The sequence below is a fragment of the Branchiostoma belcheri genome, unplaced genomic scaffold, assembly GCF_001625305.1.
Source record: "Branchiostoma belcheri isolate BF01 breed outbred unplaced genomic scaffold, Haploidv18h27 scaffold247, whole genome shotgun sequence".
In the NCBI taxonomy this organism is placed as follows: Eukaryota; Metazoa; Chordata; class Leptocardii; order Amphioxiformes; family Branchiostomatidae; genus Branchiostoma; species Branchiostoma belcheri.
This window is the reverse complement of record NW_017803851.1, coordinates 5,300-76,645: the sequence shown is the minus strand read 5'-3', so window position 1 is coordinate 76,645 and position 71,346 is coordinate 5,300. Positions and strand designations below refer to the sequence as shown.

Sequence of the window (71,346 nt, the reverse complement as noted above, 5' to 3'; positions counted from 1 at the left end):
GCTGGCGGGGCGAGAATGTCGCTGTGAAGATTTTCTCGTCCCGGGAGAAAGGTTGTGGTTCCGCGAGGCGGAGATCTACCAGACGGTCATGCTGAGACACGAGAACATCCTGGGTTTCATCGCCGCCGACAACAAAGGTTAGGGTTAGGGCATTTGTGTTCTGGAATGTGTGTAAATTTTGGGAGGCTATTAAAGGGGGAACCCAGTAAGCTTAAGGTTACGTGTGTGTGTGACTATGTGTTTGTGTGTGTCTGTGTGTGTGTATGTGTCTATGTGGGTTTGGGTTACCATTAGTAAGTAAGTTAGTTAGTTTCGAAAAGTTCTGATGTGGGTTATTTTCAAAAGGTGTGGGGGGGCAGACTCTTTTATCGTGTTGACCTTGTAGCGCAGGGCCCGGCGCAATTTTGGGAGCAATCCTTCCCATTTTCTTTCAAGTGATTGAAGGATTTGTGTTCTGGAATGTGTGTAAATTTTGGGAGGCTATTAAAGGGGGAACCCAGTAAGCTTAAGGTTACGTGTGTGTGTGACTATGTGTTTGTGTGTGTCTGTAGGAGCTGTTCCTGGAGCTGGGATGGAGAAACATCCAGACGGACGGACGGACAGACAACAGGACCAGCCTGGTGGGAGAACTGAGGGCTGTGATTATGAGGGAATACCAGGGGGCTGTCGTCAAGGCTACGATAGAAACACAGAGACCTTCTCAAAACATGTCTGTCACCAAGGAAAATGGGGGTCAAAGCTACACTCAGAAAAGAGTCATCAGTGGGGTGGTAGAATCAGAAACACAACAGCAGACCGAGCCACAATCTGTTGAAAGGTTTGCAGGAGAGTGTGAAAGTGACAATGAGTACGATCCGTTCACTTAAGAAGACTACACCACGTATCAAAGTATCGAAAGTGCTGTGGTCTCTACTGACAAACATGACACGTCAAAAAGTTCAGATGATGGGCTGGATTTTGACAGAACGCAGTCATCTGTCAGTGCAAGTGGCAGTTTGGTAGAAGATATGGACATGGTCCTCACAGAGGTGCAACATACCGATGTACAACTACAAGCAAAACATACAGAATGTGAGGAGAAAATGGACCCCATAACAGTAGACACTACCCATACAGAAACTTTGGACAGCACAGATGCTACAGAGCAGCTGGAGATGCCAAAAAACTTTGAAACACAAAAGGAGACAACTTCTACTGGCGACAAATCAGAACATTCGGAAAAGGCGGCATCCATTAGGGTAACCTTTCAGATGAAAACTCTTGGTGAAGAGGAACTCAGGCTGTATTGTGTCCACATTGTAGATACGTCACACCTCAAAAAGTAAACCTTGAAAATCATATGTCTGAAAAGCACAAAGGAAACACAACATCTAGCTGTGAGAAGAGAGAACAGGTACAAGAAGAAAGACAGGTAGTTACAAGAAGGCAGAAACAGTTTGAGTGTGAAGCATGTGACTATGTTACATCATCAAAGAAATGCCTTGTTGTACACGTCAGAAAACACACCGGCGAGAAGCCTTACAAATGTTCGGAATGTTCGTATGCGGGAACAAGCAGTAGTGCATTGATAAATCATCGGTCTCGTCACAAGGAAGAGAAACCGCACAAGTGCACACAGTGCGATTACGCAGCTGCTGCCAAGATCAGCTTACAGTGCCACATGGGATCAAAACATGGTGTCTTCAGCTTCGTGTGTGAAGTTTGTGGCTTCAGAGCAGCTACACTGAGTAACCTGAACAGGCACGTGCTAAAACACTCCGGTGTGAGACCCCACAAATGTCCCCACTGTGATTATGCTGCGACTGAGAAGAAGACCCTCACAAGGCACATCTCGTCCAAACATACCAAGAAGAGAAGTAAACCTTTTGCGTGCCATCATTGTCCCTTAAGGACATATGTAAAGAGCGATCTAACACGCCACATAAAAAGGCATGAGAAGAAGAAAACTCACATGTGTACGCTCTGTGATTTCTCTTCTCACACCAAGTGTGGGTTGAGAACACATCAAGCTGAACACAAGGGGGGACCAGTATTTTCATGTGACCTTTGTTCATATAAAACATATCAACAGCATCTCTTGAATCGGCATAATTTGACAAAGCATACGGATGGTATGATTACAAATGTTGACTAAGTAATGCTTGTACTGTGAAGTCTTGTCTTTGTTAGTACGCATATAGCATTATTATTGTTATACTCTTCCATCCAGCATATGTTGAAATCAATTTTGTAAGAGTGCACATTTTGTTGCTTTTTATATATGTTTTGTGACCTACATTTTCATACACTCCTATGTTCACTTAATTTTTCTCGTTTTTTTTTTGTACGTGGTAACTTGAGTACATAAGTATATGTGACCTTCGACACGTTTCAAGGAAGGGCAGCAAGCTAGATGCTCCCACGTGGTCAACGCTCGAGGCGATCACGACATTTGGGGAGCCATGAAAAATATAGATAGCTGTTTAAGAGTGTGGACACTTTGTACCAAGTTGATGTGTCGGAGGCACAACGTCTAGCGCAACAGGCTCCGTCTGGTATTACAATTTCAGTCGGAAGAACCAAGCAAGTCAACGCAGTAAGTTTCTCTCTGTTACATGCTCATGTTGTGTATTGTACGACTAACAGTGAACAATTTGACGTGTTATACTTAAAACTATAATCTATTGAATACGATCAACATGTGTGACTCTGGGTGTCGCTTCATACCAATCATCTCATTTTCGGCAAGTACGAAACTGTGTAAGCTTTGGGTATGTTGTATAATGTACATGTGTTTTGCCGATTAGGAGTAGTTTGGCCTCATCGGTATAGGAATTAGCCATGATTTGGCATGTAGAAGACGGTGTCAGTAATTAGCTGTACGTATACGTACATTCATAACTTTTATTGGGATTAATGATATCCCAACGGGCTACGTACAGGTCAACGAAAATAAGTGACTCTTATGTGTACACAGAGAATATGAATAGGCTTGAAATATCAGTAATATGTTTAGCTTCCTTCTACGGAAGGTTTGCTAACGGACTGTAATAAGTGTATAGAGTAAGGGATCTGGAAGTTATGATTAGCCAAATGATTGTAGAAACTACCCTACCGATCTGATCTATTGGTGGATCTAACCAGGGCGTCGTCTCTCTTCTCTGTCGAGGTGTTTGGTGGCACATCGCCAAAATGGGAGACTTTTAAGTTAAAACTTTCAGTCACCCTCTGCTCTTTGCGCTTACGACAACTGTATAGACAAGTCGTTTTTCATCGTATGCGTATCGATAAGGAAACGTGTAACAAATCATACTCGTCATTGCGTGGAAAGACGCATGGACCAGACAGAAATACCTAGAATTACTCCCCCGTTTATCAAGAATTCTCGCTGACAGCTTAACGAGGCCGGAATACTGATTCGAGCTCCGATTGCCCAGAGTTCACAAACAGCTGTCATCAAGAATCCTATATCACAGTACAAGTACATCCATTGATAGTTACAAGTACATCAGACGATGCAGCAAGTGCAGCTAGGTAGTACCTAACTAGTACTCAGCATACATTCAAAGATATGACAGAACTTTGCACTATATAGCTTCAGTGCTGTGTACGTATGTGAGAATGATTTACTCATTAATGCTTCCCTACGCCTGGGCGCACCCCTGTTCTTGTGAATGGGATCTTCAAAGTGCTAGAGGCGCCCAAAGACCCGTTCTTTCCCTGAAATACGACGATGTACCCGAGATACATGTAAGTTACCCTCTCGGCACAATGATAAAATTAATGAATGGATTACTTCGTTTTCAATGTTATCTCGCCTTTTTAGTTGAAAAATAAGGGTCTGAATTCTTCCAGCAGTGAATCATTTTTGTCTTTGTGTTTTCGAGTGTTAATTTCGACCTCTAGAGTCATGTCAGGCGTACTAGTAGTTAAAAGTGTACCAGACAAAACCGGTTCTATTGTCTCCAGAGGTATGTAGGGTCTTCTTTTAGCCAGGCTGCCTTGTTTGTTCGTTCGTATCATTCATAGCTGCAGGTTTTGATCAATTAAGGCTCAATGACCTGCAGTGGTCTCTTGGAAGAGGAACGCCCGCCTTACCACCTTTACAAGTTAGTCCATAACTACATCAACATCAAATTGACGCATCACTTAAACAGGCCCAAGGGCGTTCCAGAATTCAGCGCTTCAAATATCAAACAATCAACGTTCGAACAGACTCATATGAATTTCTTATCTTTCCCGCGCACCGTCCCTCAATGGAAGTAATGACTCCCAGTGTTGAATCTTTTAGAGCCAGAGCAGAGGCTTGCCCCCCCCCCACGTTGCCAATCTGGAGCAGAAGTACGTGTATATCTTTGCGAATTTTAGAAGTGACAGACTCCCCATCCTCTGTCCTTTTCTTTATAGGTTTGAAAGATGTGGCAATGGGGAAATGAAAGAGTTTCAACTATGAGGCGATGGTGGACTCCCGAGAAAGCCAAGCCTCAGCTTCCCACAGCAAATGGACGTGACTACTCCAGCTACTCATTCGAGAATCTGGTACTGAAGGGAGGAGGGGCCAAAGGAATTGCCTACATTGGAGCAGCAAAGGTACATGTAGAGATAGCACCATGAACGAACTTATGTAAAAGGCCGAGGAGCTTGGAGTTCATTGGTCTAAACGATGTAGCCTAGCCTGATCAGGCATCAAACTCAAAAAGACCTACAACATGTCTACTACTTAAAAAGCTCCTTACTTAATTTTAGGACTTGCATCTAGTACCTTTTTTAAAGGAAAATGTAATGTGGAGGTACTCAAAGTTGCATACCTAGCGCTAATCTTTATGAGTTCAGTATCTATAGAGCTTCTAAGAAGAAGAAAAAAAAGTGTTACAAACATTTCCTTTTAAATTTATACCTAGCACTACCGGTAAACCGACTACTTAAGATGTTAAATCGATTTTTTTTACCAATCATGATCACATCTCTGTTCTCGTAACCACAGGTACTAGATGAGGCTGGAATTTTGCCCAACATCAAGCGGTTTGCTGGAACCAGCGCAGGCGCAATCACTGCCACCCTTCTGGCAATCAGGATTAAGCCAGAGGAGATGCTGGAGGAGCTCAGTCAGAAGAACCTGATGGACCTCTTAGGTTAGTAGTTACAACATGTAGATGTTATTGAACTGTAATTGCCAACACAAGAAACGGGGGCGCCACAGACTTTCTGCAACTTACGATCCACTGCTCCGAAGTCACGTGTGTCATCTGCATAACGTGACGTCACGGAAGCGGTGGATTGCTCATTCCTTGACAAAGACTGGATCCGGAGTTGTACAGTCGAAAATTTGGGTAAGTTCAATTTCTTGTGTTGGCAATTACGGTTCACTGAATTCGTACCATAATGGCTTCTACCAACACAGATGAACTTTCAAGATAACACGTAGATATCTTCTTTAAATACACCAGTCATTGTGGGGAGGCTAGAATATCTACTGCACAAAACAACGGCCTTGCAATTGCTGAATCTTGGACCATTGACCTATGCTTTCCCTCAGCATGGTGGAACCAATCGCTCTGGAAATGGATCTCGTGGGCAAAGGTTCAAAGGTCCTCTGAAGTCGCAGTCGTCTCCTGTCGTATATTTTCTCCCAACTACATTAACGGTGGCCCATTTTTACACTACGTCGTTTGCGCTGCGGAAGCGGTTACGTCGCATAAGGAAACCATTTCGTTGTCTTCGCAAACCATTTCGTTTGCGCATTAAAACGGCGTTGAAATGGGCCATCGTATAGTGTGTTTTTCCTCCACAGATCCACCAGTGACGAGAGGCTGGTTCAGATCCCTGAGCTGGTTCCCCCACATCCCCGGCCTGCCCAGCTGGCTGACGGTGGACAGCATCTCCATGGCCATGACAGCAATTACAGAAAGAGGCGCGTGCGAAGGGAAAGAGTTCATGGACTGGTTCGGAGACATCTTAGACCGGCACCTCGCACGACTTTACCCATTAAAGAAAGGGCTGGACAAGGACATCACGTTCGATAAAGTAAGAAATCATCAGAATTGAGTGATAGATGTATAGTCTGTAATAGCCTCAACCATCTATCTTGCAGCTATTACGAACTATACATTTGTCATTCAATTCTGACTACGACTTCTGAGTACGTAGCATGCATGACAAAAGACTTTTCTATATGTTCATTTCTTGCAAGGAGAAGCTGTATTGTAAGAAGATGTATCCATCGACATGTATGTGTTTTTCTTTGTGAGTAGCTCTACCACATATTGGGAGTGGAGCTGTGCATCGTGGCTTACAACATGGTCCTGGGCAATGAATCTTATTTTCATGTCAAAACCACGCCTTTGATGAAGATCAAGGATGCAGTAGGCATGTCCATGTCCATTCCAGGTTAGACCATGTCATCTAGTCATTTTAAAGTTTATCACAATCAGGAGCCTGAAACATTGCCTTGCCCATCTATCAAACGCTTAAATGGTCCCTTTACCTACTCTCCAAGCAGAGGTTTAGGGTTGGGTATTTTTAGCGTGTTTTTTGGCTTTTTTTATCGGAGTTTCTCTTTTGCACTGAATTTTTTTCCCACCAAACCCCCAAAAAAATTCAGTGCAAAAGAGAAACCCCGATAAAAAAGCAAAAAAAAAAAAAAACGCTAAAAATACCCCAAACCCAAAACCCTGCTTGAAGAGTACCGGTATTTGAGCATTTGTCCAATCGTTGATGGACAACAACCTGCCAATTTAATCCATTACATGGGTCGAGTCATATACACACGTACTAAGCTTGAGTGTTTTTTCCAACATCTGTTGCTTCAGTACATACATGTAGCTGTAGGTTTTGAACGGTAGAATCGGTGACAATAACGAATATCACTTTGCCTGGACACTTTTCAGTTGTCTTCCAGCCGTTTGAGATTTTGAGATCTCCATATACTTTCATCGACGGTGGGCTGGCCACCAACTATCCCCTCTGGGCATTTGACGGTACGTGCTGGTGATAAACCGTTAGAGTGATGTATAGTAATTAGAGACGGTCTTTGATTTAACTTGACACATGGAATTTCTGTCTGCATATATATATAATATACATAATATAAAACTAATGACGGTGGCCGAGATGGCTAATCACACACTTGTACTATAACGTAAGAAGAAATGTGGAGAAATTCTAGTCTACAGATCTATAATGATTGTACAAACATTATTAAGAGGGACTTCCTCTTTGGAGGATGTGGCTGATAAAAGCTTGGAGAGATCGTTGCAACTGTTCCAAAAAAAGCTTTTTTTTCTACGAAATTAACACTTTATATTCCTAAATCAATCGAAATACAATGCTTGTATTCCCTGTAGGCTGGTACCTGTCCATGAAAAAAGAAGACACCTTCCAAGAGAGGCTGACGGTGGAAGAAGGACAGATGGTTCGCCGGATGTTCCACCCGGAGAACAGGAAGGAGCGGTTCGACACCAGGAACGACAAGACTCTTGGCATTCTGTTGGTAGGATACATTTTTGGACTGTAGTACAAGTAAACCAGATTCATAGCGTGTGATTGCAACCGAAGGCTAATGGTCACTGCTTGGCCAATGAATATGAATGGTTACCGTAAGGATTGCTTGAAATGTTTTTGCAACATTTTCAACCTGTAGAAACATCCATCAGATTTTCATACAAGAGCAGTAAATTCAAAAGACTTGAAGTGATTTCACAATCACGACTTATAGATTTTCCTTAATATTCAGTTCTCTAGCAGTGACCGTGAAATGTACCAGGAACAGATTGAGGAGCGGCAGAAAAAGCTGATGGAGAGGGAACCGAAATTAAAAATGGAGAGAAAGGGCACGGAGCTATACACGTAAGCTGTGTACATTCCTTGCTAAAGGAACTAGAAATTTTCGGTTATCGATATACCTCTTGGCTGTTATTCGTTCACATTAGTAAGATTCTTCCACTACGGAATATCGCCTTTTTTCTATTCCTAAAGCCCCTGTCACACATTCAACAACTTTTGCTCCCAACCACTCCCAACTAATAATAAGGTTGTTGCTGTGTTGGGAGTAGCCTGGAATCCCTTCTAACGCAGCTCCAGTATGCAGTTCTAATAAGAACAAGACTTTCTCGAGTTTGTCAGAATGCATAGTCGGATGGCAGACGACTTTTTAGCGACATTGCTGGCCTACTCCCCACAAATGTCCTTGCTCACGCATCCTCCCATAGCAGGGTCAGCAGCTCCGAGTCCATCCTCCCATAGCAGGGTCAGCAGCTCCGAGTCCCTCCGCCACTAACCCTGCCGAATCAGCCCGGCTTTTCTACTCCGCGACCACAGGAGTAGAAAAAGCCGGGCTGATTCGGCAGGGTTAGTGGCGGAGGGACTCGGAGCTGCTGACCCTGCTATGGGAGGATGTGCTCACACTGAGTACTAGTAACTCCCAGCCGTAGACCATAGTATGTCGGGAGGCATGTATCGATCAGCTGTAGATGTGACAGGGGCTTGAATCACCAATTACTATGGACTACCTTTGTCAGCAGTTTTAGATACTTTTCATATGATGAAAATGTAACAGATCCTTGATTTGGTGAAAGATCTATGTTGTCGTGGTACCACACATGACAGGAATTACCGGGGAAAGACGGACGAGCGCAAAAAGGCACAAATCGCGAGCATTGACTCCTTAAGGAAACTAGTCGGCGAGGATGTGAGGGTAATGATTGAGACGATTGAAGAAACAATTCTTGCTCCCTTACCTGAAATGGCAGGAAAGGTGCGTACCTTGAATGCACATTCTTGTCTCTTTTTTTAGCTTTACATTTGATGCTATCTCGGTCGCTTCCCTGACAAAAAATGGACCTGCCTGTTTAACCTTGGAACAAAGATTCGATTCATTTGACATTGAATAATGTACCTAGTCTTATTAATGTTGCACACGTTTTTTGTGGCCTGTACTTGTAGCCCAGTATGGCACAAATTTGCAATAAAGGTCTTAACTCACACAGAAATTCCAATTTTAGGAGGTAGCAATTTCAACATCAGCCTTGCGACCGATTCCACGACCAGAACGACCGACTATGATACATACAGAGGAAGCAAAGAAACTCGTCTACAGGGTATAGTGATGACGCAAATTAAATGCATTTTTCTTTTGTGCAGTTGTTAATGTTAAAATAAAAGTGAATGTTTCGCTTCAGAAAATGATTCAAATGAAAGGACATGATTAAAATATTGTAATTGCTTGTCCTGTACCTTACCTTACCTGGGCCCTTGGCCCCGTGCGGAGCATAGGCCACCGACGATACATACATACGATTCTTGTAAATTGATCATAGAAACAATTTCATATGATGACAGGCACAACCTCTGGCGTAATATTTGTTACAAAATTCATGTGAATCGTTCCATCTACCTTAAATTTTAGACCTTCAGCGATGAGGACATCGCTATCCTGGACGCACCGTCAAAGGAGAAGGCGTTTGAAATGCTGATGATTGATGAGGCTGGAAAAGTAAGTCATCTGATTGCTTTGATTGACTTGTTGAAGATATCTACCGTATGATTAGATGAAGATTAGCTAAGTTAATTATCGTTTTGGGCGTATTTGTAGGTATTCTAATGCACAATGGTGTCAGGAAGGTGGAGGACGTTGTAACCGCAGATTGTAGTCAAGTTTGCAGTCTAAATGCCAATCCCCCCCCTGCAGGCGGGCGGGGGGTGAGCCCATCCACAGTTACTGATGATATACTCACCTAGGGCTTGTTACTGCGAAGTTTCTGTTTTAGGCCCATTTAAAGTATGTCAAATGATCTCTTTGGTTGCGCCGATAGCTATAGATTGACAGAAACTCTAAATACTCTCTAGGGGGTTGAAATATTAGCTTTCTTGTTAAGTGTTATTCAGTGGGATATTCTCTATTTCATGTATTTCAGCTGACGACAGACCGACTGAGGAAAATATACGACAACTTCGGTCCCTTGCAACCCTTGGACTCAGGCCTGTCTCAACCCCGCGCCAGTATTTCAGTACTATGCTGGAATTCGTGGGAAGCAATAGCGCTATCTCTGTGAGTTGTCTATACCTCATACATCTGTCCAATTACTGTTTTGTGTTAGCATACTGAAGGGTGATTGCTTACTAGAACTAGGACCGTCTATACATATAACTTCAAGTTGGCTAGTCTTCGAGGAATGGAAAATTCTTCTTCCACGACCATTATATCAGTCAGCCGTGACAAGTCATATCCTATGAATAACTTTGTTATAGCCTTCGATTATAAAACACATCTGTACTTATATCTACATCATTACTAAGAAGCGAGAAGAAGCCATATTATTGTAATTATTAGATTATATGTCCATAGAACATAGAATTAGCGCTAGCTTGTACATTGTATATATTCATTGCAAACTGTGAGTCTTTCCTGTGACCTGTACTGAACCCTTTGGGTATTTGTGTACAATAAAGGTCTTCATTCATTCATTCATTCATATAAACTGGGGAGGGTCAAGGTCATAGACTGAGAGGATAATAACCGCATTCACTGGATCAAGGTCAAATTCAGTAGTTGTGGAAGAAGAATTCTCCATTCTACCAAGCACACACACAACTGTTGCTGTTTCCTGCATTTTATTTAGCACGCATGCATGCGGCAAATATTTTCCATTGCATGTAACATGTTAACATCCTGTAGACCTTTGGAACGTCTAAAGCTGGAAAGCTTTCTATCTCCAGGAAGATGACGTTAACAGGTCCGTGGCCATAGATGTGGACTATGTGGGCACCATGGATTTTGACATGGCATCTGAGGACATGGAGTTTCTCATGAGGGTGAGCTGACATGTTGTAGTACTAAATATGGTTGCACAATGGTGTGTGTGTGTGTGTGTGTGTGTATGAGTGTGTAAAATGTGTGTGTGTTGCGTGTGTGTTCCTGTGTGTGTGTGGATGCATGTACATATCTGTGTGTTCCTGTGTGTGTGTGTGTGTGTGTGTGTGCGCGCGCGCATGCATGTGTATATGTGCGTGTGTGTGCATGTGTGCATGTAGGCATGTGTGTGCATGCATGGGTGTGTGCACTGTTTCTATATAATGAAGCTACTAAATGAATGTTAACAGTGTTTATTTTTGTAGCAGCCTTAAATATTCCTTATTGTGTTTTACAGCAAGGAGCAGCAGCAACTATTGCCTTTCTTGAGGAAAAGAAAGGCCGGGAATAAACTATAATTGCAGATTAACTTCATATATGTAGTTTTAAATACTCCATGTTACTTTGTTAACATCCTTTTCAACTAAAGAGACGTCTCAGATTTAAAACGTCTTGTAATCTGGAAACCTAGTAGAATTTGCTTCATATATACATGCACGTCAACATGAGCTATATTCTTTGCTTAACTGTAATGTAAATGAAAATGTAAGAATAAAAAAAGATACACAGTACCCTTTACTTATAAAAAATATGTGCTACGCTAGTACTGGTACCTTATATTGATTGGGCTTGGGATCCGGATGGCTAAACGCGTCTATTTTGGCCAGCCTTGAGAACATGACAAAGCGGTTGTATTACTGGTTTAACTTTTCATGGGTCTATTCAACACATACATTATACCAGCTATATACATGTATACTACTAACAGTAACTGTTAACCTGATACAGACTAGGGCACCTGTCTCACATAAGATTATACTGGCACCCTAGTCTGCAACTGGTTGACAGTAGTATATAACTGGTGTAATGTACATGTATGTGTGTTGAATAGATCCTTATGGCATTGCGTGAAATGTAATAAAAAATACACCTGTCGTATAATATTCACCAGGGTTGCAAAATTGGATACATTTTAGCCATCTGGATCCCAAGCCCCTTACTTTCTCCATAGTTAGCTAGGCGGGTCTCTTCTAAAAGCATTATATAACTCCTGTCTCTTTCGTGCAATCAGCTCTCCATACAGCTCACTGATGGGCCTATCTCCAGTTTTGCCTTCCTCGAATCTCTCTAACATCTTTCTAATGTCTCTATCGAGGTCCTGGGCTGCCTCGTTAATAATGTGATCTATTTCTGGCCCAGTGACCCCAGCTGCACGGGCCAGAGGTACCCAGTCCGGGCCTGGCCCCGCTGGGTTACTTAGGTGATGAGCAAGTCCTGTGAAAAGGCCTGGAAGAGAAAAGCAACTCTCAATATTTGACCAGTAACCTTTTTTTTTATTAGCATACTGTGCAATAATTGGTGAGGTAAAATCTGTTATTAACCTCAAAATCACAACTGCTGTTACAAAAAAACAGTATACTTTTTAATGTTCAATCAAGAAGGAAACAAAGAAAGAAAGTTTCTGATGGAGCCTATGACAAGATCAGTTGAGTTTCAAAAAAATTTTTCAACACAAAATAAAGGGACTTACTTTTTGCCACACTGTCCCTAATTGCAACTCGCACCTTCCTCTCATATGCTTCATCTCCGGACGAGCTTTCTGAGTCCGAATCTGTCTGAGCTGAAGGCAGCGGACTGAAGGACTCTGATCTCCCACCAACAGCACCTAAAGCTTCTAACCCGTCTGAGTCATGTGCACTTTCTTGGACCGGGAAACTCAGTTCATCACTAGGCACACGCACCATCGCTGTTCTTGCAATTTCTTCAATATCAGGAGGAATGCCCTCAGTGTCTTCCTGTGATCCCAATATTCCTTTAAGGGTAGTCTCTTCTTCATCCTCCTTTTCTGTTCTGAGTTCTTTAGGTTCAGACATTGGACCTGTATCACTTAGTCCATCTCTTTCATGTACAAAATCTTCTGTGGGCTGTTCTTCTGTATCTGGTAGGTCTTCAGGCTCCTCTGGTAAAGTTTGTTGGGCAACAGAAGGTTCTGTCGCATCTTCTGTCATGGAGGAATGGCTCTCCTCATCTTCCTTGAGGGGAGGGGTTGGATGGAGAGCTATTTCAACACCTTCAGCCTGTTGAGGAATAGTGTAAGGTTATTTGCTAACATGAATATTGGGCATAAAAATTCAGCAAGAAATGTCTGCATTTTCTGGAGTTCATAGCTGCTAACTTTTAAACTCCATGATGTATGTATTGATGCAAATGTATTAAAGGGTTATTGAAAGAGCATGCTTTGTTTGTATTCTTTAACTCCAAGACATCTAAATGATTGTTGTTTTTCATGGTTATGTACATTATCCGATACAAATAACCAGTACCTATACCTTGAATACTGGATCCATAGGTGAACTGATTTCTTGGCTATCTCTTGGAAGCAAAGGTCTTGTCTCATCATCATTAGACCCTGAAAAAATGCAGAAAAAAACAGAAGAGCTTATACAACATGTATTGGTTTTACTTTGGCAATTGATCACGACGTCAGACCTTGCAAGTTTAATGAAATTGACAATGACCATTCCTTTTTGTCTGTAGCACAAACCATAATTATACATGTGCAAGCCCATACATACATGTAATACATTGCATGATCCTCAATATACGCTGTACATACCAGTGTCTTGCAGTGAACCTTCTTCAGAATGAGGTGCATGTGGCTGACTGGCTAAGGACCATTGTTTAGGTCTTACAACTGCAGATGGAACTTTAGATGGTTGTATTTCTGCTTCCTTTTGGCTACTGATGCCCTCGGCCCCTAGTGGGGTCTCTTGTAGGTCTGCATGTGGAGATGCCATTTCAAGGCAAGGCTGCTCTTGGCTTAATGGACCCAAAAGTTCCTGTCCTTCTAAAATAAGAATAGATTTTGAATTTCATAGTTAGACATTGAAAAGCTAACCAGACAGATGATAGAAATAACAAAAAGAAAGGAAATGTATCCTGACAAAGGTTATCTGGACACTGGCATGGAAAAAGTTAGATACTGGAAAAATGTTGCTTTTGGAGATATGAAAAAGCTGTGCATGACTGCAGATTATTCAATGTTACATACAGTGTATATACTGAGGGGAAAGAAAGATCATTTGATATATGGCTTGCACAACAATCGAAGATATACATGTATGGAAAAATAATCATCCTTATAACAGGCGACGCCTCCAGCCACCAATTCATCCTCAAGGTATCCTCAAGGTATAACAAAGAGAAATTTTACAAGATTCCTCACCTTCAACACAGGCTGTATCCCTTCTAACGCCACTTCTCTGATGTGCTAGCATTTCCTCAGGTTTCCTTTTTATTATTATACAGAGACATCTTAAACTAATCACACCAATACTAATAGATACAAGGATTCCTATAAAGCAAATAATTGTTAAAGCCATCACGACTGTTATCTGTGTTGAATTGTCAGCTTGTAAACCTGAAAAGATATAACAGAAGACAACAGTTAGATTACTGTGCCACTTAGAAGGAAGCATGGGTGTGTACAATTATTACCTTCGCCAAGAAGGTTATGTTTTCAGAGGCGTTCGTGTGTGTGTGTGTGTGTGTCTGTAAACACGATAACTTGAGAAGGCTTAAATGGACTGACTTGATATTTGGTAGTTGGGTAGGTCTTGATGAGACCTCAAAATGATTAGATTTTGGGCCCCCTGGCGACTTGTCATGGTACTGCAGCAGAACTTCCGGTTTTGATATCTCATGATACAGACAAACTAGGGTAACCAAATTTGGATGGTAGATAGCTCTTGTGCTGGGGATAAAGTGACATGAGTTTGAGCCCCCTAGTTGCTTGCTCTAGAACTGCAGGGGGGTTTAAAGGACAAATGTTTAAAAGAGGATAACTCAAGAACCGATTGATGGATCATCGTGAATTTTGGTATGTAGGTAGCTTAAGTGATGCTTGACATAATGACATTACAATTATGCAAATATGAATGTAATTTGCATAATTAATGAGGAAATTCTCTAAATCAGCTGCATTCCATTATTGGAAGTCCAAGCTTGTAACATATGTTATTAAGAACGAGAGAAACACAGGCAGATATTGATTATGCAAATGAAGACTTAATTTGCATAATTAATGAGAAAATGTTATAATTGCATGGTGGTAACTGCCTGGAATTTCATACTTGGGGTGTTTGAAAGTTAAGTGAAGGTGAACATAATTAAACATAACTTACTCAAATATGGACCACATTTGCATAATTTATGAGGAAATGCTATGATGGCATTCTTTGTTAAGATAAGACTGTCTTTTGGTGTAGAATATGATCAACAGATATAATTCATGCAATTGAGGATCCTATTTGCATAATCAGGGGGATTAATATATAATTTCTTATTCATAAAGGCTAACTTCATTTGGCGAAGGTATGAGATCGTGGAACTCTAGTTACTTTTGAATCAAAGACAAAACATCAAACTAAAGGCATTATAAGGGCATTCTTGGGGTAGTCATGAATGTGTCAAATTCAGCTGTCTTGTTACAGAAAAGGGTAGTGTCTAAGATTCTTGTCATCATTTGGTTCTGTCAAGTCTGCTTCAAAATTTTTAGCATCAAAATTGCCAATGACCTATGACGATAACACAGATTTTATATTTGATACAGAATGCATGCAGTATTATTTTGACCAGTATGGTAGTGTGTATCCTTCTAACCCTCAACCCTGTAGAATGTGTACTCAGTGTTGTAAATAACTATAACAAAAGTATTTGATGAGCTCAGTAACTTATTCTGACAGTACCTATTCTACCTAGACTGGTGACTCGAGAAGAAGAAGAAAAAAGTACCTATTAAGAGTATGGGGTGTGCTGTTGGCTGTCAAAAGTCTGACTACTAGGAAAAGTATGTTTTTTGTAAGCAATGCAAGCCTTAAATTAAGTTCAGGTAAATCCCTGGTAACTTACCCGGTGAAACTGTTGCTTCTAGTTCTTGAACTTGTTGCAGAACTTCCTGGTTGATACCCCTGTCTCCAGCATGTGTCCAAGACTTGTAGTTTCTCCCAACAGGAACTGTCCTGTGGTCAGCTGTAGGAAACTTTGTAAACATACTATCATCATGCGCAGCCATATTTACTTCTGTGACTGTAGGTCTTGATAAATGTGTTGTCATCACTGAACTTTCTTCATTTACTATTGAAGCATCTGCATTGCCTAGTGCTGTTGCAATTTCACTCTCTGTCAGAAGTGCAGTCAGGATTTTTATAGTTTCTTCTTGTATGGTTTCTAATCGCTCTGCTTTTTCTCTTAACATATCAAATAAAGTGTTGATGTCCCTTCCTGGGGATTGTTGGGTCAGTCGATTGCCACAAATGACATCAGATGTCCGAGACCCAGGTTGAAGAGTTTCCCTGCCTTCACGGGCACAACTGCAAAAAAAAGTAATTAGTATATCATTATACCTGTAAAAGGAAAGAATGCAGTACAGACACTGATCAGAGAAAACGGCAATGCAAAATTCATACCACTTTTTTGTTGGGAGCAAACAAATAAATTTGCAATACAACATACATCAACATTACCTGACAATATTATGCTCAATGCTGTCAAATATCTTACCAAATCAGGTGTGCACCTATTAAACAAATTAGATGTTGGTTCATAATGTATGTTGTGCTGTGAAAGTCTGCCATATAACTGTCACAAACTGGAGATGCCATCAAGTCAAATAAAGTGAACTTACTTTCTAACTGGCAAACACTCCTGACTGTTTGATCTCTTGTCACTGAATGTGCCTTTCTTACACCTCTGACAATGTCCATCTGTAATGAGAAAAAATCCTCTTTGATGAATAGAACTAAAAATACATGTAGCATTTGCATACATGGATGTGGGTATCATCTGATGATAGTATAATTGGTACATGCCAAAAATTAAGAAATGTACAGCTTTTTCAACCTTTGGCCCTACTCACTTTCAAGAGAGAATTACACATGAAGAAAATATTATGTATTGCTAAGGACAATGTAATACTAAAAGATTTTCAAGAAATACATGGTATTAGCTGGTACAACATACATAGAGGCAACTCTTAGTCTTACCTTTGGTTACACCTTTGCCACGGGGACATGTCTTCACACATTTGTTGTTATTCATCCTGCAACAAAGAATTACAATATCATCTGGACCAGGTAATATTGAGTAACATTATCAAGACATACATACCTTCTTGTATCTTAAATGTAAGTACATGTAGCTGAAAAAATATGTATCTTCCTCCATTTCTATCCACATACTATTACGGTGCTAAGTAACTTAAAATCCACAACTCAAGACTTACTTTATAGTCCCATGCTTGCAGTCACACACTGCATCATGTGTCTGGTTGCCTGGCTGCACTGGTTTCTTCTTCTGATAGGGGGCATTACAAATTGTTTTGTGGGGACGACAAAAGTTGGCCTGGTTGTACTCCTGTCGGTAAGTTCCATTGGGACAGGGGATACAGGAAGGTGTATCAGGCTTGTCTGGCAGACAGCCTTCCTCCGTGTAGGTGCCTGAATGACAGAATAAATGTTAACATTACAGGATCAATTTTGTTATACTAGTAATACAAACTCTGTAAAAGTTGTCATAAGGGTGGTGAAAGCTTGGATTATGAGATAAAATTTGAAGTTGAAATCAGATCAGAGCAGATAGAGGCAAGACAGCAGGGCCCGAAGTATAAAAAGTACCGGGTATATATTTTTTGAAATATATGATTTTCAATAATACAGAGCCTCTATTCTTTTTGCAATTTTTTCTGTTGTGAACAGTGAATAAAGTTATGTAACAGAAAAATCTTTCTGTCAGTTGAATTTAGTGATAAAGAAGAGAGACGGATGCCACTCAAAACATCCGGAAGAATATAATCTATGTAATTGATCCAGTCACCGCAGTACAGTATGAATTACCTATGGCTTCAACTTATGAGTTACAATTATTTACCTAAATGTATAACCTTCATTAACATATTGTATATGTTTAAGTTTCTTCATTGTAGAGCTTACCTGGAGGGCAAAGTTTACATGGGTCACTTGTCAGCTGGTATGTAGCTGAGTTTTCATGGATAGGCATATCAGTCACCATCGGCAAGGAACAAACAATAATCTACAGAGAGACAAGTTTAAAAGAAAATGAAAAACATTTAATTCAAAGTAACTGGCTGCACAAAAATATTACAAGTAGTCAATTCTAGAATTTTTTTTTTCTGCATTAAAATTTGAAGTAAAGAAAGGTAGTGGCCCAATCTTTGGATAAACAGGAACAAATTGGTCACAGTGGTTACTATTTTTGCTTGGAGTAGCATGGCTACAAATACAATGTCAACAATGTCTTTTATACTTCAGAAGCATGAGAAGCATTGAGTTTCATGTCTGCATATCTGCTCCCCATTCACAGACTGAGTCAACACCTGGGGCAAGGGTATCATGTTGCCAACATAGAGACAAAGCAAATGGGATGGTCACGGAACTGCACGTGGCCTTCCCTACTTCTTAAGATTTTGCTGCAGAGGCCCCTTTTATCTCACGCTGTGATTAATGGTGTTACCAAATAGTGGATGTTTGCAGGACTAATTGCGAAGTATCTTGTTAACAGCTAGATCAGAGATGAGGGCCGCCGTTCTTCAGATTCTGATTGTGTAAGTATACACCTGACACATGCTTGCTCTAGTGTTATAGCCCCGCCATATGTAATATCTTACAGCCTTTGACTTGAATGCAAATTATTTGAGGAAGGGAAGTGAACAGGTAGTATCAGTTGATAAACTAAATTTTGATAGGTATATGAGGGTTTGCTTCTACTGTCATCATAACATGGGACATCGTTCTGTTCCATTCATTTGAAAAGGCAGGTTTTAGCGGAACATGCCAAAAACTTCCTGTTTCCTGTGTCTTTCTCCAAACCCTAACTTGTTGACGGCAAACCTGAAAGAAAACTCGAAGACTTCCTTCTGAATGGAAAATATCACACATATTGTTCATGCATATATGGAATTTGTCAAACATAACATTGGCATGTTATGCAACATTGGCATGTTACGCCCAAAAAAAGGGAGTGTTCTTAAAGAAGTCAACCCCATGTGACCTGAATATAGCATAATAATAATTAACCTTAAAAGTTATCACCGGTGATTGCTAGCTTGTATATGAGGAATATGTTGGGTAATCCGAGTACAGCAGTTATCTAGTTACCAAATTTCATGAGCAGTCATCCTGAAGTACAATGGTTTGATAGGTGTATGTTGCCCGATAACTAAAATGTGTGCAGTTTTCAACAGGTCCCCTTTACTTCCCCTGGAGGATTTCATTGATAGATGCTTTGACTGGTTCCTGTAAGATAATTTGTTAGGTACTACCACATTTTAAATGAACTTGTTGATGGAATTCAAAGTATTTCAAATGGTACCAATGTGTGTCAGTATGTAAGAACTAGGCAGACTTCTCTCTTCCACGTACAGCCACTCTGCATGAGTAAGGAGATTCCCCTAGCCCATGATCCCTGGTACATGCGTAGTAACATTTTGTTTTGTACCTGGCTTTCGCAGCCCTTTAAAGCTAGGAACGTAATCGCTTTGTTGGTCTAATATAAGTTATACACACTGGTGTCAAGAAGATATATTGATTTCAAAGATATACACTGTATTAAGGTGCTAGACTTTACATATTCGTCATTATTTACATAAGTATGGCTAAGTGCCAGTGTTAGTGTACAACTGTAATGGGGGAGGGCAGTCAGTTATGGTTAGCTGGCCATGGTATCCACCAGAACAGTTCAGAATTTAAAAAAGCAGTATACAAGTGAATAGACATATTTACTTTTATGATTATCATACAATTTTTGTAAGATATCGTTTCAATGTTAAAGTGTTAAAGTTTTTTTTACACATGTAATATTACACAGGTAAATTGAGTAGTGAAGTGTGCATTTAACTTTGTTCTTTGGACACACACCATGAGCACTATCACATGATATACTTTCCCTGCAAAATAAAGTTCAAATTTCCTGTTCTTAATTGTTTTATAATTAGATATTGTCTCTGATACATTGTGCAATGCCACTATTTTAATGTATCAGGTAGTGAGTCATGAACAGGTGAACCACTTGCAACTATGTCTCACCAAGGAGCTCACCCACGCACAAACCCACCCACATGCCACATGGACAGTTCCTGCCATTATTTGTTCATAGTTTCTATTGGGATGTGTGTACGTACTGTAGCAATTGTCAAAAGACTGACTGCTTATCTAGGAAGAATGAGGAACGGATACAAGTCGGTCTCATGATCATGACTTCAAAATACATGCCATTTGTTTCCGTGCGTCCTAATAAGTCTAGCCCCTGAACCTGTGAGCTGTGCCTTACTGTAAGTTGTAACACATCTGAAATCTGATTTGGTTATCATTATCATTTCTATATCGTCTAGTGTTTAAACAAAAAATTTTGGCTTCAACCAAGTGCACATTTATACGGTACTTTTCACTTTTATAATATCTTGCATGATTCACACTGTTGCGTTGTGGAGTCAGGAGACAGAGACGGTTCCACTGCGTTTTACAGCCTTATTCTATAGTGTTAGTAGACTACAGGAAGACGTGTGCTCCGAGCCCCAGGTCCAAGGGAAAAGAGAGTTCTTATTACTTGATCATGCGTGCTTCTGAGCACACATTATTCAATATTCATGGACTAGACTAATACATGAAGTATAGAGGGGTGTTGGCTTTTAGCTTACTTGTACTTCTTGTAACACACACCACGTGCATCGTTTCCTGGCGGTGGCGGGAAACACACAAAGAAAGTTTGGCCTCAGCCAGAGGGGTGCATGTTGAATATTCTCATTTTTTTCGTTACAGCAGCGCTCCCACAAACATTGAACAACAAGTACCTATGGAATGATCTATATATTTCATGGAAAATCATTAACTTACACAGACCGATGTCCACATTGGCAATGGAATTGTTGTATCCATGGTTCAGCCTACGAAGTACTGTTCGGGCGCGTCGACGTTTGCAAACTGAGACAATTTTCATCGACCTTCAATGGATTATGTGGCTTCCATCAAGGCGCATGTAGAATGTTTCTTAAACTTTCATCGACCACGCACTGATTTTACATGTCGGGATGATACTAGAGTCGATCTGATATATTGTCGCCGTATACCAGAGAACAGATTTAAGAGCAAACTCAGTGGCGTACCTGACCTGACCAGCCGAATCAGCTGTGGGTGTGTAGGTCATAGTATCATGAATGTCAAAGGTCAGCAAACGCGGCCTGCGTACGTGTGTGCGAGCAGAAGTTGAGTTGAGTTGCAAAAATTTTTTTGTCATAATAGTGAGCCTTTTAAATAACAATGATTTTTTTCTGGGTATTTTGTAGCTTATTCCCTTCAACAAATACAAACCAATTGTAATACTACATTAAATGATTTGTGTGTGTGTGTGTGTGTGTGTGTGTGTGTGACTGTGAGTGTGTGTGTGTGTGTGTGTGTGTGTAATAGGGTGCTCTGACCTGATATGTTATAATTTTTGCTATATATATATAATATTAGTTTCTGTTGCACTATGGTACAATTTCCTGGTGCAACCGTGAGTCATTGAATTCGGAACCCTTCTGTCGTCTGGGAAAGTGTAGGCGACCCTTGAGTATAACCATATTTGGGGATACAAGGAGCTAACCGGTAATGTCTTAAGAATTTAGGGAGAGGATATGACTCACGATGACTAATATAAAAAGAATCCAACTTGTTCCAAGAAATTTGTGTGTAGGAGGGCGAAATATATAAAAGCCTGTGTACTCTTGTAGCTAGTTGAGTTGAGTCAGTTCAGAAAAGACAATACAGAGTTTCCACGTAGCTGTCGGCTCCTGTGTCTTTCTTTCGGGTCGTACAACTCCAACATCGGCGGCTAATTCTACGAACTTTGTAAGAGCACCCATCGGAACTTAGGTCATCTAGCTACCATCTGGCATTGGCCTTGACATCACTCTTACATGTGTGTGTGTGACTGTGTGTGTGTGTGTGTGTGTGTGCGTGTGTGTGTGTGTGCGCGCGCGCGTGTGTGTGTATACGTGTGTGTGTGCGTGCGCGTGTGTGCAGTTCGCGAGTTCTGTTGAGATCTCAATTTTCTCTATTTTAAGTTTCCATGAGCCATCACTCCAGGCACTTCAAATCAGGTTGATGATTTAGATATCACCCTGAGAGATAGATAAGTTGAGTCTTCTGACTCTCAGGTTTCACAACTTTATTTTTCATTGCCTTGATGTTAGATAATATGCTACAAATGGAACTTCATGAAAGAGTAAAGAAAGAATACCGTTTCTAATGACATTGGACAGCCTGAGCACATACACATAGGAGTCAACACTTACTGTCTGGCTTAGAGTTCGACCAATATGGTTTTCGTGTCACCTTATACCTACAGCTGCTGCTTTACATAGTGAATAGTACAACTTGGAATAACTTCAATAGGCTACCCGTTACCAGTTTCCCTAGAAATGAATAGTAGGTTATTGTCTGCTTCCATGGTGACCGCATAACAGATGACGTAAGTCAACCTTTGTCTCGTGTGTAGTGCATGTAATGTGTCTAAGTTGTTTGAAAAATAAACAAGACTAGCAGTGTCCAAAATACGTTTGCTCGTCGGCCTTTCTGACAAAAGATGCTGCACGATATTTTGCACATATTCATGACCAGCGGAGTAGTTCTAAAGCATGTACATGTGTTGTTCAAATACAACGACGTAATTCTTTTTAAATTGTATATGCTTTTTGGTGCGTTTTCCCTAGAAATAACAACATTAGTTTTGTCTAATTTTGACATGAAACATACATTTTCTATCATTTCGAACCTCCCTACCATAAAAAATGGAGAAGTCGGAAATGTTCGCGGGCATTATCAGCCCGGCAGTACGCCCAGAGCATTGAATTTTAAAAGTCGATTTTTTTCTCATTTTTTCACGTAGTATGCTGAATCAACCCTATCCTACCCCATACCGATAGTCATGTGGCAAAAATTTGATGTCGCTGTGCCGGGCGAGCGCCTTGAAAAAGTACGTGCCTCCCGCCGCCGCTATTGGTGTCAGCCATTTTTGAAATTTCCGAACGCCCGCGAACATTTCCGACTTCTCCCCGCCAGAGCCGAGGATGAGTCACGTGGTTTACCGCTACCCTGTCCGCAAAGGATCCTGGGAATGTGCAACTCGTGCACATTTCTTGCTCGTGAACTTAGGAAGCACAGTCTGCCAACTTCCAAAATCCCTGTTTCTGCGCTGAGTGGGTACGACTTCTACCATTCACCATGCCGAGATCTTTTCTCGTTAAGAGATTCAAGCACATCTGGGAGTCAGGCGAGCCCAAGCAATCCAAACAGGATGAGATGGGAGGTAAGAAGGGCCACATTTTGTCCTGATTTTGGCACAGGCAGTGGTTATTTGACCATGGGTGTTTACTTATGTGTGACAGGACCCGGTCCAGTGGCTGTAGTTGATCCTACTACTGACATGCTGGCATACCTTGAATCTATGCGGCCGAAGCTCGGTCATCTTATTCAAACTTTCGGCATGGAGAAGTCTTTACAAGCTCGTAAAATCTCACAAATTCGATCAGGCGCCCGCCTAGTCTCCCCCGTCCTGACCGTTACGTCTCCCCGCCTTCCGCGTGCCTTACATGACGTAATGGTACTTCTCGGAGACAAACACAAGACCAAGGAGGTTTCCTTAGACAGATTTTCTCAAGAAGCTCAAAACTAAGGAGTAACCTTGGCGGAAATCCAGGGGTGTGCTCAAAGGTAACACCGACTACGGTACGAACAAGACGTAGATGCCCCTGTTGCGGCTAAGGTTTCTCCCTTCGCCAATTTTGGTCCGGAAAGGTAGAAGTCTGATTCTGGATCTGGCTTGTCTCTTGTGAATCATCCTCCTTCGCAGGGCTAAAATCCTCCGGTTCCTTCCTTCGGGTTTTAGAAGGAACCGGAGGATTTTAGCCCTGCGAAGGAGGATGTTGTGAATTGACTTTGGGGTTATCTGGTACTTTTTGGTGTGCCCAGATTATCCGCCTACAATCTTGAATGAAATGTATCATCGATAATCTATGCATGAGAAAAACAGCTGACTCTACAAAATTATATTCTCTGAAACGTGTAATAATATTTGAAAAACAATTTAGACTTTCTTTATTATTATTCTTTTGTTTCTGGACATAAATTCAAGATGGTGGTAGCTTCTGTGCACGTGATTTTCGGAAAATTGATAAATTCCAGAATTCGGCTTTCTTTGTTTTGACAAAACATATAAAAACCTGCGGAACGTTTAAAGATTTTCCAAATCCGCCCAACCTATTGTATTGTATTATCTAATTCTTTGTTTGTGTCAGAAATCAGCTTATTTCTTTGAAGTCTGACGCCTCGAAAAAGGAAATAGGAAAAAACCACGCTACAACTGATTAAACTTTCAGTTTACCAGGAAAATTTGTAGAAAAACACAATCTGACACTCTCTCCCAATTTCAAGAAGCCCCCGAACTGGTGACGCTGGTTTCCGTGGACTGGAGTACAGGTTACCACCCCGTTCCCTTCGTCAACCCGCTGGGCCTGCCTCTGGTCGCCCCCCACCAGGACAACCCCAGCCGACGGAGTCCGGTCGAGAGCACCCCTCTGCCCCCCTCCCCACCCACAGATGACCTCAAGATCAACGTCAACGATGAGGACAACCTAAAAGTCATAACCACCCCCAATAAACCCAAAGTGGTGAGTTTGTGTATACATTATGTAATCGTGAGATTGTTGGAGAATATATAGTTCGTCTGTCTGTTTACTTTGGAAATGGCCGTAACGCTCTCTGGTTATTACAAATTGAGGAAACAAACTTTCGCTTTTCTTCGCGTGCTGAGCGCCTGTGAAATTGGAGATAAGTTATATTGTTTGCTTTCCACTTTGCCCTGTTTGTTCCGCATAAACACCCGTTAGTCTATCGGGTTATGTGTGTTTATTTTCGACAGTATAATACACAACACTAAGTGGAATAATTTGGCAATATACTTTGGTGAAGTGTTTCGACATGGTTCCTTTTACTATTGGTCGACTGAGTACCGCACTAACAAAGTAACAACTCACAACAGAGCGACCAACATGTGACATATCCACACCTAGATATCTACGTGCACAACGATTTTTCATTCAAAAAGAGCCAAGAATGGAGAAGATTGGACTTACCTGAGTCAAATTACAGCGAGATAACTTTCGCTCATCCTCCCATGGCAGGGGCAGCGGCTCCGAATTCCTTCTCCACCCTTTAGGAATTCGGAGCCGCTGCCCCTGCCATGGGAGGATGCTTTCGCTAAAATTACAGAGTAACAGGGCCAAATCCCCATACATAAACAATGGGCCTTGCGACGAAGTAAATTGTCTATTTTCGCAAAATCTGGAGACGCGGCAAAAACCAAAACTCTAGGTGGCCTTAAACTTCACCAAATTACCTACAAAATGACACCAAAACCAAGAAGAATGACCTACCCTGAGCGACAGGATGGCAGAAAATGTGCCTCGCGTCGAACACCAATTCCAGTGTTCGGCCGCCATTTTTGTGTGTGACCCCGGTGTGAACTCTGACATAACGGGGTCGAACGACCTGATTGGCCCGTTAAGAAGGTCGAGCTATTCAACACTGCTCAATTAGTGGTCTGTTCAAGGACATGAATGTTCATGTGCTTACTGTACAGAAATTCCTACATTATATATATATATATATATGTGATCGTTGGGAAGTCCGAGTATGAACAAGTTACTAGCATTAACCAACCTCCTTGCATAATTAAAGTTTTACTGCAAGACAAAAGCCTTGTAAAGGGTACACTGCACAGAAAAGCCAGATTTCCACAAGTTCGCATGCTTGGACACGTTGGTGAAACCTGACGTGTCCTTGGCGCGTACACGAGTTTCCACGGGTGTCCCACCCCGGCGTTTACAAGGTTTGAAACTCGTGCACACAATGGGACACACAAAGTGTACAGGGTTTCTCACTTTTGAAACCTTCCGTGTCCGAACTATTTATTGTCACAATGAAAAGCTAAGAAGTGCCTTACATGTGGCAGTATCCATTCTAGGAAAATAGAATGCACAGACTCCCTGCCACACAGCAATCTATACACGCAGTTTTATTGTTTGTGTGCATCTATTGCGATGTTCTTACCACATCGGTAGGGGACTTTTGGATATAACCAAGGAAATTATGTCCTTGATATAACCCTTATACAGAGCGGTCTGTATATCAAAGCGGTCTAAGTGCATCCAGAAATGTAAAAAATAGCTGAAGATCATAAACTAAAGACGTATCCATGCGCAACTCGTCTGTGTATGTACCGTGTTTTGTTTTAGGTGCAAGATTATAACCTGTGCCTAGAAGTGCAGATAACGTGCAATTTTGAAATTTCTACTGAAAGCTAAGACTTTGTGGAAGTAGTGATCAGAAAGAGTTTGTTTGTTCAACTAAGAGATGCTTTGCAGTATTTTCCGTCGAGGGCGAGTGTGGGACAAGTGTGTTTATTCTTAACCTACAACCAGTTCAGACAGAAGTGCAGAGTTCAGCATGCTCATTGCTGTCTTCCCGCCATCAGTCACCAGAAGTTCCGTAGACTTTGCGACCGTCGTAGCAACATCCTTGCTACGAGACTCCGTCTTGGCTTTCGCTTAACTCCACACGTCCTAAGTTCAACTTAACCCCCGAAGTTGCGACTGTGGAGCCACGTCTGAGACGGTTGCGCACTTTCTCCTCCACTGTCCTCTGTACCGTAGTGGACGCACGGCAAACACTAGCCACTACTGTACGTCGCCTTGTGGATCGACCACTCTCCACCAACATCCTGCTCAATGGTTATCCAGGTAACGACATTTCTATAGACCAAAATCTCTCGGTTGCTCTTCACATCTACATTCTATCAACAAACCGGTTTTAACTCTAAGTCCCTCCAGCCATTCCTACAAGCCATATATTGTTGTATATATTGTATATACTAAGTTTATTGTACTCAACCGACCACTGGCCTCCTCCACCTTTACAATTGTTATGTATCAAATGATTTTAATGTATAGGTAATTTAGTTGTATTTCGTTGTTATTTACTTGTATGTATATGTTTATGTGGGGCCCGAAATCAGCTATGGCTGCCTGTGCACCCATTGTATAGCTACGTGTGCAATTTCAAATAAATAAAAATAAATAAAAAACCTCGAGCCTTGGTTGGGCAAACTGTGAATTTTTTAACTGCAGTAACATACTAGTACAATAAATAGAAATAACAAGAACGTCGGTGTATTTGTTTCACAACCAACCTGAAATGACATTAACATAGCGACAATTATCTTGAAAACTAGCAATGTACAGATTTCTTTGTCTGCTCGGTCGGCTTTCTGCATATGATCAGCATGTACAGATCAGCCTTCTTGCAGGAAGAAGTCTTTTCCTCTGCATTACCGCACGTAGTCAAGTCGATGTGCCATGTGGTGTATAGCCTCGTGTAGAAATCACACATAATGGCGAAGTGCTGATATTATAGGACCTTAATTAAGCTCCAGGCAAAACAACCTATCATGACGCCTACGCCACAACGACAATCTGGTAAGGCAAGACATTAATGTTGGAGGGTCGGCCGGAAATCGACTAAAGAGAACTGAGAATTTAAAGTGTTGATTTTGAACGACCTTACAGTCACCCTGGGCTAAACACAACATGCTTTACCTTTCAGATTTTAATATAGTTACGTAGTAGTGAAAAACAGCATTTTAACTTATTCTGGCTTGTTCCCGCCTTTCAGCTCTCAGCTGACGACGCAACAACGTGATGGCAGAGTTGATCAGGTCTCTGTTTCCGCCATAGGCACGAAACAGGGCGTCCCCTATGACATTTATGCACAGAGCAAAAAGGGATAGAGCAGGCATGTTGTCTGTACTAGATCCTGGACTGCTCTGAGGTACAGCTGGTAGATATCATTTATTTGACCGAATCAGAGCAATGGGAAAATGCCTTTGTGTGCGTAGGTTACAAACAAATAGGACCTCATAACTCACCGGGTCTTGGATCGTCAAGTACTCTCAAGGACCGTGACCGAAATAGTGTTGAAATACGGAAGAGTCATACATAGGAACAATAACGAAAATAATAGGGTACACTGCACGGAGATTTCCACAAGTTAACTTGCTTGGACACATTGGTGAAACCTGACGTGTCATTGGCGCGTACATGAATTTCCGCGGGTGTCCCACCCCGGCGTTTACAACTTTAATACAAGGTTTGAAACTCGTGCACACAATGGGACACACAAAGTGTACAGGGTTTCTCACTTTTGAAACCTTCCGTGTCCGAACTATTTATTGTCACAATGAAAAGCTAAGAAGTGCCTTACATTATGTCCTTCATATAACTGTAACAATTAGGTGCTACCAACTGATCCGTCTGACAGGTCATGAGCTTTTAGGGCTAGGAGTATAGTTTCTGTTTCTACTCGCCCCTGAGTGTTTCATAACCCTTATACAGAGCAAAATATTTTGCGTCCGGCCAAGGTTAAACCACACTGTTTTAGCAGGATATATGTAAGCTTGGTATGAAAGCGGTCTAAGTGTTTCCCGAAGTTTCTAGGTAATGTTTTTGTACCTAGCCCTAGGGCATGTATGTGCAACAAAAAAAATTATTATGACTGCCTTTTTTAAATTTTGTGGGTAAAAATGGCTTGAACCCCTGATACATTTTGGTGTATACTATTGGTAAGTCAGGGATGCAATAATCGACGCCGAAATGGGGCATAAGATAAAATTTGCAAAACGATGTTGTGAAAACAATAGCTGAAGATCATAAACTAAAGACGTATCCATGCGCAATCGTCTGTGTATGTACCGTGTTTTGTTTTAGGTGCAAGATTATAACCTGTGCCTAGAAGTGCAGATAACGTGCAATTTTGAAATTTCTACTGAAAGCTAAGACTTTGTGGAAGTAGTGATCAGAAAGAGTTTGTTTGTTTAACTAAGAGATGCTTTGCAGTATTTTCCGAGAGTGGGACAAATGTGTTAATTTTTAACATTGATCCTTAGTTGGGCAAACTGCGAATTTTTTAACTGCGGTAACATACTAGTAAAACAAGAGTTCCGAGATCTCATACCTCCATGAAATATGAGCCTAATATGTAAATATTAATTTCATCATTATTTATGCAAATGGCTTCTACATTATCATAATGTATGCATGGTGATGTTAGCTTTTAACTAAGTTACACATGTTACAAGTATGAAATTCCAATCATTTACCACTAAGTTATATTATATTATTATTTCATATTAATTATGCAAATTATGTCTGTATTTGCATAATTAGTATCTGTTGATATTCCACCTGCCATAGATTATGTACATTACATGGAACAAGTCCTTTGATGTAAAACACTGGAATTACAGATTTTCCTCATTAATTATGTAAATTAAGTCTTCATTTGCATAATTTACATCTTATTATGTACATCTCTGTCTGATCCACATACCAAAAATCATTCGAATATTATTTGCTCTGAAAGATTTTCCCAGAACCCGTCCTGCAGTCCCAGCACAAGCTGCTAGGGGGTCCAAATCCACACCACTTATTAATGACAGGAAATGCCATCTGCCACCAAAAAATCAAGACCATAGCATGCCCAGGACAAAAGATACAAAAACCGGAAGTTATGCTGCAGTACCAAGGTCAGCCACCAGGAGGCGCACATTTTACCTTGACCTTTGGCCTCCCAAGCCCTACCCACAAACCAAATGCCATCACAATCGACAAAGCCGTTCTTAAGTTATTGTGACGGAAAGTTTGCGGAAACACACACACAGACAAACAGACAAACCGAAAACAATACCTCCATTTTCATGTCGGTAATAAATAGAAATAACAAGAACATATAAATATTTTGTACTTTGCGTCGGTGTATTTGTTTCACCACCAACTTGAAATGACATTACCATAGAGACAATATTCTTGACAACTAGCAATGTACAGATTTCTTTGTCTGGTCGGTCGGCTTTCTGCATATATTAACGCCTCATTAATTCGGCGCCATATTGGAGCTATAGTATAGAATGGGCAAAAACAATTAGTGATCAGAACTTACCAAAGTACTAGTAAGCTATTGTGGACTTCGACCTTGGCATATTTACCTTTGCAAACATTGTTGTTTTCGTTGGTGATGAGGGAGACCACCTTGGTGTTTTTTAAACATAAACCCATGCTGTAAGGTGCAACATGCAAGATGCAAGATCTATTTTAAAGTTTACATTGTTGTTATATGTGTATTGTGGTGTCATGATCAGCCTCCTTGATCAGAAACGGTGTCTATGTTTATCGTGTTGGTTGAGGTTTAATTCCTTGGTTTTTATTTCATTTTCTGGAACACGAAGAACAAGTAGTTGAAATCATTACACACTCAGGTAAACTACATTACAATTCAGTGCATTGGGCATAAGATTTGCATTTATTGTTATTTGTTGTTATTTTACCGTGCATCTTTTACACAATAGACAAGCTGGGCATTTCACAACTCTTTGTGTCGTTAATCTTGCAGTGATCTGTAAACCCTATCAGCCAATTGCATGCATTTCACCTAGTAGGTGGTTTGAATAGCAGACCAATCAACGCTCGCGCCGCTATTTTTTTTAAATCTACCCGTTTGCACTGACGCCGGGTTGTTGTAGCAGTTTCCAGGACAAGAACGCCGTTGGATGTTGGCAACACGAACCAGGAGGAGACCCCCATGCAGAGGTTTACTGGGAAAATGCATTTGTGACCTTCAGTCTATTTCCTTGATCAAGACTTCGCAGATGACATTGCCCTCATAGACAGTGACGAAAACGGTCTGCAACAGTCAACAGATGCGACAAGAGAAACAGCTGGCAGAGTAGGTCTGAACTTTAACGCCAAAAAATGTGAAGCCATGGGTGTCAACTTGACCACTTCCCTCAATATTAAGATAGATGATGCAACAGTGAAGAATACGGGCTCCTTTACATACCTAGGAAGTACAATTACAGCCGACGGGCACAGCCACACGGAAATTTTGTCAAGACTTGGAAAAGCGAGCTCAGCTTTCAGTAGGATACAGAAAGTGCTGAAAAATGGCATGCTGAGTCTACAAAACAAACTTAGAATCTACCAAGCAACAGTTATATCCATATTGTTATATGGAAGTGAGACGTGGCAAATTTACGCAGCAGACCAAAAACGCCTGAACGCCTTCCACACCAGATGTCTAAGGAAGATCTTAAACATCTCATACTTGGACAGAATCACAAATAAGGAGGTGTACCAAAGAACGAATCAGACAGAGGTGGCAAGTATGATCAGGAAAAGAAGATTCAGGTGGTTCGGACACGTCATGAGGATGGGAGACAACAGAATGGCAAAAAAGATCCTGGACTGGAAACCATGTGGAGGAAAGAGAAGCAGAGGCAGGCCAAGGCTGACCTGGAAGGCTGATGTGGAGAAGGATCTGGAAGCAGTTGGAAGCTCCTGGTACAGAGCAACAACACAGGCCCAACAGCGCACAAGGTGGAAGCGGACGGCCCGATGTGCCATAAAATAAGTGGCACGGGAGGAACTAAGGTGCTAAGGTAAGGTCTATATCCTGCTCTTTTAATTTTGAAAGCCGACAGTCTATCCTGGGAGCCAGACTCGTGCACGTGAGACTGCGGGTAGAGGCGAGTGATAGACCGCGCGCAAGCGACTGATAGACCGGACCGACTCACATCCGTCCCGACTATCCACCGTGTCCAAACATATAGTCTAGGCCGTGCTATGCCAGACGATATGCAGGCCAGTAGGTTCGCCGCCTCAACAAGGCTTGTTGCACACCGCAGAAAACAGGCACATGCAGATGCCGACTTCTACTTTTTATTCAGCCTGTAAACCGGAGTCTGTTGGAGTTTAGCCTCTGCCTATAGCATCAGGGATCTGGCTCACATGGTACTGCAAGCCGGTGGGATGCCTAACGTCTTTCTTATCGATACTGGATTCTGTGGTGGCTACCTGCTTAGAAATTAGGCAAGACAAGCTAGGGACGCTTCTAACATTTGGTGGACCAGACCAGACAGACTCTGCTCCCGGGACTATCGGCGTAAGGGCCGTACACAGAAGGATGGGAAGGCGCAGGATCACTTCGAGACCTACAGTTTGTTTCATCAGAGCTGAGAGATTGTGAAGGCGCACTGGAGATTTTGGAGGCGCACAAAATACACTTAGAGCGGAACCTCCTGAAGAGCATTTAGAAAAGAAAACAAAGCACAAACACAAAGCTGCAAGTCTCTCGTACAGTTGCGCGAAAGTTATCTCTCCCTAGTCGACATCTCCATGAAAAATGTTTCTGTTTGTTTGTCTGTGTGTGAGTGTGTGTGTGTGTGTGTGTGTGTGTGTGTGTGTGTGTGTGTGTGTGTGTGTGTGTGTGTGTGTGACTGTGTATGTGTGTGTGTGTGTGTGTGTGTGACTGTGTATTTGTGTGTGTGTGTGTGTGTGTGTTTCCGCAAACGTGTGGTCAGCATAACTTTATGGATTGTGATGATATTTGGTTTGAGGATAGTGCCTTAGGGGGCCAAAGGTCGAGGTCAAATGTGGGCCTACTGGTAGCTGACCTTGGTACTGCAGCATTAAACTTTAACAAGCTTGAAACTTACTCCAAAATAAAGAAGGACTTTCACATCGAAAACTATCTCCTGTCAGTTCAAAACAAAGCATTCGTAGTTAATATTACAAAACTAAGAATCGGAGCACACTGCCTCGAGATTGAAAAAGGCAGACACAACAATATACCAGCCAGTCAGAGATTGTGCCATATGTGCAAGGATAGTGTGGAAGATGAGTTTCATTTCTTGATGACTTGCCCCACATACAATGTAGAAAGACTTAAATTAATGCAGATGATCAAATGTAAGACCACAAAAACATTACCTAATACAACGAGAGAGGTGTTCCATGTACTTATGTCAGGTCCCGAGACAATTTCTGTTTATCTAGGCCAATACATTTATACTGCCATGCAAAAAAGACATATCAAGATAACTACTTAAGAACGTCAACATGTAAAGTTGCTTAGTGGATAATCAAGACTTCATTGTATACTTTGTTAATTATATAGTATAATGCATCTTGACATTTATATGTTTCTAATCAATATGTTTGTCAACACTGTTAAGCCTAGTACCTGTAGAGTCCACACACAACTGTTCATTGTATAGGATAGCGTAGTCTAGTATGTACATGTGTTATGCATTAGTTATTAGTTCTACTCAACATTCTGTTAAAGATAGTACCTGCTGAACATAAATGTAGTATTTTAGTGGACTCATACTATATGTACTAGCTAGTAATCTTTTCTGCCATACGTTGTACCGGTTACAATTGTTGTGCAATAAACTTTGACTTGACTAACTTCCGGTTTTTGTATCTTTTTTCTTGGACATGCTATGGTCTTTGATGCTATGATTTTTTTTGGTGACAGATAGCTTTTCCTGTCATTCATAAGTGGTGTGGGTTTGGACCCCCTACTAGCTTGTAGTAAAACTGCAGGGAGGTTTCTGGTGAAATCTTTAAGAGCAAATAAGTCCAGAAAGGAACAATGTATTTTTATGATTTTTAGCATGTAGGTAGCTTAGACAGAGATGTACATAATTATATAAAAAATATCCAAAATTATTATGTATGGCAGGTGGAATGTCAACAGATGCCAATTATGCAAATAAGGACCTAATTTGCACAATCAATCTGAAATTTCTATGACTCCCTAATGGTAAATGATAGGAGTTTCATAAGTGACATGTGTAAGTTAGTTTTAAGTTAATAAAACCATAGATATATTATGTTAACGTTGAGGTAATTAGCATAATTAATGATGAAATGTACATTTACATATTAAGTTTATATTTCATGGAGATATGAGGTCTCCGAACTCTTGTTTTACAATGGAATCGGTCGGTCTAATTGAAAGCTTGTGAAACTGAATTTGCAGTATAGCAAAGCCCCATCATTTCCGTTGTACGTAAGTTTCCATGCTAAATAAATACATGACTTTGTACATTGTACTATGAATTTGCAAATACGTGTGATTCTGCTCTATAAGTCGTTAATGTGTCTCCGAAACACATAAAAGTGTATCAGGCCAACTACATTATTTTCATTTTAATTAACAAATCCAGAATTCTCTGTCAAAATTGGTCTGTAAAGTGATACTTGCCTACTAGTAGTATACTAGTAGTAGTAATAGTGCCTTGAGTGAGAGTGCGAAACCTTCGTGTACAAGTCAAGTCAAAATAACTTTATTCATTCATTCTTTCTTTCATGTTAATTGTTAAGAATAATCTCCTAGAAACCATACATCATTAAACTGGCTATAATGATACAGGTACAGATTTGAACTGCAAAAATTGAGTCTTTTGGTACTCTTCTAGGGCGCCTTAAAAATCCTCCCAACGGGAAAACTTATCCCCTGCCTTCAACATTGCGGCCGTGCTTTCGCAGGCCGCGGACTGTCAGTCTCAGTTTTTAGCGGGTATTTTGTTTTGCGAGGTCTGATTTAATTTCTATCCTGTCAATAGTGACAAATTTTCTGTTATTGACAGGACTTTTCCTGTCAGTAACAGTTTTTTAGCTATTGACAGGACTATCCTGTCAATAACCGAAAAGATATACTGTTGACAGGACAATCCTGTCAATAGTGAAAAATGTTCCATTATTGACAGGCCCGTCCTGTCAATAGCGAAAAAAATCCGTTACTGACAGGACCACCCTAGATCCTGTCAACAGTGGAAACGGATTTTTTTTGCTATTGACAGGACGGTCCTGTCAATAATAGAAAATTTTACACTATTGACAGGCTTGTCTTGTCAACAGTACATTTTTTTCGGTTAATGACAGACCCATGCTGTCAATAGTGCAAAATTTTCTGTTATTGACAGGTCCGTCTTGGCAATAGTGCAAATCTCCCACTATTGACAGGATGGGCATGTCAATAGCCTAAGCTTCTTTTTAAGGGCGCATAACACAGTATTCATGGGCGAACCCCGTATACAAAAGTAGTACGGGCACAAAGTAGTGCGGTACAATACTTGAGAAAGCTGCAGAGATTCTTCGGTGCAGGGCAGCGAGGTTAAAACTGTGCCGAATGGTAGAGGAAAGCATCGTGTTTGAGACCGCATAATTTGAATTAGGATGTTTATTCGGCCGGGGTCAATTCGCGCCTGGATCCTGCCACGACCTAGTGCGTCGGCGGCTGCAGTTCACATGACCCCCGCAAAAGCGCCATATCAATGTGCTTTTTATAGGAAAACGAGCCGGCAAACTTGAGCTGATTTTCACATATTTTGTAGGTTGTACCCTGAACCCAAACATATTAATTCCTTGTTACTTGCTTGTGCACCCTACTATAAATTTTACAGCGTCGAACCTTCCCACCTTGGGCCCCTTAACTATAGAAATCCCCATAGGGCGAAAACTGTGTACTGCTACCTTAACTATAACGGTCAGACTCTTGTGCGCACGTACACCATCGTTTTGCGGCACATGTGCTCTTTTACACATTTCGCGCACGGTGTTTCACGTTACGAGTTTTACGTCAATCTGACGATTTGCGGCACTGTCGCGACTCTTTGATTATAGATACAGGAAGCGGAGTTTCTTGTTGTTTTTTCTGGGTACAGGCCAAAATCAATGCGCGCGCGGACGCTATCCATAAAATTAGCTTGGCGTGGCCTTAGGCTTCGTTCCGCAATTAATCCGCACGTATATACTAGTACTCTAAAAGAGCCCGGTCTTGAAATGATTGAGCCAACAAACGTGTGTTTTAGAGCTTGTTTCTTACTGACAGGATTAGGTCGGAAAGTTTCAGTATCAGATCGGATGTCGTACGTACACGCTTCTTTTGTCCTGAATAGTGCGATCAGCCAATGTCAGCGAAAGAGGGCCTCTTGTGGAAAGTAGCCGATTGCAGTTATGAATGCCATAAATATCGAAATATCTGTTTGATTTCTTCTATCTCTACAGACGAAGACCAAGAGACAGCGGTCGGACAGCGAGTCCTTCGTGAGTCCTCGGAGCGGGAAGACGCCGACCGGTCCGTACGACTGTCCAGAGTGCGGGAAGCGGTACAGCACGTCCAGTAACCTGGCCCGGCACAGGCAGACTCACCGAGATCAGCAGGACAAGAAGGCCAGGAAGTGTCCGCACTGCGACAAGGTAAGGAGCAAGAGACTTGTTGAAAAATGCTTAGAATTAAAAACGAATAATCGGTAACGATTGTTTTCCTGTGTTTTACTTACAATAAAGTCCGTGTGTGGATGCTGGATACGATTATGGTGAAAGTCAGTACATGTAATTGATTATGATTAAAGAATAGTCATTAGAAATCGTACTTTGATAATTGTTTCGCTTTTATTCAACACTTTCGCGATCTTGAACTAACATATTGAAAGCTTTGTCAACATTTTTCTCAATAAAATCCACGTTGCCTTCAGTGAATCTTTATAGATTTACTTAATTATTATTTAGATACCAATTCTGATGACTTCCATGTTGATATGTTTCAGGTGTACGTGTCAATGCCTGCCCTGTCCATGCACATCCTCACACACAACCAGAGCTGTAAGTGTCCGTACTGCGGCAAGTGTTTCTCCCGGCCGTGGTTACTGCAGGGGCACATCAGGACACACACTGGTGAGGACACTTGGGTTGTAGTTGAAATGAACGTCACGATCAGATATAGATATAGAAACATTGATGTTTTATGATGCTAGTTGTGTTATAAACTTATGTAGTACTGTGAGAATCCTTGAGGTTAGGTAAACTCCATACAATCTTAATATGATCGCTGCTGAGTCAAATTAAGATCTATCTTACACCTGAAAAGAACAGTGGCAAGATGTTTATACATGCTACGATTGTTGTAGAGTAGTATCTTATAATATCTCCTGGTGTAAAGTTAGACATACATGTATTGTATGATTGAACCATTTATAGCTCATCGCAAGTTTTCTTTTTACAAGATCGCAAAAGCAGTCAGTCTGTTGTTTGGTGTCCATAAATGTAATAATACTAACGGTGATTGTTGTTTGTTCATTTCTTGTGTAGGTGAGAGACCGTTCGTGTGCCAGATTTGTGAGAAGGCGTTTGCCGACAAGTCCAACCTGCGGGCGCACACCCAGACCCACTCTGACGCCAAGCCCTACGTCTGCGGCCGTTGCGGCAAGGCCTTCGCGCTCAAGTCTTACCTGTACAACCACGAGAAGAGTGCCCGTCTGCGGAGCACCAAGGTCACTAAGTCAACAACCAGACAGGCACATAGGCAGGGCGCGGCATACAGACGCGATCCACAGGCCCCCATAGCTGTACAGGGATAGACTTGACCTTAAATCTGAAGGACATATATATAGGAGGGTAAAACAGGCGTACATATACAATAGGCTCAGGTTGTATAAGAAGCAATGTTGCAAGGACAAAAGCCATTCTGGACAATCATATATACCGCGTTTACAGTTTAGATGTCCATTGTAAATACTTAAGACTCGACCCGCCCACCAAGAATAGCACAAACGACATACCAAATAGCTTATTTTCTAAAAAAAATGTTCCAACCGTTTCTGAAAACTCTCCAATTCCTGTTTCGTAACATTAATGATGAGAAACAATACTGTAAAAATGTAGAATTGTTGTTCACCAACGTTAGAACCTTGTACTGATGTATCTGCGTATCTTTTAAGTGCCAAAAATGTAGGAAGATCTAACAAGGAATTTCGGGGACAGTGACCCATAATATTTACGTTTGTTGTTCGCCATGACGACGCATACAGACGGAGGAGGAATGATGTGTTCGAAGTGACGGAGTGCATATGGACAGATGCTTCTTGTCTGCAAAAAAAGCATTTATCAATGAACAATGGGCGCTTTCGATGTTCTAACCTAATTTAATTGCAAACCTCGTGGCTCGTAAAGAAAATTTGCTTTGTCACATAAGTGACAGACCCTCGCATTGGTTAAACGTTAACTGTTGCTGGTTTTTGTAAATTTCACAAAGAACAAGATTCCAACATGGCGGCGGTGGTGGCGTGACGTGTGTCTGTAGCTCCGAGTTTTCTCTGTTAACCCGCGTCTTCTGATCAACGCAGACCATCCGAATCTCTTTAAACTGTCTCTCTGTCTGCGTTGGATCTTCGTTTCATGGGAAAACGAAACAGGGGTTCCTCTAGCTCAAGTGCGGGGGAAAACAGCCCGAGTCAACAGAACCCCCCTCCCAAGACGCTGAAAATGGTTGCCAATCCACTCGATGACGTAAGTAAGGTGAGTTTGAATTCCCTCTCTCCAGAGCTACAAACACTGGCACAAGTAATCATGTCGCAAGTAAAGAAACAACAGGACACTGTGGTAAAGGAATTTAATACTGTTGGGGATAAGCTGTCGTCCTATATACAAACATTAGATACCAAAGACGACAGCCTCACCACCGACATGGCGGCGCCGAGTTCCAGGACAACGAGATGAAGCGGCTCAACGACTCCCTGCTGGCTGAACGACGAGAGAGGATCAAGGCGGGCCTGCTGGCTGAGAGATACTCGGTGAAGGCGGATGTTGTCATGCGCGGAATCCCTTACAGGAGAGAAGAGAACTGTAGGCAAGTACTCAAGGATTTTCTTGCCGACGAACTCGGCCTCGATTTTATGCCTATAGTCGCGGTTCATCGTCTTGCAAGATCTACACCTTCCCGTCCCGATCCTCCTATATTAGTCCGTTTTGTGAACTACCACGACAAGGATTGCGTTCTTCAAGGGGGGAGGAAGTTACGGGAAAAGAACAGGTTCGTTGTGCACGAGCACTTGCCCCCCTCCCTCTCCAAGCCGCGCACGGTAAACTGATTCCGGAGAGGAATGCTGAGACGGAGAAAGCCAAGGACAGTAAAGTGAGTGTTTCGATCTGGGTACCTCCCAAGTGTACTTACGCGGTGCTGATGGTTAACGGCAAAGAGAAAAAGAGGGTGGACGCCGTAGACATTCTCCTTTCAAAACAAGACTAGTACTAGTGAATATAGAAACTTATGTTCACTTGACTTTTTGAAATGAGTTATTACTGCTGTATGCGTTGTTTTCTTTACCGTTTAGAAGGCCACTCTTGTCCGATTGACACGCAGCAGTATGAACGACTTTGACATGTTTGTTTAGCGTTTCAGCAAACTACTTTTGTGTAACAGGCAATCTCATGACCTATTTGAAATGCTGTAAATTTGCATTAAAAAGTGGCTGTTTTCACAACAGGGTCTTAAGAATTTTTTGACAGCTGCTAATTAAGTTACGTAATGGCGCACGCTAGGCGAAAAGAAATCACTTCATTCGTTTTTGTTTTGTTGTTCCTTTTGTTATCATTATGATTTGCCTTGTGATATGTGACATTTGCTAGCCTGATTAGGTTGATTAGTTGGCTTTGTAAAGTCAACTACTAGTACCTTGTTTCTATGCTTGGACACCAGCGAATTTATGGACATTGGTGTTTCCTAAACATATTTTGTTTTACTTATTGCGGAAAATAGTAGTAATTGTTATTTATGGAGCTAAAGCACAAGCTGAATTGCCGTCAGACCATAAGCATAAAAATTTTCTGTTGTGTTGCGTTTGTTTTGAGACCATAGCATGTTCATGAAAAAAGATACAAAAACCGGAAATTCTGCTGCAGTACCAAGGTCAGCCACCAGAAGGCCAATATTTGACCTTGACCAGTGAGGGGGCGGAAGTGATCGCGCATCGAGCGGATTGTTTGTGCGCTAACAAAATACAGCAGAAATGTAAAATAATGACTCAAAAGTGTTGAAAAGTGATAGTAAATGATGATATAAACAAGATTTGTTCGATTCAGAAAATTTGATTTTTAGGCGCAAAGAGTTACATAGTGGGCCTTTAAAATAATATATTTATGGTAATATTAACTTTTAACTCACTTACACATGTCACAAATATGAACTTCCCATCATTTACCAGTAGGGAGTCGTATGTGGTGACATTCCACCTGCTATAGATAATATATATTACATGTATCAAAGTCCTATGATGTTAAAAACTGGAATTACATAATTTCCTCATTAATTATGCAAATTAAGTTCTTGTTTGCATAATTTGCATATAATTATGTACATCTCTGTCCAAATTAAGTACAAACCAAAGATCATTAAAATTTTTGTTCCTTTCTGGACTTATTTGCTCTGAAAGATTTCGCCAGAAACCTCCCTGTAGTTCCACTACAAGCTGCTAGGGGGTCCAAACCCACACCATTTATGTCTGAAAGGAAAAGCTATCTGTCACCAAAAAATTAAGACCATAGCATGTTCATGAAAAAAGATACAAAACCGGAAATTTTGCTGCAGTACCAAGGTCAGCCACCAGGTCAGCCACCAGAAGGCCAATATTTGACCTTGACCTTTGACCTCCTAAGACCTACCTACATACCAAACATCATCACAATCCATAAAGGCGTTCTTAAGTTATGCTAACCACAAAGTTGCGGAAACACACAGACAGACAGACAGACAGACACACACACCGAAAACAATATCTCCATTTTTCATGGAGATAATAATAAGTTTTTATAGTGATTGGTCAAATAGTGGATGTATTTTAGAAGCCGCTGATAAGGTCTGCGCGCGGTACACATCCTGGTTACTAATCGTGATATTTCGACCTCTATTTTATAATATGCTTGTCAATACCTATTATATCAATGTTTACCAGTTCAATTTAGTGCGCATTACTGCGTGCACTGCGAGACTGTAAACGTTCGTTGTGGAGCAACAATAATAATAGGTGCTTTAGGTGCTTTATTGAACTCCATTAGCAAGCATACAAATACATTGTACCAGTATGAAGCTAATCTTCCTGGAGTTAAAACATACACATTATACAACATACAAAATACATCAAAATTGAATATACAACTTAACATACAACTTAACACATATACATGTATTTACATGTTAAAATCAAATCCCATGTGCCTACCAATTATCTACATATGTGTCCTACCAGCTCCTGCCTAAACTTACTCTTGGTTGCTGTTTGTATTTCATGTGGCAAGCTGTTCCATACTGCTAATGATCTGTATGTGAAAGTCTTCTTCAAAGCGTTTGTTTTGGGTTTCATTTGGCTGTATGTGTTTTTGCTGGCGTGGCGAGTGTTGTAGCTGTGGTGGGATACGGGATGCAACTGTTTGTAGAGAACTTCTGGTTGGTTTGTGGTGATGATCCTCTGTGGCTGAGACACAGTGTTCATTAGAAGCCTTTCTTTAAATGAATGAAGACCTTTATTGTACATTTTGCCCCACTGGGCTAAAGACAGGTCACATATTGACAAAGTACATCATCAATGTTGATAATAAAACGGCTATAGTACACAAGAACGTTCAACTTCCTCTCGCTTTCTGGTAATCTTATAAATGTAGTTGGCTGTATGAGTAGTTAGAGCTGGTTTGTTAAAGACTACAAGGAATATAAATTTCTCCATACTATTCAAATACTTAAATTGGGAGTATTTGCTTGACACAAAATCGAAAAGAACGTTTCTTTCGCAATGTCATACATGGAACAATCCACAATAAAATGTACCTCGTCTTCTACTTTACCTAAACTACAATATTGGCAGATTCTTTGCTCTAGAGGAGTGCGGTTATGTCTTCCTGATTCAATTCGCAAATTGTGACAACTGATTCTTAGTTTAGTAATGGCAGATCTGTGACGTACATTTGCGATATTAAGATAATCTTCTTCGTTATATGAGTGTTTTAATAATCTGTATGTTCGAAGTTTATTTTTTGAATTAGCAACTCTATTATCGTTGTGGATTTCGGAAAGGAATGTTTGGAAATGAATATCTTTTAAACGCTGATAAATTGCTGAGATAATTTGGGGCGTATTTGAGCTGATTGATTGAACGCTTTGCCAGACGAAAGAATAACCGCATTTCTCTAGACTGTTGCGTATACCAGACGCCCAGCACTTGGTACCTGTAGCTTCTAACTCTATTTGACACAAGAGGGCGTCTGCTTGAAGACTACCGGCAGGCACGTCCTTGCAAAGACGAATAAAATACTTAATGCTGTTTAGGGAGGCTTCCAGGTGAATGGGGTATCTCCCTAATTCAGCTCGTGCAGCAAGGTTAGAAGTGGTTCTAGGAACATTGAGTGAATACTTACAAAATTTTAAATGTACATTTTCAATTGGACAAGATTTTAAGTTTTTGAATCCCCCCCATATTTCGGATCCTTAAAGTAAAGTGGGCTTAACACAAGTGTCAAAGAGTTTGTTTTTAACGGCTAATGATGCGTCAGCTTTATCTAATGTTTGTCTTATTCCAAATAATGCTTTTAGGCCCTTGCTGTACAAGTGTTTGTTGTTGGCTTTGAACGTGCCCGCGGAGCTTACAATGACACCAAGATAACAATAGGATGCTACTATTTCTATCACATTATTATCAAACAAAAAGGAAAAATGTACTGGTAAGCGGCCACCCTTAGTAAATACAATTACTTTGGTCTTTTTAAGGTTTACCTTTAGCTTCCAGGTTTTGCAATATTGTTCTAATCTAGATAGGGATGACTGTAAGCCGCGTTGGGACTCTGAAAATATGACTAAGTCATCCGCATATAAAAGACATGGAACATTCGTACTGTGCAAAACAGGGGAGTTACAGCAATCATGATCAAAAACAATTGTAATGTCACTTATAAATAAATTAAACAGTGTCGGAGACAGATTTAAAAGTCTGCCATGACAGAGACGCATGGAGGTGTATTACTGGTGTTTTAAAGTCACAGTGTAGAGCCAGGCGTGCTGCTTTGTTCTGCATGACTTGTAGTAGATCAATGTTTTTTTGTGAAGTGGCGGACCAAACTGGTGAGCAGTAGTCAAGGTACGATAATGTAAGGGATTCTACCAGGAGCCTGAGCAACGAAGAGTCCAGGTAGGTGGCACATTTCTTTATCATTCCCACTGAACAGGCCATTTTCTTTGCAGTCACCCTCGTATGAATGTCCCATGTGAGGCACTCATCAAGAGTACTGCCTAGGAGCTTTGTTTCTCTGACTTGCTGGATGGCTTGGCCATTAGAATATAAGGTGAATACTGGGTTCTTTTTTATAAACCAATCTACTACTACTACTAGCTTTGCGTCAGCGACAAATGGACAGCTCAGGGGTCAGCGTTCTGTTAGGCAATCGTAGTTACGTTGGCATGGAAGACTTGGAGAGCTACTTAATATTAATTAATTGCAATACGATTTCTCATATACAAATGCAGCAGTTTACAGTCCGTGTTGACAGCCACTCTTCGGAGAAGGGAAAGTCTACTGTTGTCTTCAGGCAGTCCTTTTGTTGACGCCCATTCCTGGTTATGGTTGACATGATTGTACATTTATATGAGGGTTAGACAAGTCCAACAAGGAATTTGAGGAAAAGAAAAAAATATTAGATATATCTTGTAGACAAAAGAACACGATTTGTCTATAGTTTTGTTGCTAATAAGGGATTTATATAAAGACAGCTTTTTGTTGATCTTATTTCATGAATGCTGACTGATCAAGTTGGCGACAGGTATTGAGGATTGCTGATGAATGCTGTCTGAGCGACTGGAAGAAAAATATTGAATCAGATATATATCCAAGATATGCATAATCTTTTAATCTTATTATTAACTGATGAATGCTGATTGATGACTGGTCAATTTGGCGCCAAGTATTGAAATTGCTGATGAATGCTGGCTTAGACCGACTTCACAAAAATATTGAATAAGCAAAAGCTAATGTCTGGTGTAGATAATAAGGCTAAAACAATGAGTTAAAAAATCTCCTTGGCGAAACTAATGACAATTGTACAAGTTTTAGAACGTACATGAAACGGCTTGGAATGGGAAGAATCCTTGAAAACAAAAAACAACACTAAGGCTACGGTCACAAGCGGCAAACAATAAATCATTTTGAGTATAATAGCAAAATTCTAAACAAGGAAAATAGGTAAATAGCTGGGAGATGCTGAGGTGCGAAAAAATAAACATGTACATCCTGACGCAAGTAATACACATCGGTGTTACATAGAGTCAAGTCAAAACAAACTGAGTGCACTAATAACCATAGGCGGATTACGTCAAACCTCGCTACAGAGGTAACTGAGAGGAATGTCTAATGTGTCTAATCATCTTCGTACACAGTTCGAGTCTTTTAGCTAATGGAACTTGGAGAGGAAGGCGTGGAGAGTTTTAAGGCCACTGAGGTAGTTGAAAATGACTCCGTCTCCGGCGCCCTCTCGCCGCCTAGGTGCCGGGGGCGCTCCTTCACGTGAGTTTTTACTCCAGTCTCTAGTACTCTGCCAGCATGTCGCTGATGATTTACAGGTCAGTAGTCATTGTTTTACTGTTTTTTTAATGTAATCCATGCCACGACTGTTGGTTCCGGCCCAGGTAAAGTATGCAGGACGAAGCCGCCATGTTTGATGTTTCCCGGCTCTAGCGCCCAAACATCGATCGATATCCTCATCATGGTATCCCGTTCTCAGCTTAAATACCAACGAAACAGTTTCCTGGCAGAGCCTCAATTTTGCTCCCACTGGTCTCCTAATGAGACACGCCAAGTATTTGCGAACAACAGATAGGCTATGCCTGCTCTACATTTGCTCCGTTCTTATGGCACAGGCCGTGGACCTGGAAACAAATCCAGGCCCTCGTGTCCCAAAGTATCCCTGTGGTTCATGTGGTAAAGCCGTAACCTTTAAGCACAAAGCAGTATGTTGTGATAAATGTGACTTCTGGTTCCACCATGACTGTCAAGGCCTTAGCTCCTTTATGTACTCCTATTTAGGAAATTCAAATGTATCTTGGATTTGTCTAAACTGTGGCCTGCCAAACTTCTCCACAACTTTCTTCTCAAATTCCGATGACTTGTCTTCTCCTAATCCATTTAGCCCACTTAGTGATGCCAGCCCTGGAGTCCCCTTGGCTGCATCATCCCCAAAATCTCCAGTACAAAACAAACGCAAGCTTAATGGTAGACCCCTGCGTCTCATAAATGCAAATTTCCAATCGCTTAAAAACAAGAAAGTAGAGCTAGAAACCCTTGTAGAGGAAACAAAACCCGACATTCTTGTCATTACAGAGACCTGGCTAGATAGCACCTGCAACATAACTGAATACTTCCCAAGTCACCTCAACATGCAAGTGTTTTATAGGAATAGACCAGAAGATAGCCACGGTGGTGTTCTGATAGCAGTCTCTAACGAGTTTATATGTACACAAGAACCAGACCTCGAGACCGACTGCGAGATGGTATGGGTTAAGATCGAACTTGTAGGATCCAAGAGCCTAAACATATGTGCCTATTACAGACCGCAAGTAGGTGACAGCGTTAGTGTTGACCTCCTAGAGCAATCTATGGAACGAATATGTAACAAACGAAATAACCATGTATGGATTGTCGGTGACTTTAATTTTCCAGGCTGGGATTGGGTAGACCCCCACCAACCGGTACTCAAGCCAGATAGTCCCTACCCAGGTTTGCATCGCCGGTTTCTGGAACTACTCAGTGACCACAATATGTCCCAAGTTGTTGACAAGCCTACCAGGTACGATAACACATTAGATCTAGTGCTCATGTCTAATGACAATTGTGTTAACTGTGTACGTACTCTACCCCCCATCGGTGACCATGACTTAGTCTTTGTTGAGGCAGACCTACGGCCTCAAAAACAAAAAGCAAAACCTCGCAAACTTTTCTTGTATAAACGCACCAATTGGGAAAAGTTTCGGGACGAAATGGAAGATTTCAAAACAGAGTTTCTGGAACTAGCGGAAGGTGACTCCCAGGTTGACGAGATGTACAATAAATTTGCATCTAAATTATCCAGCTGTGTCGAAAAGTACGTACCTACTAAGATGTCCAGCAGTAAAAAAAATCTCCCTTACATAACTCCTCCACTAAAGAGCCTGATGAGGAAAAGGGATCGTTATTACAGAAAGACTAAAGGAGTAAACACAACTGAGAGAAAAGAAAAGCTCAACCAGTTCAAAAAAGAATAAATAAGAAAATGAAAGAGTGCTACTGGAAATACATCGAAGAAGTAGTACTCGACATAAATACAGACACAACTGACTCTAACCAAAGCAAGTCTCCGTCATGCAAACAAGTCAACAAAAAATTCTGGAGCTTCTTGAAAAGCCTGAAGTCCGAGAGAGCCGGAGTATCTCACCTTAAGAACGAAGGTAGGCTCATCTCGGACGGAAAGGCCAAAGCAAATATACTAAACCAGCAATTTCAGTCAGTTTTCACTAATGAACCACTAGAAGCCCCTCTGCCTAACATGGGGCCAAGCCCTCACCCACTAATGCCAGAAATTAACATCGTTACAAACGGAATCACAACCCTGCTGGAAAACCTAAACCCTCACAAAGCATGTGGCCCGGACCATGTGCACGCATGTGTCCTTAAAGAACTCAGTTCTACATTGAGCCCCTTTCTCCAGGTGATCTTTCAAAAAAGTCTCGACACTGGAGCTGTACCAGAAGCCTGGAAGGAGGCTAACATCGCCCCGATATATAAGAAAGGCAATCGTCTCGACCCAGCCAACTACCGGCCTATTTCCTTAACATGTATCTGTTCAAAAATCATGGAACACATCATAGCAAGTTCTATGATGTCCCACTTTGATACTAATAACATCTTGTACGATCTCCAACATGGATTTAGGCACGGCAGGTCATGTGAAACTCAGCTTCTATCTCTTATTGATGATTTGGCCCACAACAGGGAAAACGGGACCCAGACGGACCTTATCATTATGGATTTTGCTAAAGCCTTTGATAAGGTCCCTCATCTACGGCTGATACACAAACTCCAGTTTTACGGCATTACTGGTAAGGCACTTGTCTGGATCCAGAATTTCCTGCAGGGCCGCTCACAAACTGTAGTGCTAGACGGGGAGCGTTCGGACCCAGTGCCTGTAACATCGGGCGTACCTCAGGGTACAGTCCTGGGTCCGATTCTCTTTCTAGCATACATCAATGACCTTCCTAAATACGCTGCACATGCTAAAGTCAGGCTCTTCGCCGACGATTGCATCTTGCAAATGAGTATCAAGGAAGAAGACGACTGTAAAAGACTGCAGCATGACATCGATAGTATTTGTAGTTGGGAGAAGGAGTGGTTGATGGCCTTCAACCCATCTAAATGTGAAGTGATGACCGTCCCCTCTTCTAGGAACCCAATAACGTTCCCTTATTCCCTCCATGACCACGTTTTAACCAAGGTAAGTACCACCAAATATCTCGGTGTTTCCATCTCCTCAAACTTGACCTGGGGCAGACATGTCGATCTAGTTACAGCGAAAGCAAACAGAACCTTAGGAATGCTGAGACGCTGCCTACGAATCTCAAGCAATGCGGCAAAGGAGAGAGCTTACATGGCTCTTGTAAGACCCTCCTTAGAGTACGGCTGTAGTGTCTGGGATCCCCACACCAAGGACCAGGTGAGTAGGGTGGAGATGGTCCAGCGTAGAGCTGCCCGTTTTGTCTGCAGTGACTACAGACGTACAAGTTCTGTTTCATCTATGTTGCAAAACCTGGGCTGGCAGTCTCTGGAAGTACGCCGGAAGATCGCCCGCCAGGTCATGCTCTATAAGATCTTATGTCCTACCTGGGCCGCGATTACGTTCGATACGGGTGTTCCGGCCCGTGTGATAACTAGCGGTACAGCCCGGGGGTTCTTAACGCGTACGGCCGGGGGCTTCCAAATGTTCAGTGGAACGATTCGAACGCGTTTCGCCCTAACCGCGCGCACCGCTTTCGAAAATTCGAATGCAAAATTCGGACGTTGTTGCGTTTTTTGGGATTAGGGAAACCAAATTTTTGCTCATTTCGCATTGAAAGGCGTGTTTTCGTGGGTGGGTATGACATAAATAAAATACAACACGGTGTATTCCGCATGACCCTCGGTCCCAGCCCTCCCGCGGATCGGATCTCCCTCCGGCCTTCGGCCGTCGGGCGATCCGACGCGCGGTCGGGCTGGTACCTCGGGCGATACGGAATACCCCGTGTTGTATTCTATATATACATAACGCTGTCTCCATCCCACACTCAACCAGGATTGTCCCGGTGGCTCGATGCTCCCGTCGCATCAATCACACTCAAACATTGCAGGCCATCGCGAGCAGAACCAACTTCTACAGGCTCTCGTTCTTCCCCCGCACCATCAGGGAATGGAATGAACTTGAGCCTGGTGCGGCGGAGGCGGGGTCTCTTGCCCAGTTCAAATCTGAACTGGCGAGGACCCTGCTGCATTGAGCCACCCCATCATGTCTTGTATATATGTAAATATTACTAACGCACTAATGCACTTGTCCCGTCTTTAGCACACACAAAATCAGTTGTCTTATGTTCCCTTCTCATTTATCCTTGTTTTACCTTGTTTTATGTACTGGATCACAATTGTAACTAATCAATGCGTAACGGCTGCCAATAATCCTACATGGTAGGGCTAGGCAGTAACGGAGATGATGAGATGAAATGGCCGTGGGAGCTCGAAAGGAGCGTCCTAGGAATTCAGCGAAAGTTTCCAAGATGTCGACCGTCGCCTCGGTGAATGCCGCCCGTTTTGTCGTCCTGGCTGCGCCGCGGAGACGACGCAGGTCCCGCTGTCGAGCGTGTTTTCTCGGCCGATCCCTGTCACGAGGGGCTGTAGAAAGGGCGACAAGAGAACCGCAGTGAGCGGGCAGTACGTTAGAAGGGACAATCCAACAGGAAATCCTCCGGGAAGACGGGGAGTTCGACCTTGGGTACATTCTGCGTCAGAGAATTGAACCGCTCTGCGTGTACGGGGGACAGGTGCCATCTAGACAAATGGTCCGGTAGGCGGTTGTCTACACCGCTGATGTGGGCTGCTCAGGTGTATGATGAAAATAAGACGTCAGTCCACCGACCAAAAATGGCATCGTCCGTTACCATAACGGCCTTAGTTACGCAACGCAACTTGCGCTGAAAATAGGAGATTGAATCCTGAGGTAACATCGATCAAAAGTTGCGACCCTGCCAGATATTGTTGATTTTTTGTGATTATTTTCTTTTATTACCTCCGGGGAAGGATGTATCCTTCCGCGGCGAGGTTTTATAGTTGGTCTCGGTATTTCTGTCAGCAGCAGGTTCTCGCGATTGGCTGGACGGATTTGTCTGGGGTTCGGTACACGTTTTGGTATTGGGCTGCAGATGATGCGGAACGTTTTGTTTTAATTTCATATGTGTTTCGGGGCGTCGAAATAGAAGACTTTGAAGCGCTCCGGACACCCCCGCGGTCGTGAAAATGGTATTGCCCACGTTGTTAAGGAGAATTTCGCTGGCACTGCCGGGCCATGACCATTGAAAATGGGTCAAATAGAGGGGTGTTTGAATTTGATAAAAATTTTGTTTCCGATTGACCGCAGGCGCGGGATGGTGGTCGGTGATTGATGTTTAAATGGTAGACGTCAGATTCTATTTGGCGCAGTCTGTAGCAGTAAGTGACTATTATAGTTAATGTTATCTTTCATCGGTGGTTCGGAAGGCGGTGCTTCATGTTTATGATGGCGGGGAACAGATTAATTGGTAGATTTTGGTTTGTATATTTGGCGCAGTCTTTAGTCGTAAGTGACTATTATAGTTAAAGTTATCTTTGATCGGTGATTCATGTTTATAATGGTATGCAACATATTTTGGATTGTTCGAAAATGTAAGAGAAGTTGGTTTATATTAATTTCGTTTATCTTTGTTTTTGTCCTTGTGTTGTTGGTATATTGTTGTACGGTTAGTTAGACTGCGGTACCGGTGGTGCCGTTTAGTTCCTGTATGACGGCAGGCGCAGGAAGGGGTAACGGGGTAACGCGCTGGGTAACGGTGCACTCATGTTTAACTGGTAGACGTCAGATTCTATTTGTCGCAGTCTGTAGCGCTACAGTAAGTGACTATCATTTATAATAGTAAACGTTATTTTTGATCGGTGTTTACTACACCACCTGACGGTCACACAACAACGTACAAGAAAGACCCACTGCTATGGTTGTTTGTTGACTTTTCTCTGCTTCACTGCTAAAGATGTATCGCACCCCGCCGGGCATCGCCCTAACAAGTTGACGCGCCCGTTTGACCCGCCCGTTTGACCCAGATTATTAGCTGTGTGACGTTCTGTAAAAACCCAAACCAATACACAACGAACGATACAACTAACACTAAAACATAACATAAACCACATTTCTACCTTTGACTGTACAGTACAAACATAAAAATGTACACCCAAAACAATATAAAACCCCGGAGGTATGAAATCTACGATTTACCTTGTTTCTATATATTAAGGTCCCATGCGCTGTCCCATAGACTTACACGTTTAAATACGTCACTATTTGGCTGTGAACCCAATCAAAAAACTGTAAATTAAGAGTTTCTTGGATTTCTATATAGCACACACACATATCATTTAAAGGATAAAAAAATTCCCCAGTTCTACCCGCTAGTTCGATATTTACGTCACGTATAACTGCAATTACCCACGATCCGCAAGAGGCCCTCTCACGGCTCACAGTGCCCGACCGCATAACTCAGGTCAAATAAGGGTACACGTCCAACAATCGCTCAGATGCCGAAACTTCCCTGTCTGATCCTATCAGTAATAAACAACCTTTCATCTCAACCCCTTTTAAGATCAGGTCTGTGCGATGAAAGGGAATTTATGATAGACCTAAACTCGCACTGTTCGGGCTCAATTATTTATTTGCAAGGACTCTTTTAGACGCAGAGTAATTGCGGTATGAGACCTTAAGTTATGGTGGGTGCAGGATCACGTGGCTGCAGTACCTTGACTCTTCACTGGTCGGCGCTAAATTGACACTGTATTATCGTCAGGTACAACCCGATTGTGACAGTGGCAGGAAAGGTCAGTGTATCCAGTGCCTTCTCCCGTCATTAAGCGGCACTAAAGAAGCGAGATGTAGTGACAGTACAAAATGTAGTATACTCCTGTCTTTCTTCTTCTAAAGCTTGTTCGCTTATCTCATGAACTAAGGCTTTGCTTAGCTTCAAGGCATGCCTCTGCTGAGCTGAGGTACCTTTTTGTCCGTATTCTTGACGCTTTTGTAAACTTGTAATGGAAAGACTAAATGGGTGGTAGGGAGGGGGGTAACTCACGCCCGTAGCCAAGGGGGTTCTTTGGGTTCGGACGAACCCCACACACGCTCGAAAGTCCTTTTTTTAATGTCCAAGAGCATGCCCACGGACCCCCCTTCGGCGCTCACTGGTCCGGTTCAGTAAAGGACGACCCCCCCCCCCCCAATGCAAAATCCTGGCTACAGGCATGAAACTTCCAATAGCATTACTTGTTATTAGGAAACATAAAGAATTTCCCAACATTTAACTACCGGATACCATACAAAGTAAGTTACGTGTTTCATGCACACAAGTTGGTTTGTGAATATTAGAGCATGACACGGAACCTGCAATTTGCATTGTACCCTTTTTCTACTGAGGCGACGACAGTTGACAAACCAAAAGTGTCATAAGTCAATTCGTACATTAATTCAAACTAATTTCATTCGTATTTTGTAACTTTTTGCATGCTTTTTATCTTTAGTCTGGCATTTATGAATAATAAGAAAGAAAAACATCATCAAATAGTCTCAGAATCCATTCAAAACATAACGTTACAGGGTGTACATGTCAGGATAACGAACCACAAGTGGGCGGTATCGCACGCGCCCATGTCTCTGATACTGTTACTGTTACATGCCCAGATATAGCCTGGCTGCCAGACCTATAGCACTTTGTGCAAGGCACAAAGCATGGCAAGTGCAAGGCGCAAAGTGCCATGGGTCTGGCAGCCAGGCTAGCCCAGATACTAATCTCCAAGCACATCTTTTGGTGGCTGCGATACAGTATCAAATTGGCCAGGCAGTATCCAATACGCCACCAGTTTGGCCGGAGTAAAAAACTACCGGTACAAAAAACAAAGACCGAAAAAAAATCGTCAAAAATAAGCCAAAGCCTACTGACATCTGCTTGGAGAGTACCCAGCTGAGCTTTATCATCAAACTTGCCGGTAAACAACAGACTTATGATCAGCATAAGCAAGGCAATGACAGGGTCCCAAAACCGTCCTCTCTTCATCTATATCGAAGGCGAAATCTTACAATCTCCTCAACACTAAGCAGTCAAATCACGTTTTCATATGTCTTTCTCCCTACTTTCAGTCATTTTGCGGCGTGAGACAAGGCTGTAATATATAAGCCCCCTTCTCTTCAAACTCTATATCAATGATTTCCCAGCTCTATTAGATACAACATCTTGCAACCCATTGATACTAAAAGACACCCCTATAAATAGTATTTTCTTGGCAGATGATCTGGTGCTTCTGTCAAAATCAGAATCAGGACTAAAGGAGTGTCTGAGGGCACTGGACCAGTTTTGCTCACTATGGAAACTATCGATCAATAAGAACAAAACAAAAGTGATGATGTTCTCTAAAAATGGACGGACAGCCGATAATAAACAGTCACCTTTCAAATCTCAGGGTCAAACTATAGAGATAACCAACTACTACACGTACTTAGGAATAGATATGACACCGTCAGGATCCTTTAGTCGTGCCATTAAACATTTAAGACTAAAAGGTCTACTGGCCTCATTTAAATTAAAGTCACTGTTATCATCCAACTCTAATCCATCAATTCCCCTAGCTATCGATCTGTTCAACAGTTTGATCAAACCCATTTTACTTTATTGCAGCGAACTTACTGGAATAAATACACAGTGTAGAGATTTGATTTTTAAAAGTATTGAGAATTATAATACTGAAAACGTTAGAACATTTATAAGTACCACACTAAAATCGTTGCTGGGGTCAGAGGTTGACATACTTCAAGTTACACAGATGGGAAAGACATCAGACCCCTTGTCTACTTGTGCTCGCCCTATACTTGTTCGATTTAAAAAAAAATATAGTGATAAGATGAATGTTCTATACCAGTCAAACACCTTATTACAAAATCATAGAATGTCAATTGAACAACCAAAAATCTCATATGAAATTGCCGACTTAGAATATGTAATCTTAAATTTTTGTAAAATCTTACTCCATGTGCCAAAAAGTTCCGTCAACGCCGCCGTAAAGGGCGAATTAGGAGTCTTTCCGCTGTTCATTGACAGTCAAACACATTTAATTAAATACTGGCTGAGATTGACTAATTTACCCTCCGAAAGAATTGTCAAAAAAGCTTATGACATTTCAGTCGAAGAAGAACATGACTGGTCTACTCACGTTCAGGATATATTATGTGTGCATTGTTTAGAAATTGAGAAAGGTCGACATAGAAACACACCAGCCACTCAGAGACTGTGTCCCACATGTCATGATAATGTCGAAGATGAATTTCACTTCATGATGTCTTGTGCAACATACAACGAAGAGAGAGAAAAGCTGTTACAATCTATAACCACTAAGACAAATGTTACCCTACCTTGTACACAAACCGATATTTTCCATGTACTGTTATCATGTCCAACTTCTATATAATAAGCCACACATAAGTCTATTGTATACTGTTATTTATGATACTAATAGCTTGATATGTAATACAGATTAGCTTTGTAGTTATTGTCTTAAGTAGTTGCCATACGTTGTACCATGTACGATTGTTGTGCAATAAAGTTCATTCATATATGTCTGAGCCCCTAATTCAGACGCGGCGATATTTCAGATGATTTTAGAAGTGACCCAGCAGCCTTAACTCAGGGGTGTCGATGGTAAAATTTCCATCGTATACTCTCCCTCGTAACAGTCTGGCACACATGCTAGAAACCAAGTTGTCATAGGTGGCAAAAAATAGTGACCCAAGTAATAACCTCCTTGTATTAACGCAAGAGACGTCTGGGCTTAAAGGGTTGACCCATGGCACCCACCCACGAGTCTAGACTCCGCGAAATGGTTCTAATTAGCCACTTGTCCCTGTCCTGTTACGTGTCAATTGGTGAGGAAGAGGCGGAGAACTCACGCCTTGATAAAGGTGCAGACAAGGGAGTATACAAGTCTTTGGAAAATAACTAGTCTGAGGTCAGCTCAGGGCACAGTGTTGATATTACGTGAACAACAGGTCCGAGTGTATGGCATTGGAAATCAAACCGTTTGGGCATATCTTATCTTAGACCCTTAAAAATGTTTCTTTCAGGGGAAAATGTGAACAATAAAACAAGACTGGCAATTAAAAATACATTGTCATGGCGACGGTGGTTGTTGGTATCGTTTGTGTTCAGTGTATAATACCGTCCACAAAATATCCTCGTCAGTAGTGAAATCGAGGCAGATCTAATATGGGGCATAACAGTGGTATTGCGCAAAGGAAACTAGCTAGCCCAGCTGGGGGCTCACATCGGTAACGTTAATCACATCAGGACATGAGATATTATTCCTTATAATAATGATATACAAGTACCTGTTCAGATGCAATGAAGCGATGTTTATGATATACAGTGTAGAATATTTCATGATAACGAGAGGAAAGCATACAAGTACCTGGTAAGTCTAGTCAGCTATAATACGGCGGAGTTCAGTAGATCACTCCTACCCTCCCCCGAGTGTACGAGCTTCGGGGCTCACTTTAAACAAAAAGTTTCAGTCTTATTCAAGTTATTGCATAATCATCACATCAATGGAGTATTATCAATAGTACGAAATAAGAAACAAATATTGACTGTAGGAACATTATGCTGAGGATAACTCCTCGCCCTGCGAAACACGCAGTAGTAGTAGTAGTACTGCAATCTTGTCATCGTTGCGAAATAAAACGCCCTCCACTGAAAGACCTGTATTTGAGGCTAATAAAATGTAATCTCAAAACGCTGGCTTTCGGGACATAGAGATTTCGGAACATAGGTGTGTCCCCAAACTGGTTCTGGTGTTATCTGAGTCACCTTTAACTTCTTAAAAGAACATTTCAAGATTGACATAATTTGCAACAGGATTCAAGGGAATAGACTTAGACAGGTCTACCAGGTCAAAGTGCTCAGATAGCTACATATACATGTAAAACCAACATTCCTTCCCCAATGCACAAGTGGCACCTGGCCCAAACATGTAAGGGATATAGTCACAACAAATCTACATACAACACTGATTTTTCATAGTTGTCTGACCCATGCTCAACTTTACAAACCAACACATTCCTTTTCCACTGTGATACACAAGTGGCACCGTAAGTGATATTGTCACAACATATCTACAAACAGCATTGAATTAGACTTCTACTTTCAGATACTTTTACAATACATGCATCCAAATCACGGCCTTCGAAATTAAACTATGGTTTCAAATTCAACTACCTAAATTGAGGATTGTAGATGTCAAACCTACTTCTCCAACTGATAGGCAAAAACACAGACACTTAGCAGCAATACGTCTGGTCCAGAAAATCCAAGGTGTACACAAAACACAAACACTATTTTAAGAAGGACAATTGTAAACCACACAAATTCCACAAAGCATGCGAGGAATGAGGGCATTCCAGACATCCACTGTAGGAATCGAAAGTGTAGGAACTGACATTCAACTGTAGGAACCCATATTCCCACTGAAGAGATGCAAGGCATACGAGGAATGCATTCCAGACATTCCAAAACAGTGGTCAGTTTTGGGTCAGGTGCTTCCACACACTATACTACCTCCTTGTATTTACTAAGCTATAGGGGGTATCCATTACACTTTTAATAGCGATTTTTTCCTGCTTTTGAAGAGATCAGGGTTGGACGTAGCGTTATTTTTGTAATTTTTATTTTGCGAGAAACTTACATGAAATTTTCGGAGTGCGAAATCCTCCAACAGATCTCACCAAATAAGAGTAGTGATCCTAGTGATGTTCCTCCATTACTTTCCAGTCAGGGTTTATCACTGTTTTCAGACACCATTGTTGTTGTTTTAGCCTTTTTATAGGCCAGTCATTAGCCATGATATCCCAATAGAAAACCCGTCGAAATGTCAAAAGGAAAAGCTTTTAGTCAACTATGATACAGCGCAGTTCAGTGAACAAGCCCCGGGGAATGTGGGCATAGATAAAAGATGAGGTCAGGGCGGCTTGGGGTGGTGCTTCATCACTTATGCATTTATGAATAAAATGAGGTCTATAAAATACCTGTGTGGATCGTACAAAAGTCAAAATCATCCTCTAGTATTGGACTTGTAGCAAAGTGAGTTTAACAACACAAAAATTCAACCCAAAAACAACTTTATTTAATAGACACGATTGAGGTCTTTGAAAACATTTCTGATAATACAGTACTAAGAACCGTTTCATTCACTTAATCAAGGTCTTGGTTTTTGCAAAGGAAATTCCTTGGCTGGCAAATCATCCAGAACAGAAAAAATTTAGGCACTTTTATTATTTTTTTTTCATAGTTTCAAATGTTTCCAGCCGTGTTGCTCATTTTTTGGAAACTGATTTTTGCTATAATCATCTTCTGTCAAGTCTAACAGTTGAACTAACAGATTGACCTAGTAGCGATCACAAATTTGGTGACAAACGGCCGCTACCTTAGCAGTTTAAAGGTTAATCAATTTGCACATATCAAAATGGGAAACATGACTAGCATTTGCTAGGAAAGGATCCTTGTAGTTTCCCTATCATTAGAACAATAATACACTTTTCATAATTTCTGTTCGAAATCAGTGTTCAAAATGTAAAACTGTTAGGGCACATTCGGAAAGAGTCAAACTATCAGCAGTTAAACATTTGAACCAAATTCCAACATGCTTTGAAATTACGTACAACAATTAATGTTTCTTTAACATTGCAACTGATCTGTCCCAAGCAATTGTCACACGTCTGATTTTCTGTAGTTAATGGCTTCAATAAACATTTAATGCAGAAAAGCAGATCTTTTCTAAGTTAAAAAATCAACTTGAATCTGTTAACGGGTAACATGCGACTGAAAATAGCAACAGCATTATCTTACGCCGTCTTATAAACATATTCCTTAATGAGATCTTGAATAGAAATACCAACCAGTGTCAATATTATAATTATGATAATTAACTTTAACCCTTTTTACTGAAATTATGGCTTGAATAGACGGAAAGATTGTCGGAGGGTGCAACTGGAAAAAATGCTATACCCAAACGAATATTATTTGCACCAAAACATTATAGAAAACGATGTGGTACCAATTTTTTTTCTGAACAACCATTCCTTGTTTGCCATTCAATATACCAAAAATAATAACTAATAGATATGATGGATCAGAGGATACATTATTCCATTAAAACTAAAAATTTAAGAGATAACATTATGTTCTCTGTTTACAACATCATTGAGAAAAGACTACCTGAAATTAAACTAAAGGAAAGAACAGAATCATCTTCAATATTACAATGGCTCCAGACAAGCCCATTATACCTACACAGGTGTGCAGATTGTCTTCTAACCCCTACTTGCCCAGCAGTACTCCACGGGTGTACATGGGGTTTACCCACTAATTTTTCCTGCACAGCTCCTCGAGTAAATGTACAGCGGACTTACTGGGGCTTCCCTGTGGAAAGATATACGGGCTGTTAAAGCTGGCTGGTAACCGGGGTGTATAGAACCCCATGCCCATCCCCTGCCGACAACCCCCATCCCCTAACCCCCCCCCCCCTGCCCTTCGACCCCTTCCCCCCATCGGGGGTATGCTGCCGAGACCGCCCATCATCGGACCTCCTAAAGGACTAAACTGATTGTACATTGGCGGGAAGAAAGGAGGAATCATGAAGCTCTGATCTTTTATCTGTCGAGCCAGCCGCGTGTTTCTGTCCACCGGCTTAGCGAAAGTTACTTCCAGTTGGGCGCCTTCCAGCAGATTCCCATTCATGGCTATCATGGCTACGAGGGCGTCTTCTCGGGTCTTGTAGTGGACAAACGCGTAGTCGCGGATTTTCTTCACTCTAGTCACTGTTTTCTCTTCTCCCACCTCAAAGGCTTGTTTGATCGTGTTCACCTTAGTGGTTACCATTAGGTTGCGGACGTATAACACCTTGACCTTTCTCATGACTTCTTCGTCGACCTCCGGTTCCGGCTCGGCCCAATCCACGGCGATCTGATGCCCCCACAGCTGGATCCGGCCTGGGATCAGCTTCCTGCGCGCCATGGCTGCAGCCCGGTGGCTCTCGTATTCGACAAACGCAAATCCACGATTCTTGGTTTTGTCTGTGACCATCGGGTACACGATTACGTTCACCACCCCCTCGGTGATCTTTGCCATCTCCGTCAGGATGTCGTCTTTCGTTTTGTTCTTGGGGATTCCTCCGACAAAGAGTCGGCAGTTGTCCACGCTCTTGATCACCCCAATGGAGCTGCCTTCACGAATCTCATAGTTGTTTAGTTCTCGGACGGCATTTCTGGCATCCTCCTTGTTGGTGTACATCACGAAGGCGTAGCCTCGATTGGACCCGCTGAAGTCCATCATGAGCCTTAGCTCATAGATTTGGCCGATCTTCTCGAATGCCGGGACCAGCTCATCCTCGTACAAATCTCTTGGAAGCTTGCCGACAAAGACTTCGCAGCCGCGCTGTGGAGCAGGCCCCTCCCAGCCGGGCGGTGGGCGGCCATAGATTCTTTGTCCGTTCACCTGGATGAGTTTGTAGCCCGTACGATTTGTTAGGCCGCAAAGGGCCGCCTCCTTGGGTGCTCCTTCGATGGTCTTGATTGTGGGGGGTGGTGGAGGGCCAGACATGATCAAGGTTGATTCAGATCTGGAGGGAAGGAGGACGAATACATATATGTTAACCTTTGTTACACAGTCTCTCGTTGTCAGAGGCTGACTGAGCCTTCTCCCCAAGAGCTTATGGCCATACACCTCTAACTCGAGAGAACCATTCCCAGAATTATCAATAGCAACTCAGGACCCTCTGTCACCATGGAAACCTGTCACCACAGCCTCCAATATTCATAACAGACTGTTCTCAGTCTGACAACAGTAATGTCAGTATGTCAATGTTAGCATCTATGCAACGGGATAAAGATGTTCCCAATTTTAGATCTCCTGATGTCTTAGAGGCGTTGGCCGTAAGTTTCTCTAGGGGCCTAACCAATAATAGATAGGATGCTAGTATGATGTACTCAATCAAGTCTTCCAGATTCAAAGAAGATATGAAAGAACAAAAATAAATAACTTTGTATACCGTGTTCTGTGTGTTCAGTCATTTGTTCAACATTACTGATCACTAAGATTTCATAATGGAAGCAACTTTTTGCAGTTAGTGTTCACGGGAGATATCCTGACTGGCAGACATGGTTCCACATGGGGGTTTCAAGGCACTTGGTTATTGAACGAGGCCTAATATTAATAGGCCTGGAAATTCAGTCTCAAAAAAAATTCTTGCATTCCGAGCCGGCCTTTTTCACACGAGGGGATGAAAGAGGCCATCTACATCAGGGCATTACAACCATCCCTCAACAGAGACGGGGTGCGCCACAGACTTTCTGCAACTTATGATCCACTGCTCACGGAATCACGTGTTTCATCTGCATAACTTGACGTCACAAAAGCGGTGGATTGCTCAATCCTTGACAAAGACTGGAGTAGAAAAACAAAAAACAGTTGAAAATTTGGGTAAGTCCAATTCTTTTGTTGGCAATCACAGTTCGAATTTGTACCATAATTATGTTGTACTAATCAATACTAACGAAAGTTCTGACAAAAATTTTAGGATACATTGAAAAATCGTGAGGTTGTTTGAAGATCATTTTACATCAATCTCAGAACAATCTTCAGATTCTTTCAAACCATCTTCAGATTCTTTGAAACCGTCTGAAGATTCTTTGAAACCATCTGAAAATTCTTTAAAAAACCGAAGATTTTTTAAACAATCTTCAGCTTCTTTGAAATCATCTTAAGATTCTTTGAAACCATCTTCAGATTTTTCAAGATCTTCAGATTTTCCCGAAAAGCTTCAGATTTTCTCGAAAAATCTTCAGATCTTACGGTTTTTAACGACCCGTGACGACTTCCGCTGTTCCGCAGGGGGTCATTATGATCCATTAGGTGGCAAACAAGTTTGTCACAAAATATCAACCTTGTAGGTTTAAGCTGTAAATAATTACAAGCATTAGTAATATCAATATTTTTCCAACAATAATCTGTATGGTGTTTTTTATGAATCCTTATTTATATAGACTGGTTTATTTATTTTAAACTTGTATTTAACTATAGGTTTCTATGGTGTACATGTAATTGTACTGTCCCATTTTTGGCCCTCTACTGCACAACGCAATTGTGACGTCGACCCTTCTGAGAGTTGTGGAAAAACTACCCCCCTAGCTGCTACACTGAAGGGGTATGATCATATTTCTCAGAGATGAAGTTCATTGATAGCTCCCATTGGAAATGAGACATATTCCCATACCCAGTGCCTGGCCCCTGTACTGAAGGCCTGTACAGCAGCGTGCCAGCATACCTACCATCACATGACTTTTTCCACATTTCACAGGGGCCTGTCTATTGACAGCTCTAGATAAGTACTCACCATAATCTAGTCTACTACTCTGAAAAGAATTTGCAACAATCCAATAGTAGGTTTCACTTTTATTTTGACTTTTATACCAGGTACCTCAACATACTGTGCCTATGGAAAACCCCAAATTCACAGTTGCCTAAGAATAAACAGCCGGAAATTCTCTACACACACCAAATCCTTTTTCTATCACAGTTAACATTGTCATGTACTACATCCATGGCATATATAGCAAAATCCATCTTTGTTTTGGTTCTAACAAACACTAGAAATGCTAATTTCTGTATGCCGTTGGGAGGGGGGGGTCCCAGGCAGGGCACATTTTGATTGACAACTGTTAATTGATAAAAATTACAATGTTACAAACCTTTACAAATCAGTCAGTTCATCATTTTCAACAAACCTATACCACTTTTGCAGGCATCCAAGCTTTCCAAGCTATTTCTGACAACTTTGAATTAGCCATTGTACAAACTGCCCATAAAAAATAGTAGTGTATATCATGCTGATATCACAATTTTTGCAAAGAAAACCTCCAAACAATGCACCCATATTCCCCAAATTGGGTTATCATCTAACAAAAGGCACTCATACATAATATTTGTGAAACAAGTTACCAAACCTATACCTGCTAATGAGTTTGAGGGGAGGGGAGGGGTGCAGTTCATTCTGGGGCATACGTCACAATTCCGTTGCGCAGTAGAGGGCCGATTGTAGTCCATAGTTAAAACTTTTGAAACTAGAAAGGCAGACATTTGCTCGGGAGCAAATGTAGTATGTAGCTTCGCCACATCAGGCAGACATTTGCTTGGGAGCAAGTATAGTATTTCTGTCCAGCTCCTTCCTCGTTCCAAAATGGACTGATATATATCAACATTTTCCTTGTTATAGCAATATGAATCGTTTCAATACCCCCATGTAGTCCCCAATACCTTTACAGTACTTTTTAGTCAAGTATTCTCGAAACCCCCATACAGTGCTTTTCAGTAATACTAGTAGTATGTTCTCGAACCCCCCACCATACAGTGCTATTCAGTAACAAGTATTCAAAAAGCCCCCACGCTTTTCTGTATTAAGTGTTTTCAAAACCCCCATGTAGTGCTCAAAGCCCCATACAGTGCTTTTCGGTAAAATGTTCTTGAACCCTCCATACAATGTTATTCAGTTAGTGTATTCACAAAGCCCTCATGTTGTGTTTTTCAGTATTATGTGTTTTCAAAACCCCCATGTGGTGCTCAAAACCCCCATACGGTGCTTTTCAGTAAAAGTGTTCTCAAAACTCCCATACAGTGCTATTAAGGATCACCCCGTCATCAGTACAAATTTTCGCACCTTTGACAGGATCCATGACAAACTGTATCTGCTTAAAGATTACATACCCATGCCACCCTGTATCTGCTTGGAGATTGTACCATATATAATAACAATACCCTTTTTAAAAGAACATACAATCGCACACAAAATACTCACCAATGTTCAAAATTGTATTCCAAACTACTTGGAAGAATTATACATGCATATGTTAAGTTAAACATAGGTGCCCATGTACATGTATGATTGCAGCTATGTAAAAACTGTGTCAGATATTATGCGAAACGTTTACGGAGGACCCCCATAATCATAATCTCTGCCTGACAAAAACACTATCTGCAGCTAATCTGGTTAAAATACTAAGCTTCAATCCCCCACCTAAAAACAATAGCAAGGTATGTAAAACTGTAGGTTATGAGACATGTTTCCACCGATTTACAACTCAAGGCACTTGTAAAAGCAAACTTTTTCTATTATTAGTATGTGACACCAGGTGCAGATAATTCAATTAACTCCCAACCAATCAGCAACCACAACTGCAATCACTGGGCACACCTGCATACCAGATGGCTGCCCAAATATGGTAACACCAAATATGGCAACACCAGGTGGCTGCCAAATATGGTAACCCACACCAAATATGGCAACACATGCCCTGCTACCTTTTCCTATGTAAACAGCCAAAAATCCCAAATAAAAAACTTTAAAAGCATGTATCAAAAAAATGGGGAAAAAAAGGAATTTGGGTATTTGCCAACTCTTTTCTCATACCAAGTTTAAGATCATTTGGCCCGAAAATGAAGGAATTGAACCCATTGAAAGAAATGGCAGCAGGAGAAGGAGAAGAAGAAGAAACATGTGTAAATACAATGTAGCTTCTACATACCACTACGTGGTATGCGAAGCTACAAATATTTTTTCTCTTGAACATTCTGGTCCATTTTGGAGACTTTTGGGCTAGAAGGTCTAAACTTTCCTACTTAAGTCAAGTTTAGTTGATTTCACCAGTTTAGTGGGCATACTCTTGTTACAGTTGAAGTAGGAAGCAGAGGGTGGATCAATGGCGAGAACATTGCAAAGCTGAAGTCACTCTGTCCGGTCAGTCACAAAGACCGTGAAGTCAGACATCTTAAAAGTAGACTTGGAAAGTGCGCACTTTGTGCATCTTATGCAATCTATTGTGCCAGAAACACGCCTGCTTGGGAATGCACTTCAGGATTGTTCTACTGTAAAAATTAGATGTAAAATTTAGCTGCTGCCTTTTTAAGAACTCTAAATTGTAATTGTTATATAATGTACCCGTAATTATAATTATATATGGCAATTTTTAATAGAGAACGTCTGTACGTCCGATGCACACAGTGACTAGTATATTGTATTTTTGTCTGTCCACCTTGCGTCCTCCTCTTGTTACCTAAACATGAGACAAAGGATTGTCCTAGGTTTTTAGCTATGTATTTAATATGTCATTCATCTTGTATGGAATAAAGATGATTTTAACCCCCCCCCCCTGAGTAATGAGGTCTTGCCTGAATGGAGCGGATGAATACATGAGAAAATTGGGTCAAAAGTAGGGTTTGTGTACTGTGATCAGCTGTTGTTGTAGTTTGAGCAGGTCAACCCCCTGTTTTCTTTGTATATTTGGGAGGCAGACCATTCTGGCTTTCTGATGCAGAGGAATTTTTGAGATTGAAATGCGGAAAAGTACTTTTATGAATCCTTGCTTCAGTGTATTTAACCAAATTTTTCTATGGCCCTATGTAATTGTACTGTCTGTCCAGTACTGTAGGGGTTGGGATTAGGGTTAAGGGTTCCTCTTTAGGCTAGTGGCGTAAGACATATAGCCTAAGAAAGAACTCAGTTCTGACGCATTACTGTTTTGAAAACGATATTCAGATACCACCCTTCTTTAAAACATTACAATTGTTTAAAAGATACCTATTACATGTATATTCTTCCTATTTTTCGAACATATTACTATTAGCTCTAGTGCTAGTACTATGGCTAGGGTAAGAGTAACTAATAGTAAGGGTGTTTTCAAAGGTTCGAAAAGTATTAGTGACCGTCTACTTGATGTTTCAAGTTTATTTATTTCACCAGGGCATACCACAGACCCACTGGTCTGATTTTCAGGTATCCCTGGGCACATACATTAAAACATACATTAGTAAAAATTACAATTGCTAACTGTAAGATTCTGTATATTATAGTGTCGCTGGCATATGTAGCAGAGGACAGTCTAAAGCGTCACTGAAACAGAAAGAAAAGATTGTCTTGTTCACAAAACATCTTAGTAGTACCAACAAAAAGCAAAAATCTACAACAAAAGTTCAGGTGTGACGTCTTGCCGACTGGTTCGCTGATTGTTAGCTACAACCCGTTGTTTTAATATATTCGAATCCAAGATCGCTATCTTATCAACTTGTACGATAGTAGCAAAAGTAGTACACCCCCGGGTTCGAATGGTATGATCCGGAGTTTGGGGTCTAAGCACATGGAAATCTCAGTACATACACTTGTCTGAGTCCTGTCTAAGTTAACCAGTTACATCCACGTCTGGAGCCAGTGTGATCATTTTTTGTAAGGTCCAATCGAGCTACTAAGGGGCTCTTACAATATTTTACGGTCGTGCATATTTTTTTTTGGAGACGCTCTCAACAATCTACTCCAGCACAGTGCACACTGATTTTACTAAAAACTACATGATACTGTTCCTTATCAATATCTTTCAATGTATCTGAATTCACGATAAGTATCTTTTCAACGTAAATCTTACAATCGAAAAATTGTCTGGACATTATGTCCAGGAACTGGACGCATGCCCCCCTCCCACCCTGCACGGGAAACTTATACACTTCTACACAATTTCTCGTCAAATGTCGTGCTGATCACATGACACTGTTTCTTAGAATGTAACGTCATAAATTTATTGAACCAATTTTCGTACGATAAAAACAGTCTCATCTGGGTGACTACTTTTGCCCCGACGTCAATTACTTTCTTTACACGGGAGTCGAACATAGGACATAGTTCGGAATGACCGACTACACTATAACCTCAAAAATATGTGCTAAACATGAGGAACATGAGGGTACGGTGAGATTTGTTACAATCTCGCTATTACGTGCAAGTAGTGAGGAAAAAACGTGTCAAAAACCTACCGTTGAAAGGTGACGACACTTAAAACGCCTGATCTTGTTGATTGTGAGCTTTGCTCGCCGGTATTGAGTGCTGAGGTGCATGAAGTATAAAGAGTGACCTCACGACGTATGCCTCCGTAGTATGTATGAAGGACCATAGGTACAATGCGAAAAGCCTTCGAAAGGACATCTCTCGTCACGTTCCACACCCATTTCTCACCGTTCCATATCCATTTCTATTCGTTCCACACCCATTTCCCTTCGTTGCTGGCGTTCCTTGTGTTCCTGCCATGTTCCTACTGTCACATTGTACCTATGGTCCTTCGTACAGCACAGGGGATCATACAGACTTGAAAAGGGGGGTATGCCTTCTACAACTTATGTCTACCCATATAAACTTTGTATATCCAACGATCTATCTTTCTCGAAATATATATATATATGAAAATATAAATTCGGCGAACTAGAAGTTAAATCGTTGAAAATTATCGAAAAATGAGAGGAAAGGAAAGCAGCTTTAAAAATCAACACCACCCCCCTTATCATTGGAATCATCTACTTCCAGTCTGAGTAGAGCCACCAAATGAGAAAAAGGCAACTTTCCCACCAAATTTCTTAGCGGTTTAATACGGGAGGGGGCGCCTAGGTCTAAATCACAGGGAAGGGGGCGGTCAATTGCAATGCGCAGAAAGGTAGGGAGGCCACCATCACTTCAGAGGGTCCAAAATGCCATGTTTATGCCCGAAGAAATGGAAACATATATAGAGATTAAAATTTGATTTTCGCAAAGTACGTAATAAAAATATTAGCTAGGCGGCGGAAGTTTCATCGCTGTAGCTGGTCAATTTCGTGAGTTATGGCAGTTCAAAAATCGTAAAAAAAATTCCCCGCGCGTACATGTACGTTGTTTACACCGCCAGCGGGCGTCACCGGTTTCTGACCCAGATTTCCAGAACTTTTCCCCTATGTTCAAGTGGACTCGTCCATATCGCAAAATTGTAACCCTTGATTTGATTGGTTGGCGCAGTTTCAAAATAGCCAAGACAGCCAAAGACTTCTTAAAGAAAACAAGCCAACCAAGCTTGTGAGCAAGTCCCAGCGTAATCTGGCGCGAACTTCGGTGTCAACCACTCACTCAAAGTAAGTACATCACATTCTTTCACTAAATTTAAATACTGAATAAATAGTTACGAATTTGGGACTTTGTCAGTTTTTAGTTAACATTATAAAGGCCACTTTGTGAAAGTTTCGTTCTGTTTGGACGTGAAATGTGACCGCGCCGCCCGAAGAATGACGCCGAGGCGCACCGCGCGTCTCACTCGAGTACTCGGGCCGAGTTGTACGTGCGCCCCCCTCCCCCTAATCTGGTGCGTGGGGCTGTAGCACCGCTCTTTTCTTGTTCGTAAGTTTGTAATGGGAACCCATAGTAAGCAATAATCACCCTTGTAGTATGTAATAACTAAACTACCTCCAGATCCTAGGTGACCTTAAAAGAAGTTTGAATGTAAGGATTGAAATGTGGTATGTTCAGCCTTCAAGGACGTGGTGGTGGGGGGGGGGACCTATACATTTTTGAAGGTCATAAAATGGATATTGAATAAAATTGTAACTAGAAAGGCCAATATTTGCTTTGGAGCAAATACAGCGATGGCTTCACCACATTTTACGACATGGCAGGGAAAGAATGAGAAACACAAGGGAAAACAATGATTTACATTGATATAACTATAATATGAAGTAACATACAACTAAAACAACAGTTGGATAGCTATTCCCTACTTTATTGGTTAGGATTTTTAATTGCACAATGCAAACTGTTGATTTTCAAAAAAAAAAAAAACGTTCATGCCCCGCATTCCAATGCTGGAGCAGAAAAGCTTGAAATACCTACCAAAACACTTGAATAAAGACATACTGTCAGTATGGAGTGCTCTGTGCAGGTGTTATTAACAATCACATAAACTATGAAGCCATACATTGAATAAGCTATACATATAATATGATTATCATAACCTTTATTTTTAAAATCATGCCAGTGAGCTAATTGCATGTACAGAGTGAAAGAAAGTAAAGTAAAGCAGTAGAATTTCTGTACTAGCTATGATAGTACTTCATATGATTCGTCCTCATCGTCATCATTCAATGTTGGTCTATCTCTTGCTACTAGTGACTGGTAATACCTCTGTAGATTCTTCACACTGGCAGAGTACCGTACTCCTTCTCTCTTGTCAGCTCAATACTTTTGTGACAACATCAAAGTGATTTTAGTTTGTATGTTGGAAAAATACAAAAGACTAACATTCTAAGTTATTGACATTCTTGAGTAAGAACAATCAGTTTTTGAATGTTAAAAGCAAAACAACGAAAATAAAAAAATGTTGTAATTGTTAAAATGCAGAATTGTTAAAATCGTTAAAACTGATAAAATTGTTAAAAATTATAAAATTGTTAAAAATGTTAAATTGCTAAAAATATTTATGTCCGATGCACTGGGGTTCGAACTTGCAATGCCTGGGATTGCCGCCTTGCGCGTTTCCAACCGAGCTAACTCGGTGCGATACACATCACTCACTGCATTGTATGTCATAAAAAGTAAACAGCATGGCGGTATCGATCGCCTAAAGCCACCAAGACTTTCAACTATTAACTACGGGGTTTCCTTCTTTATCAGGTTTGCTTTTGAACCACCTTGATGTTACTTAACTATCAACCCGGCTAGCAGAAGCCGCCGGCTCCTTTGATATTACAGCCGCTCCCTGTCCAATCTTGTTTACACGCCGGGCGCAGGTCATTGACCTCCAACTTGCGTTGTTCCAACAGAGAAGAGCAAAATGTCTGGCTCCCGCAGAACGTACCGCACTCTCCCGCTGGACGTACCGCACTCTCCCGCAGAACGTATCGCACTCTCCCGGAGGACGTCCCGCACTCTCCCGAGGGAAGTCCCGCACAGCGTCCTGCACTCTCCCGCAGAACGTCCCTCGAAAATTGATGCGTATTTCGTGGCCTGTGCTGTACCTACCAAAACACTTGAGTTCATACTGTCAAAATGGAATGGCTTTGAACAGGTGTTAATTGAGTTAATCCAATCAAATCCAACAGCCAATCAGCAAGAAGAAAAGATTAGGCTGCGTCAGGTTCATGCTTGCATGCCCATATATGGGCATGCCGCCGAATTTCTTTCTTATTACGTCACGCGCGTACGCCCCCGCACAGTACTTTCCTATGGGGACCGCTAAAAAAGCAAATAAAACGATTGTAAAAGCTTGTATCACAAAAATTAAAAAACGCCTAGGGGTATTTGCCCACTGTACCTCCATACCAAATTTCAGGACCTTAGGCCCTAAAATGAAGAAGCTGAATCCATTTAAAGAAATGGCAGGAGGAGAAGGAGAAGAAGAAACATCAGAAAAAGCAATATGGTTTCACCACACCACTTCGTGGTGTGGTGAACCCATAATAAGTAGACTTTTCAGGTTTTACAACTTGTTATTTAGTGTTACTGTATTAATTTTTGGCTTCATTATGCTGTGTTAAGTGAAAATTTAGGCACTTGATGGTCAATGTTTAGCAATCGGGGGGAGGGGGCCAAACTTATACATTTTCAAAGGTAATAAAATGAATATTGCTTAATATGGTAATAAATAGACTTTACAGGTCTTACAACTTGTTGTTTTGAGTTGCTGTATGAAGTTTTGTCTTCCTAGTGTTGTGCTAAGTGAAAATTTAGGCACTTCTTAGGTAGTCAATGTTAAGCTATCAGGGGGAGGGGGCAGCATATGGTTCATACAAGCATATTCATCTGGACATTCTGTAATTTAGGAGTCTCGTAGAAGCTTAACAATCCATCAGGTGATTGTAGGATGTGACTACAGTAGGTTGACAGATTATAAGACCACTAAAAGTAGGGATGTGTACCTATACGGTGTACCTGTACCTGTACCTGAAAAATGGTTTTGGTACAGGTCCAAAATACCTAATCGTCATGTACCGAGTACTGGACCTGATCAGATTTATACTTGTGTATACCCACATTTTAAGACAAAACATGAAAATCTTGTTGAACGGATGTTGATTTAGCACTGTCACCCATAGTTAAAAATACAAAAAGTCAAAATTAACATTCTGTGTTAGTTGTTCGGTCATTTTTATGTTTTTTCCATAACACCAAATTGTTATTGTCATAAAAATGCCTCCTTTACCTTTGAATTATTAGGCCACTTATTAGGTCTGGACTTATTAGGTCCGGACCTGTACCGGAACCTCTGTACCGGTACCTGTACCCGTACCTGAAGTTGTCAATAGGTACACATCCCTAACTGAAAGCCTAAATGGCTTAATAAATATGACTTAAAAACGCCACCTTGTTAACTATGCCGGGCACCTAATTTGCATAAAATTGGCATGAATATGCATTTTGTTTCAAAATTTTACAGTGATTATGGTGATTGGCTCCAAAACTTATCAGATGGCACAAACCGCATCCTTCTATGACTTAAAATTTTAAAAAAAAAAACAAAATTTTAGGCTATGGGTAAAAATGCCCTCGGGAAGCATGTTTGAGGACACGATTATGTGCTTTCCCGATGTCGCAGGAGGATAAAATATAAATATTAAAGTATACATAAGTGTCACAAACAGAAATTTCAGCCTTCCAAAAAGTGTATTCTTAACAAAATATGTGTACTGGTCTCCGTGGCCTAAGAAAGGGCACTTTGAACTTTTATGTTTGACCTCTTTTTTGAAATAATTTTTCCCTGGCCAAATTATGCTTAGAAATGCCAAGTTTACTGGTAAGAAGTACAGAATGATGTATATTTTAAAAATCTAGCCAAAATGTGTGACCTTTGGCATGATTTGCCCTGTAATTGACCTCTAAATACTTGTTTATTGGTTGGACTGACCCACTTGGACAGGGGGTGAAATCGGGCAAAATCCCGGTATCATTTTAATAATTTGGCTCTAGCTTTTTAAAACGCACGAGTTGAACTAGTTGAACTTGCACTTTTTGTATCCAAAGAAAGCTGACAAATCCAGCTTTGCAGTGAGGGTAAAGACTTGAGGATTGAAATGGAGGTAGACGTGTTTTAAAGCGCTTGTTTTTCATGTTTTTCATGAATATTACATTCCAATATGGAAAGATCATTTGGTGGTCCCTCCCTCACATGCTTCTCGCCACAAATGGAGCCAATAAGCGGGCTGCGATTTGCCCAGACTCAAACTTGATTGGCCAAGCCGTTGGGCAGTTACCATGCCTCTGATTGGTTACTTTTGTGACATACGGGTTACCCACTATGGCCGTCGCTGAACCGTTATTGGTATCTGGGACATTTTCTCGCCGTCGTAACCTATTTTCCTGTTGTCTTCACATTTTCACGGGACATCAGGTTTGAGAAGACATTGTTACCATTTTACCCTCATATTTTCTGCCACGTAGATATCACTATTCTGGACAGTAAGACATGAGCACTTCTTTTCCAAATTCTTTCATTTGTCCTCTACCAAGGAGGTTCAAAAGAACCTCCTTGCCGTGGCGACTCTAGAATCGGATCTACACTATAGCCCTCACTATAGTATGGACCCAATTCCAGAGTCATGCCACGGCTAAAGATACTCTTTGCTTCTACATGATGTTCAATTCATGTATTTAGATATTTGATATTGTGCTTAACTAGGGCTGCGTACCTAAACGTAACATCAGGTACAGGTACAGGTACAGGTACAGGTACTGATACAGAGGTTTAGGTACAGGTCCGGACCTGTACCTGTACCTGAACAATTTAACAAATTAACACGTGTTCTTCACTTTTTCAATCATGACACAGAAACAATAATAAAGTGTTGGAGGGAAGGGAAAGTGACTGACCTCTGACCTGATTTGAGTTTGTTGACCAATCACAACCCTGGATCAGCCACACTCTCGCGATGTCTCGTGAGACTGAGGATCTCAAATCAATCGACGGTGTTTACGTCTTTTCCAGTGCTAATTTTTCGTCTTTGTGGTAGGATTTACCTATCTTTAGTCATATACATGGTGTAAACTAGCTATTTCGGTATATACTCGTTACTTCATGATCCGGTATTTTGGACCTGTACCGAAACGATTTTTACGGTATTGGACCGGTACAGTGTACCGGTCCGCAGCCCTATGCGAGGACACCGTAATGACCTCTAGGTTGTTTGACCGCCGGTTCGATCGCCTTCCACGATAACTATCGTGGAACCACGATAATCGTGGGTTACACACCTGTGTGTCGAAATCCCTATGTGTCGAAATCCCTATGTGTCGAAATCCCTATGTGTCGAAAATTAAATAAGCAGCGTTCCTGCCAGCCCCGGCTCATGAGTGTGTCCAAATTTTTTTGGAGGGAGGGGTGTGAGCGCCGGTGGCCGTCGCAATGTAGGGGGGCCGGGGGCATGGCCCCCGGAAATTTATTTTTATTTTTAAGCCTTAAATAACGCAATTTCCCGCATTTTGACCCCCCTCTCCCCAAAACTTGTTGTTTACTTTTCACACGTTATTTTTCAGGTACGTGACTTCAGACC

The 71,346-nt window shown here is 41.4% G+C and overlaps 2 protein-coding genes and 2 pseudogenes across 2 annotated transcripts; 2 read left to right on the top strand and 2 right to left on the bottom strand.

Moving 5' to 3' along the window:
- Positions 1-4,395: 4,395 nt before the first annotated feature.
- Positions 4,396-11,841, top strand: LOC109471313 (annotated as a pseudogene).
- An 11,259-nt stretch (positions 11,842-23,100) lies between these two features.
- On the top strand, positions 23,101-37,114 carry LOC109471303 (protein snail homolog Sna-like; the record flags this gene model as incomplete). Its single annotated transcript, XM_019770595.1, has 5 exons — positions 23,101-23,185; positions 24,310-24,545; positions 35,841-36,032; positions 36,383-36,509; positions 36,924-37,114. Coding segments are annotated over exons 1-5 (831 nt in total), but the record flags the coding sequence as incomplete, so codon positions are not given.
- LOC109471314 lies at positions 37,092-38,791 on the bottom strand. Its single transcript, XM_019770603.1, has 3 exons — positions 38,291-38,791; positions 37,613-37,700; positions 37,092-37,206 (listed from the first exon to the last, which is right to left on the bottom strand). The coding sequence occupies exons 1-3, from the start codon at positions 38,525-38,527 to the stop codon at positions 37,115-37,117; spliced, it is 417 nt and encodes a 138-aa protein (XP_019626162.1). The 5' UTR covers positions 38,528-38,791; the 3' UTR covers positions 37,092-37,114.
- An 18,500-nt stretch (positions 38,792-57,291) lies between these two features.
- Positions 57,292-64,927, bottom strand: LOC109471302 (annotated as a pseudogene).
- Between the last annotated feature and the right edge of the window lie 6,419 nt (positions 64,928-71,346).

Bases quoted from the DNA above. Each gene is read 5' to 3' on its own strand.
- LOC109471314 (XM_019770603.1), bottom strand. From the start codon at position 38,527: ATGAACCGCGACTATAGGCATAAAATCGAGGCCGAGTTCGTCGGCAAG. The intron at 37,701-38,290 runs GTGAGGCTGTCG...CTTTTTTTGCAG, and splicing joins TCGGCGCCGCCATGTCGGTG to ACAAGAAGCATCTGTCCATA. The intron at 37,207-37,612 runs GTAAATATTATG...TATGTCCTTCAG, and splicing joins CGTCATGGCGAACAACAAAC to ATTTAAGGTCAAGTCTATCC.